The sequence below is a fragment of the Cervus elaphus genome, chromosome X (genome assembly GCF_910594005.1).
Source record: "Cervus elaphus chromosome X, mCerEla1.1, whole genome shotgun sequence".
Classification (NCBI taxonomy): domain Eukaryota; kingdom Metazoa; phylum Chordata; class Mammalia; order Artiodactyla; family Cervidae; genus Cervus; species Cervus elaphus.
Genome location: NC_057848.1, coordinates 152,189,152 through 152,261,240, shown reverse-complemented (window position 1 = coordinate 152,261,240; position 72,089 = coordinate 152,189,152). Strand labels below are relative to the sequence as shown.

The window sequence follows — 72,089 nt, the reverse complement described above, 5'->3', positions numbered from 1 at the left end:
TATAGTTGACTCCATTTGCTCAGGCCACTGCTTGTCTATAAATTTTAAACCAATGTGGATAAAGCCAACGCAGACTCAATGAAGCCAACATATTTTTTTTTCCAATCTAGTCAGCAATGCTTTAAAAGTAATCATAAAGCTGTTGGTCATGACATTTGGCTCCACCACAAAACAATGCCATTGGGAGCAACAGTGATACCACTTTACAACTTTCCCATAATTAGTAATCATATTTTAAATAAATCATTTCTCCCAAACAACAGAATTACCAGAAAGCTTTATCCACGCCAAAGACCCAGAAATTAGTATAAAAAATAGTGAGTTTTTCTTACACTTTTATAGAAATCATACTCAAGTAATCAAACCAGTTTATCCAAAATGACTATTACATGCAAACCAAGCCAAAAAGTCAGTTTGGCACCAGAAATAGTTACAGGCATTGCCTACGTATTTCTCTTATGTCATATAGGTGGAATTTCAACAGCAACAAACTTCCCTTCCAAATAAACATCAAAGCTTGGCCCTTAGCACTGACTACATTTCAACCAAGAATAGCTACCATGAGTATCACCTCATAAGTGGACACTCACAGTGCTATGATGCAAATTGTGTTTTGACAATTTAACAAAAAAAAAGATTTCACAAAGGTCTTCTGTCTTTGCATTGACAACAGGTTGATACTATAGGAACAAACAGTGCATACTTCATTGAACTGTTTGTGGTTGACTGGTGTTTTTGGTAATATAATGAAATATAATATAAAGAAATGTGGTTTTGCCACTTTTGCTTACACAAGTTTTAAGCACAACCATGTAAGAGGTATACAGAAAGCCAGCTAGAAGGTGTCTGTCAAAAAAGCAAAAAGGTAGCTGTGCATTCGTATGTGTGTTTATTTCAGCAGAGCTATTTCCCTTTTAGGTTCTGTATTTTTTTTTAATTCAAAGACAAAGAATGATATTACCTAGAATTCTAGCCAAAGAATGATATTACCTAGAATTCTAGCCTTGGAACAGGAAGTTCTCTGGAATTTCTTTTGCAAAATGCTTTTATAAGAAGTATCTTATTACAAATTACATTAGGGCTTCCCTGGTAGCTCAATGGTATGGTAAAGAATCCGCCTGCCGATGAAGAAGACATGGGTCTGATCCCGGGTCTGGGAAGATCCTTCCCTGGTGGCTCAGAGGGTAAAGCATCTGCCTACAATATAGACCCAGGTTCGATCCCTGGGTCAGGAAGATCCCCTGGAGAAGGAAATGGCAACCCACTCCAGTACTCTTACCTGGAAAATCCCATGGACGGAGAAGCCTCGTAGGCTACAGTCCATGGGGTCGCAAAGAATCGGACACAACTGAGCCACTTCACTTTTCTTTCTTTCTGGGAATACCCCACATAATGCAGAGCAACTAAGTCCATGGGCCACAACTACTGAGCCTGTGCTCTAGAGGCCACATACTGCAACTATTGAAGCCTCCCACCTACAGCCTGTGCTCTACAACAAGAAAAGCTACTGCATATGATTAAAAAACCTGCGGGGACTTCCCTGGTGGTCCAGGGGCTAAGACTCCATGCTTACAATGCAGGGGGCTTGGGTTCAATCCCTGGTCAGGGAACTAGATTCCACATGCCACAACTAAAGATCCTGCATGAAGCAACTAAGATCCGCCACAGTCAAATAAATAAATAACCTTTTGTAAAATACATTGTTAAAAAAATAAAAAAAAAACCTGCAGCCACTAAAAAGCAGGCTTCATAAGGAGGTATCTTTCTTCTTTTTTTTTTGAGTACATATATATGCTTTGTTGCATGGTATACCCCCCCACAAACTTCATGTTTACCCAGAACCTGTAAATGTGACTTTCCATCATTCCCGCCTTGAATCGCATCTACTAACATGTATTCTTTGAGTAAGTTTCCGTTTCTGAAGCAAGTTCAAGTTGCTTTAGAAGTTCTGAAGTTCTTTTCCTTGTACCCCAAAGTATCTTAACACTCATAGCAAAAAAAATTTAAAGTGTGACAAAAACCTCATAGATGATAATTAAAATATGTTATTTACCTCAGTGTTTGACAAATACTATAAGGATAGTACCAAAGATTTTTTAAAACCCTGTTGAGAGCAAAGTTACTTATTTCTCCAAGTTCAAATTTAATATAAGTTTCATCCTTGGGATAAAATTTTTAATCTTCCTCAGGGTATTGGGTTGGCCATAAAATTCATTTGGGGTTTTCTTTAACATCTTAGGAAAAACCCTGAATGAACTTTTTGGCCAACCCAATACAAGACATGCTAAAGTGCCATAAAAAAGCAGGGCTGTGAAGGAGAATGAAATGTGCCTTTTAAGGAGAATATGGAATTTATAAAGAAAAGTTAAGCCTTCACTCCACCTTAAAGAAGGGTTAGGGTAAAGGTATAAGAAAGAAGGGGAGTCGACATATTCCTGTTCTTGAAACTAAAATGAGGAGACAAAATAATTGTTGAAGTTGGCAGAATACCAATAGATGATATCAACAAGATGCCTATTGCCCTTGCTGCCCTATCTGTCTTATTTGGTGTCATTTATTACATTTTGGGAAGAGGGGCCTCCCTAAACATCTTTTCTATTTCTCATTTTCTTCCCATCAGGAAAAATTATAGGAAATTTTCAAAAAGAACAAGAAATTGAAAGAAGAGAGATCTAATAGCATCATAGTATGACCAGGTAGAAAGTGGGAAAAGACTGCTCCCTTGAAGATCCCAGGTCTCAAAAGACATACAGAACTTGGAATATACCAATGTCACCAGGGCCGTAGAAAGGACTGAGAGAAGAGAGGTAGGGTCTATTTACTTTCTGTGAACCAATGTAACATGGGACAAAGAAGAAGGTCTGAGGGAAGAGGCATGAGGTTGCCAGTCAGAAGAGGTAGGTGAAATTCCCAAAGGACCAACAAGGCCTAGGCGGCTAGGAGAGGCTCTTAGGATTAAGCTCCCCTCCAACAGGCCTGTTAGGGACACGATGAGTTCATGCCAAGCGTACAAATGCCATAGATCTACTGGGGTGACACACAAAGAGGACTACCACTCTTCTTACTACTGAAAGTGCTGCTGTTCATGCTTGGGGAAAACAGCTGTGACCAAAATAAAGACAGTCAACTTGTCATGAACAATCATATAAGAAAGGATCTGTTTTTCCCCGTCTCTCCTCTCTCAAGTCCTGCACCAGAGGGACAAGCACAGGAAAGATGGCAGAAGTGTGCAGCTCTGTATTCATTATATACCAGAAAAATAAATATTATTTGAAGAAAAGAATGGAGCTACATCTAAATATACCAAATTCTTAACTGCTTTCATACTATTTACTTCCTCATCCCCATTACAGAAACTGTGGCCTGGGAGAGTATTCATCAGAATAAAGCAAAACATACCTCCTAATGTTTTATATGGTTCTTGAATGACTAAAATCGTTTGGCATCAAGAATTACACATTATAAAGAATAAACTAGATAAGAGTGGGAAGCATAAAACATTGTTAATGCAGAGAATAATAAATGAGTAAAGGTCATCTCAGTAGATGTAGAAAAAATATTTGACAAATTTCAATATCTATTCATGGTTTAGGGGAAAAAACAGCAAACTAGGAATAAAAGGAATCATCCTCAATCTAAATTAAAGGGCACCTACCAAAACACCTGCAACTACTATCATACTTAATGCTAAATGGCAGGAGCTCCAGAATACATCAAGAGCTCTCAAAACTCATCAATAAAAAATAAACAACTTAATAAAAACTGGGCATATGATATGAAAATCACTTTACCAAAAAAGATATATGGATACTGAATAGACATGAAAAATATTCAACATCATTAGTCATTGCTGCTGCTAAGTCGCTTCAGTCATGTCTGACTCTGTGCGACCCCATGGACAGCAGCCCACCAGGCTCCCCCGTCCCTGGGATTCTCCAGGCAAGAACACTGGAGTGGGTTGCCATTTCCTTCTCCAATGCATGAAAGTGAAAAGTGAAAGTGAAGTCGCTCAGTCGTGTCCGACTCATAGCGACCCCATGGACTGCAGCCCACCAGGGTCCTCCATCCATGGGATTTTCCAGGCAAGAGTGCTGGAGTGGGGTGCCATTGCCTTCTCCGTCTTTAGTCATTAGGAAAATGCAAATCAAAAGCACAATGATATAAAATTACAAATCCATGACAATGGTTAAAATTAAGAAAACTAACTCTACCACGTGCTGACACGGTTACAGAGTAACCGGAACTCTCCTACATTGCTAGCGGGGATGCAAAATGGCACAGCCATTGTGGATCATTCAGTATGGAGCCTTCTTTCCCTTACCTTTCACTTATAAATGCATCTGAGATTCATTCATGTTGTTGCTTGTATCTATAGTTAGTTGCTTTTTTTAACAGGTAGAAAATTGCTTTACAATGTTGTGTTAGTTTATACTGTACAACAACACGAATCAGTCTTAACTATATATATATCCCCTCACTCCTGAGCCTCCCTTCCCTCCCCACATCCCACCCCTCTAGGTCATCACAGAGCACCAGGCTGGGCTCCCTGTGCTACACAACAACTTCCCACTATTTTACACGTGCTAGTGTATACATGTCAATGCTACTTTCTTAGTTCATCCCACCCTCACCTTCCGCCACTGTGCCCACAAATCCATTCTCTACTACGTTCATCAGTACTTTTTCTAGATTCCATATATATGCATTAATATAGGATACATGTTTTTCTCTTTCTGAGTTACTTCACTCTGTATAAGAGGTTCAAGGTCCATCCACCTCATGTAGTTAGTTGCTTTTTATTGTCAAAGAGTATTCCATTTGATGGACATATCAGGTTTTTTTAATCCTATTTGGGGCAATTATGAATGAGGCTGCCTATAAACATTCACATAAAGGTTTTTATGTTAACATAAATTTTGATTTCTTGAGGGTGAATACTTAGGAGTGAGACTGCAGAGTCACATAGTAAATGTATATTTAACTTCAGAAGAAATGCCAAACTGTTTTCCATAGTGGCTATGCCAAAATGGCTCAACTACAGGGACAAAAATTGACCAGTGGTTGCCAGAGGCTGAGTTACAGGGAAGGGCTGGCCACAAGTGGTCACAAGGGAATTAATGTGACTGATGTAATTATTCTATAACTTGAAAGTGGTACTTGTTACAGGACTGTACATGTTCATCAATTCTTTTATAACTGTACACTAAGAAGAGTGAGTTCTACATGTGTAAATCATATCTCAATAAACCTGAATGAAAACCATTTATATAGAAGGAATGCATAGAAATCCTAGGACATCCTATGCCATATTTAAACCAAAGATTTGAGATAGCAGATGGCTTCCCATTGCCTTCAGGATTTAAAAAAATCTAACTCCCTCAGTTGGATGTGTGTGCCTTTTAACCATCTGGCCACTGCCTGCTTCTAGGAGGTCGGCATTAGTTCTGTGTGGGCCTCATCTCAACGAGGACTACCCAGATTTGGGCATTTCCATTGTTTTTTGAGCTTGTTTTCAGCACTTCCCAGCCATTCCATTGACTTCAGAAGTCATGATCTTCCTGCTTTAATACCTAGATCTTACCAAGCCTTCTCATCTGACCGTGGCAATGCAGCTCACCGACAGACCACCTGGCAGGGTCCCAGAACCTCCCTATGAACAAGCAGCCAAAAGAAGGGGCCTTTCCTTCCCTGCCTTGCTTCAGAAGACTGAACAAGACAGAAACATAGGTATATATGTGCCAGCACATGTTTCCCTAACATTTCTTTGATGCTCTTCACAGATAACCAATTTCTTTTATTCTCTGTTGATTCAAATATAGCATAGCTTGACATCCCTGTTGCTAGAGAATTCAATAACTTTAATGAACAGTCACAAAACTAGGAGCAGTGGGAGGGAAGCCTGGATGCAGCACTCTCAGGCTCTCACAGAGCACTTTTTGCAAATTGGATCCACCAAAGGTTAGTCACAGCATAGAGAGAAGGAACTTTACTGCCATGTCCTTGTTTGGACCCTGAATTCTAATAATCACTCTCAGCAGTTTGAACATCTCATTCTGCTTCTAGAAAAGCAGGGTATGCACCCCTGATTTTACCAGAGGACATTTTTTAGAGTAAGAGAAACAATGATCAGGCAGATTCTGAGGAAAATAATTTTATATGTGTTCAAAGTACTTCTTGCCGGTATTAAAAATAGCAAAGAAGGCTCAAAGTGAAGTGAAGATAAGCCTATCAGAGACATATGGTTTCAGCAAAGCAGTCCATGACAACCTCTGCAAATGCTCAGGGGTCTTTCTCAACTATTTTCAACTTCAGAATAATCCATGTCCATGATAAAATGAGACCTCTGCTTAAGAATGATTATCACTGCACATGTTTAAATTTTTTTTAAATGTTCCTTTTTAAAAAAAATCTAAACCAAACTATCCCATTAAGCAACTGAGTTTTGCTTTCTTTCCTTGGATTCTGGGACTATGCCTTCTCATTCTTTTCTAACTTCTCAGTCCATCTTCTTAACTGAGCATAGGGCACGTCCCTCTCAGCCTCCACCCTAGTGGAATCACCCTGTAAAAGCAGTTTGGAGGGCTCTACTCTGCACTCAACCCCTCGAACATCCCATCTACTCCTCTGGTTTTTACTGGATTGGTCAAAAGATTCATTCAGGTTTTTCTGTAACATCTTATGGAAAAACCTGAACGAACCTTTTGACCAACTCAATAACTACTTCCTGATTTTCAAACATGAAACTCTACTCCAGACTTATTTTCTGAGTTCCAGAGTTATCTAGTACTCTAGTTGTCAGTTAGCAGTGCCACAAACTCAAAGATTCCAAAAGTAAACTCATCCTCTCTCCCCAACCATTTCCCCAACATATTCTCTTATGTATACTCCATATCTTAGCAATAATTTCTCAAACATTGTCTTGCCAATTCTACCTCCTAATTATCTCTTGAATCTGATTCTTTCTGTTCATTCTCACCACTATAACCTTAGTCCAGACTGTTTTTAGCTTTTGTGTAGGCTCTTTCTGTAGCAACTAGTCACTTTTCCTCACACACACACACACACACAATTTCACCCCTCCCTTCCACTGCATTCCTTACATCCTGACCAAAAAAGTTTTTCCAAAATACAAACCTGACTGTATTTCTTTAGGTTAAATTCTCTAGAGGCTTTCACTGTCTACAGGGTAAAACCCAATTTCCTCAAACATTTTATAAATTGACTCCTACCTACCTGCCATCTCTTTTATCTCCTAATCAACCTTCAAAACCATACTCAGATGTCAACTTATCTATGAAGCTCTCCCAACCAATCACTCTCCCCACAGTCAACTTAGGCCCTCTTTCCTCTGTCATGTACTTATTACCCTAATTGCTAAAATAAATTATAATTAATTGTGTATAGGTGCTACTCATCTAAAAAGATGAGCTTTATGAGGAAAGATTATTTATTATTCCTATCCATCTACTTAGCACTTGTTCTTAATCACCAGATAGTGAATGGATGAATGATTAAAGTAAAGAAGAAATCAATTAGTAAGCCATCAATGGTTGTTGATTTTTCTAAACATTCCAACTAGACTTCTTAATTGTCTTGAATGAAAAAGCTCCTGCTAGCCATGATTATTTGAACAACTGAAATGGCTATATTGGCATCTATTGGGACAATAACTATAAAAGAAAAATAAAACCTTTTTACATATCTGGTGCTCTGAGTAATAACCTTGAAAACAGGCCATGAAATTTCCCCATTAAAAAATCCCAATGATGAGGTCTTTGCCATAGTAATAAAATTCTGGTAAATGCCGTGACCATTTATTTAGGAGAAGAATGAATTTGCAGCCTCAAGTGCTAGAGTCTAATGGAGGAGTCAACACAGCCAAAAAGAAGATCACTGCCACATTAAAGAGGACTCAAAACTTTATCACCTTGGAATATTCCAGGTCAACTTCAAGATGGATCATTCCGTGACATTTTAATAGGTGCAAATTCAATATGGTGATGGGTACCTTTCACACAAAGTGAGATCTCCTGTAACTGGACCACTATAGAGCTCTTTTCTTAAGTAAATATTTGGATTGAGTATCTTTATATTTCCATACAAATGCACAGATACTGAAAAGACACAGATGAGATAATAGCAAATTTAATCTGTTCAGATAAAAAGGGGAGTAAGAGACAATGACTACCATTGTTTTGCAGAATAAGTTCAATTTATCCTTTCTGTCACTAGTCATAATCAGTGGCAATAAGGATAAAGACCAGCAGTCTGGGAAATCTCTAACAAGCCAGGGGCCCCTGCTCAGTTACATGTGACTTACACTCTGACCCTTACTAACCTGAAAAACAGAAGAATTTGTATGAATCTTTTAAATAACACAGAGATGATGGAAAACCTGAGCCATATTTTGGTCACTGCCCCACAGAGTTGATAAAGTCACTCAAAACTGACGTGTCCCTGAAATTGTAAAGCAGTAAAATATTTGTCAAAACCAAGCCTTTTCTGCTTGGCTCAAATTCTGTAATTTGATGTCTTCCTACAGCTCCATCACATTTTGCCAATTTATATTTCCAAAATCAGTGGCAACCAAGTGTTTCAGTCAGGGTCCAAATGGGCTAGCACACTCAAATGAGGTTAATTTGAGGAGGATTTATTTTAAAGGGACCTCTTTTTAAAAGGTGGGGGCAAGATGCTGGGGAACCACAAGTAGCCAGGGTTAATAACACAGGGCCAACTACATAACTGCTAGGCCCAAGAGAGGAGGGAAGGGGACAGTCTTCATAAAGCAAAAGGACAGAGTTGTGCGAAGAACACTGACCTTCAATAGAAGTTCTCAGCCAGCCCAAGGTGACCTTGAAGGGAGGGAGCCAAGAAAAGAATATGTGATCTCACTCTCTCTCTGATCTTTTGCTGAGGACACTGTGGGCGAAACTTACCTGGAAGCCAAAGGACATAAAATGCCTTGATGAGATCCACACAGGTCAGCATCCCAGAGCAAACATGAAAGGAAACCAGCATTGTCTACATATAGTAAGTGCCTACTGCATGCAATCTATACGTAATTTTAAAACATAGTGGGGCTGGGATAAAGGAGGTTGAAGATGGAAAGTGAGTCAAAAAGGAGGAAAAGTACTCTTCACATAGGAAATTAAACAATGTTTCTAACTGGGGCAAAACTCATTCAATCACCATATCTCTCAGTGAAAATCCAGAGGACAGTCTATGGAGCAGTACCCCAGACCATTAACTCAAAATCTGTTTTTGAACTGGATCCCAGGTACGTGTTATGCACATGAAAAGTTTAAGAAGCATGGCTTCAAGGATGCCCTAGAGTTACTCAGGGAAATAAGAGCAGTTTGAAGTTATAAGGTCTTCCCTCATAGCTCAGTTGGTAAAGAATTCGCCTGCAATGCAGGAGACCCCGGTTTGATTCCTGGATCGGAAAGATCTGCTGGAGAAGGGATAGGCTACCCACTCCGGTACTCTTTGGCTTCCTTTGTGGCTCAGCTGGTAAAGAATCTGAGACCTGGGTTCAATCCCTAGGTTGGGAAGACTCCCTGCAGAAGGGAAAGGCTACCCACTCCACTATTCTGGCCTGTATAGTCCATGGGGTCTCACAGAGTCGGACACAACTGAGCAACTTTCACTTTCACTTTCACTTTGAAGTATTAAAGCTAGTGGGATTTCACAGGAAAGGTTCATGGAGGACACATACTTTAAAAGGATATCAAAATATTATTTAATGGAAAACCTGGCTTTTACTTTATCATAAAGCCCGAAAGCAAACACAGGTAACCAGTAACTGAATACATAGCATTCAATAAGTAATATAGTCAAACACTGATGCTAAATATTGTTCCACTAAAACAAAGTTCTCTCACAATAAAACAAAATTCTTGCACTACATAAATTCTCTAAAGGTTCTGTAAAGAAAGGAAAAATCCAGGCTGATTGTAATTGGAAAGCTGCTGCTTCAGTCTGGGTTTTTGTGGTCCTTTCTTCTTAATAATGTTTTCCTTTCTATTTTGGGGCCAACCCTGGCACTTAATGGGTGTTCAGTAAATACTTTTGGATTGATTGAAGCCCAACAGATTTAAAATTGTGTGCTAAACTGTAATAATAGATCAGCAGCAAACACTAGTTGTAGATTTCTACTTAGAGAACAACACCATCTAGTGTCTCCATAAGAAGGTATCCCCTCCAATCCACCCATGTTTGCCTAGAAGTAAAAGAAAATTCTACTGCTAAAGCAATGGATATTGCTATTCCAAAGAATAGCGAGGAGAGATAAAAAAAGCCTTCCTCAGTGACCAATGCAAAGAAATAGAGGAAAACAACAGAATGGTAAAGACTAGAGATCTCTTCCAGAAAATTAGAGATGTCAAGGAAATATTTCATGCAAAGATGGGCACAATAAAGGACAGAAATGGTATGGACCTAACAGAAGCAGAAGATATTAAGAAGAGGTGGCAAGAATAACAGAAGAACTATATGAAAAATATCTTCATGAACCAGATAACCACGATCATGTGATCACTCACCTAAAGCCAGACATCCTGGAATGTGAAGTCAAGTGGGCCATAGGAGGCAACACTACAAACAAAGCTAGTGGAGGTGATGGAATTCCAGTTGAGCTACTTCAAATCCTAGAAGATGATGCTGTGAAAGTGCTGCACACAAAATGCCAGCAAATTTGGAAAACTCAGCAGTGGCCACAGGACTGGAAAAGGTCAGTTTTCATTCCAATCCCAAAGAAAGGCAATGCCAAAAAGCGTTCAAACTACTGCACAATTGCACTCATCTCACACACTAGCAAAGCAATGCTCAAAATTCTCCAAGCCAGGCTTCAACAGTACATGAACCATGAACTTCCAGGTGTTGAAGCTGGATTTAGAAAAGGCAGAGGAACCAGAGATCAAATTGCCAACATCTGCTGGATCATCTAAAAAGCAAGAGAGTTCTAGAAAAACATCTACTTCTGTTTTATTGACTACGCCAAAGTCTTTGACTGTGTGAATCACAACAAACTGTGGAAAATTCTTAGAGACAGGAATATCAGACCACCTGACCTGCCTCCTGAGAAATCTGTATGCAGAACAAGAAGGAACAGTTAGAACTGGACATGGAACAACAGACTCATTCCAAATCGGGAAAGGAGCATGTCAAGGCTGTATATTGTCACCCAGCTTATTTAACTTATATGCAGAGTATATCATGTGAAATGCCAGGCGGATGAAGCACAAGCTGGAATCAAGGTTGCTGTGAGAAATATCAACAACCTCAGATAGGCAGATGACCCCATCCTTATGGCAGAAAGCAAAGAAGAACCAAGAGCCTCTTGATGAAAGTGAAAAGCAGAGTGAAAAAGTTGGCTTAAAACTCAACATTCAGAAAACTAAGATCATGGCAACCAGTCCCATCACTTCATGTCAAATAGATGGGGAAACAATGGAAACAGTGACAGACTTTATTTGGGGGGCCTCCAAAATCACTGCAGATTGTTACTGCAGCCATAAAATTAAAAGCCGCTTGCTCCTTGGAAAAAAAGTTATGACCAACCTAGACAGCATATTAAAAAGGAGAGACATTACTTTGCCAACAAAGGTCCGTCTAGTCAAAGCTATGGTTTTTCCAGTAGTCATGTACAGATGTGAGAGTTTGACTATAAAGAAAGTTTAGTGTTGAAAAACTGATGCTTTTAAACTGTGGTGTTGGAGAAGACTCTTGAGAGTCCCTTGGACTGCAAGGAGATCCAATCAGTCCATCCTAAAGGAAATCACTCCTGACTATTCATTGGAAGACTGATGCTGAAGCTGAAACTCCAATACTTTGGTCACCGGATGTGAAGAACTGATTCATTAGAAAAGACCCTGATGCTGGGCAAGATTGAAGGCAGGAGGTGAAGGGGACAACAGAGGATGAGATTGTTGGATGGAATCACTGACTCAATGGACATGAGTTTGAGTAAGTTCTGGGAGTTGGCAATGGACAGGGAAGCCTGGTGTGCTGCAGTCCATGGAGTTGCAAAGAGTCAGACACAACTGAGCAACTGAAATGAAAGCAATAGAGGAAAAACAGTCTCTTCAATAAGTGATTCTGGGAAAAACTGAACAGCTACATGTAATGAGAAGAATGAAACTGGAAACACTCCCTAACACCATACACAAAAATAAACTCAAAATCGATTAAAGACCTGAATGTAAGGCCAGAGATTATAAAACTCAGAGGAAAACGTAAGCAAAACACTCTTTGACATAAATTGCAGCAGGATCCTTTTTGCCCCATCTCCTAGAATAATGAAAATAAAAACAAAAACAAACAAATAGGACCTCATTAAACGTAAGAGGTTTTTGTGCAACAAAGGAAACCATAAACAAAGCAAAAAGACAAGCCTCAGAATGGAAGAAAATATTTGCAAATGAAGCAACAGACAAGGGATTAATCTCCAAAATACATAAACAGCTCATTAAACTCCATATTCAAAAAAAAACAACCCAATCAAAAAGTGGGCAGAAGATCTAGACATTTCTCCAAAGACATACAGATGGCCAAAAAACACCATAAAAGATGATCAACATCATAATTATTAGAGAAATGCAAATCAAAACTACAATGAGGTATCACCTCACATCTGTCAGAATGACCATCATGAAAAAAATCTACAAACAATAAATGCTGGAGAGGGTATGGAGAAAAAGGAAGCTCTTGTGCTGTTGGTGGGAATGTAAATTGGTACAGCCACTATGAAAGACAGTATGCAGGTTCCTGAAAAACTAAAAAGAGAACTACTACATGACCCAGCAATCCCACTCTTAAGCATATTCCAGAGAAAACTACAATTTGAAAAGATATCTGCACCCCGGTATTCATTGCAGCACTATTTACAATAGCCAGAACATGAAAGCAACCTAAATGTCCATCAACATATGAATGGATAAAGAACATATAGTACATATATACAGTGAATATTACTCAGCCATAAAAAAGAACAAAATAATGCCATCTGCAACAACATGCATGGACCCAGAGATTGTCAAACTGAGTGAAATATAAGTCAGATGGAGAAAGACAAATATCATATATTGCTTATATGTGGAATCTAAAGGATATGAATGAATTTATTTACAAAACAGAAATAGAGTTACAGATGTAGAAAACAATCTTATGGTTACCAGGGAATAGAAAGGAGGAAGGACAAACTGAGAGATTGGGATTGACATATACACAGTACTATATATAAAATAGATGGCTAATAAGGACCTACTGTATATCACAGGGAACTCTACTCAATACTCTGTAATGACCTATATGGGAAAAGAATCTTTAAAAAGAGTGGATATATGTATATGTGTAACTGATTCACTTTGTTGTACACCTGAAACTAACACAGTATTATAAATTAGCTATACTTAAACTAAAAAAAAATTTTTAAAGCTAGCCCACTGTGCCACATCTATCTTCCTACAGCATTAATGAAGTCTTAGAATTATTTCAGTTTGCTTTTCCCATGTATCAGTTCTATCTGTGAAACAGGAGGAGTGGTTTTGTTTACAGACAGCCCTTCCTCAATGTGTGCACAGCCTGGCCCATAACCCCTTATCTCACTTCTTACAAATACACTGCCTCCTATGCTGCTTTCCAACTTTCAGAACCTTTGTGCCAATGCCTGAGGGCTTTCTTGGGACACCAAAGCCCACCTTGCTGCTCAAATAGCAGGCCAGACTTAGCATCAACCTTGCTCCCAAAAGGCCCCAACAGACGACTAATGGGAGGTGGTGTATAAACATCCCAGCTCCCTGGCCCCACAGAAGGGAGGCTCTTTTTGCAAGATTTTTCTCACAACATTAAGCAACAATCACTCACACTGACTTCTCTTGTCTCTCTCACTTCCCTACTCCCATACCAATCTTTCCTCACCTCCAGATGAACTAAACTTGGACCTGAGTCTTGCCTTGAGGTCCACTTCTGGGAGGAAATCCAAAGTGACATTCTCTAAAGGCAGACTTCACTGAGGTATGATTGACATATAAAATCTGTACATATTTCACATATACTACTTGATGAGTTTGGGAGTAAGTACACACTGGTGAGAGACTTCCCTGGCGGCTCAGTGGGTAAAGAATCCGCCTGCCAATGCAGGAGACACAGAAGACATGGGTACAAGCCCTGAGTCTGGAAGATCCCCTGGATGAGGGCATAATAACCCAGTTGAGTATTCTTGCCTGGAGAATCCCATGGACAGAGGAGCTGGCAGGCTACACTCCATAGAGTCACAAAGAGCTGGACACAACTGAAGTGACTGAGGACACATACACTGGTGAAACACTATCAAGACCTCCATAGACCTCCATTACCTCCCAGAGTTGACTCTTATCACTTTTATTATTTTATTGTGGTAAGAACACTTAACATAAAATCTGCTCTATGAGAAAATTTTTATTTACGATACAGTATTGTTAGCTATAGGCACAAACTTACTCATCTTGCATAATTGAGACTCTGTACCCTTTGATCAACATCTCCCCATTTCTCCCTCCCCCCAAACCCTGGAAAATACCATTTTACTCTTTGCTGCTATGAGTCTGACTACTTTATATTCTACAGATAAGTGAGATAATAGTATTTGTATTATTCAGATTTTTTAAAAAAGAAATTCTGACATCTGTGACAACATAGATGGACTTGGAGGACATTATATGAATGAAATAAGCCAGGCACAGAAAGACATTCTTACTGCACCATATCCCATCTGAAACCACTGGCCAAGAAGACAGGTAGCAAAGAAATGTGCACTGCCTTGCTTGTCATCGCCAACCCCTTTCAACCTAATACTGTAATCTCCTCATCACCAGAATGTTACAGGTTACATTCTCTGAGAGCAGAGGCTTTGTTTTGTTCACTAATGTATCGCCAACAGCTAGAACACTGCCCACAAAGAGCAAGCACTCAATAAATATTTGCTGACTACCAGTGATGTTGTGAGATGTAAATATAGCTCTGAATTTGAGAGAAGAAAGTCACTTTATCGTAACCAAGAGTATATGTTCACATATTAACTTCTTTTAACTCTCATTTCCATTATAAAAATTTTTTGGCAGAATTCAGATTTACAGGTCCAGTCACAATACATGTCACCAGAATAAATGTGCATTACAGATTTGAGCATTTGAGAGTATACAAGTATAAAGATTCTTATTGCCAAGGTTCATGTTTTGCCAGATTAAAACTTTAATAATTACTATGACTGAAAAAGGATAATATGAAATTTTAAATTTATGCCTAAAGCAATATATTTTAAAATGTCTTTTCCCCCCATTTTTCTTCTACAAAAGAAAATGCAAATTTCAATTGACTGTGTCTTCAAATTAAATGTGCCTTCTGGGTTTGTTTCTATTACAACTGATCACATGAACACAGTAGAATGTTCATGAGATTTTTTCCAAATCAAAGGATGTTGCAAGATTAGAAGAGGAAAATGTCTCAATTATGGAAGTTTAGACCAAAATAGGTTGAATAAATAGAGGATGTATCTTGTCTCATTCTGAACACCCATAAGACATGCTAGATTTCAATGTCAATTCATCATGCCAATTCATCATGGAAAGTGAGGTAAATGAGAATCAGGCAGGGCCGAGGAGAGATGGCCTCCCAAAGTGTGACATGTGGCCCAATGATCACAGTCCAAAGAGGCCTCTACCCAAATAGGCACTAATAACCAGGGGGGTTAATACACTTGGTAAAGTCTGGCACAGAGTGCCTTTCTGGCTAAGGAAAAGGGCAGTAAGCCTGGGTTTAAGCAGAAGAGAGGAAAGATCTACACATTGGGCAGAAGGAGATGTGCAAAGGTAGGGTGCAGGCAGGGTTTCAGTAACCCTAGTTAAGTGGCCCAGATACATGGCAGAGCTCAGCCCTTAAGGGGGCTTCCCAGGTGGCTCAGTGGTAAAGAATCTGCGTGCAATGCAGGGGACAAGGGTTCAATCTCTGCGTTGGGAAGATCTCCTGGAGAAGGAAATGGCAACCCACTCCAGTATTCTTGCCTGGGAAATCCCATTGGCAGAGGAGCTTGGCGGGCTACAGTCCATGGGATTACAAAGAGACACGACTGAGCAACTAAACAACAACAACAACATCAGGCTCTAAGAGGAAGTGGAACACAAACCAGTAATGAGGAGGGTGGATCCATGTTCAAGACTGGGACACAAATTAGTGGATACCCTGAAATTTGGTCACAAGAAGGTTTGAAATCAGAAACAAAGATTAATTTCAAAGACCCTCTGATGAGGATGAAGATAAGGTTTGAGATTCATCTTTCCAGTGACTAAGAGGACCAAGGCCAAAAGCCATCAGGGTATCCAGCTGAACAGAGCCTAGAGGGAATCAGTTACATTCACCCTGACAAATCCTAAAATGCCCCATATATCTCTAAAATGAGTATTCAGAAAAGGGTTGGATTTGAGGATGGGGGATGAGTCTAATGGTTATTATCTTGATCTGGCTTGTTAAATTCCTTGATGATAAAGAACCTTCAGAACACACAGAGTTTCAGAACTGTGTTCCACAACACAGAAGCATTTGTTATTCATATCTACTCACAGATCTGAACCTGATGAATATGACACCTTCCAAATTGCTATGTTTGCCTGAGCTGACTACAAATCAAAGACCCATGCTGCACATGTAAAACCTGCATTAATATGAATGTTCATTAGCTTGGATCTTATTTCCAGGATCACATCAACCATGACTAAAGATTGTTCAAGGGCTATTCCTCTATTTCATATGATCCTGTGATCAAGGTTCATGGCCAGTTCCAGGCAAAAATGTGAAGGAGGTAGATATTATGTAACTGGGAGGTCACATAATTGAATATTTAGGAAAATGAAGGGGAAAAAATTGCCAGTGAAGCCAGACTCATAACAATAAAAGGAGTCATCCCACCTTTCCACAATCCACACCCCAACCCAGAAAGTTTCAGCTAGAATTTTTCAAGTTCAAATGTATTGCTGACTTGCTTATTTTCCTTTAAGTGAAAATAAAGGATATATCTAAAGATTTAGGGATATATCTAAAGCACATTTTTAAATAGTAGTGATAAAATTGGTCTTTTTTTACATTTTCTTAATGTGTATACCCTTTATTTTCTAAATGCCAATAACTAAGGCATGATCATTTCCATCTAGCTCAGCTTAGTATTGCTCCTATGTAAACACTACAGAAAAATGGTAATGCTAACCACTTAGGTTTATTCACATTAAGACCAGGACCCCAGCACAAATTAAATTCTCATTAACATTTTAACTATGGAGCTTCCCTCGTGGTTCAGTGGTTAGGAATCCACCTGTCAATGCAGGGGACACAGGTTCAATCCCTGGTCTGGGAAGATCCCACATACCACAGAGCAACTAAGCCCCTAAGCCCATGCACCTCAACAACTGAGCCCACACTCTAGAGCCCACAAACCACAACTACTGAAGCCTGTGCATCTAGAACCTCTGCTGCTGCTAAGTCACTTCAGTCGTGTCCGACTTTGTGCGACCCCATGGACTGCAGCTTACCAGGCTCCCCCGTCCCTGGGATTCACCAGGCAAGAACACTGGAGTGGGTTGCCATTTCCTTCTCCAATGCATGAAAGTGAAAAGTGAAAGTGAAGTCACTCAGTCATGTCCAACTCTTAGTGACCCCATGGACTGCAGCCTACCAGGCTCCTCCGTCCATGGGATTTTCCAGGCAAGAGTGCTGGAGTGGGGTGCCATTGCCTTCTCCGTCTAGAACCTCTGCTCCCCAACAAAAGAAGCCACTGCAATGAAAAGCCTATGAACCACAACTAGAGAGTAGCCCCCACTCGCCACAACTAAAGAAAGCCTACACAGCAACAAAGACCCAGCACAGCTAATAAATAAATAATTCAAACTATGAACATAAGAGCCATTTAAATATTGAGCAAGGTGGGTCTCAAACTGTGTATTCCATCTTCAGCTCAGTCCACTAATGTGGCTAATGATCTTGACCCAGGACCACAGGGAATGCATGTGGACTAGTTTGGGCTGCAGGGGAAGCACAGTAGACACTGCAGTGATCAGTGGTCCAGAGGGTTGAGACTGCTCAGGCAGTGTTATCAAGTACGCAGAAACAGTACACCCATGAGAAATGCTATGACAGGCATTTCCAACTGTCCCCCTTCTCTCTCACAATAAGAGAAACTGATTTTAAGCTAGACTCCTAGTCACCCCAGTTTAAAACATTTTCCATGCTACTCTGTAACTGGTGTGGCTCCATGCACCTATGTTCCAGTCAACTGAAGGTGTTGTTGTTCAGTCATTCAGTCATGTCCGATTCTTTGAGACCCCATGGACTGCAGCACACCAGGCTTCACCATCTCCAGGAGTTTGCTCAAACTCATGTCCACTGAGTCAGGGGTGCCATCCAACCATCTCATCCTCTGTTGCCCTCTTCTTCTCCTGCCCTCAATCTTTCCAAGTATCAGGGTCTTTTCCAATGAGTTGGTTCTTTGCATCAGGTGGCCAAAGTATTGGAGCTTCAGTTTCAGCATCAATCTTTGCAAAGAACATTCAGGGTTGATTTCCTTTAGGATTGACTGGTTTGATCTCCTGATGAGGAAGTAAAATCTACATCCTTTGGGTAATTTCATTAATGGCAAGAATATGGCCCTCTACTCTCATTTTATACCCTTCTTGCTGGCTGGAATTCAGATGCTAGAAGACTCATCTTGGATCATGTGGATGAGGGCAACATTCTAAGAATGGCAGAGTAAAAAGATGGAGAGTGCCTAGGCTCCTGATGACTTCTCAGTAGAGTAGTACCATAACTGGTGAAATTTTACTTTAAGAAATAAATTAACCTCTATCTTGCTTAAGGTATCATTCATTTTCATCTCTGTTACAGCTGAGATTTTATGCTATTACAGATACATGGCAAATAATTTCTTACTAATAAAATCTTAAGGATGGAAGATTGCAAGTTACTTATTTTGTTTTAAACTAGGGCAGTTGTCCTACTATAACACTACTCACACTAACTTCTATTCCAAAATGTTTATAGAGCAGGAAAAAAGGAGTATAATTGTACACAGCATGTCACAAATTTCAAGAAGTTCACAGTGTACCCACAGGATGTGTCCAACGTGTGAATGCCATATGTTATATGTACTATGGGTTAAAAACTGCTAGACTGGAACAGAAACCTAAGAAAATCATGGCTGCAGGTTTAATACCCATGTGGATTATCTGTCTTTATACTCAGATTGTACCCTTCATCTCAATGACAGAATCAACTAATTCATATTATAAGGCAAAACCAGCAAGAAAGCTGGACGCAAAATAATCTCCACTCATAGAAGAATCACATAGGGCACAAGCCCTACTAGTGGGAGGGCAGCTTAATGACAGCCAAAGGGCACAACAGAGGTATAATGAGCTAAACAATAAAAAGCATGTTTTTTAGAGAATGAGCTTATGGTTGCAGGGGGGAAGGATGGGGGAAAGGCATAGTTAGGGAGTTTGTGATGGACATGTACACACTGCTATACTTAAAATGGATTATCAACAAGGACCTACTGCATAGCACAATGTTATGCAGCAGCCTGGATGGGAGGGGAGTTTAGGGGAGAATGGATACATGCATATTACATGGCTGGGTCCCTTCAATGTTCATCTGAAAATATCACAACATTGTTTGTTAATCAGCTATACCCTAATACAAAAAACAAAGTTTAATAATGAAATAAAAGGTGTATCTTATTTATAAAAACATCAAGAAATAAAAATAAGTATATAATAGCTTATATTTGCCAGAACACAAATAAACAAGCATTCTCCTACACTATTGGTAGAATGTAATGTTTGTTCCAAAGGAAAAAAAAATCAAACAAGTGTACAAAGATGTAATGTGCTAGGTTGTTCCTCATAGTGCAATTTATAATTGTGAAAACTTCAGAGGCAGTCCTAATATGGCAGAGGAATAGGACGGGGAGACCACTTTCTCCCCCACAAATTCATTGAAAGGACATTTGAATGCTGAGCAAATTATACAAAACAACTTCTGAATGCTGGCAGAGGACATCAGGCACCCAGAAAGGCAGCCCATTGTCTTCTAACGGAGGTAGGACAAAATATAAAAGATAAAAAGAGAGACAAAAGAGGTAGGGATGGAGATCCATTCCAGGAAGGGAGTCTTAAAAGAGGAGAAGTTTCCAAACATCAGGAAACACTATCACCGGCGGGTCTGTGGGGTGTTTGGAATCTCAGAGGGCAACATAACCGGCAGGAAAAATAAATAAATGAAACACACAGATTACATGCCTAACAGCAACTCGCAGCACTCGAATCCACCACCAGCAAGCAGGGGCTGAACAGGGAGATGCGGGCTGCATTGCTTAGGGTAAGGACTGGGCCTGAATGCCCTGAGAGCAATCTGAGGAAACTAACGTAAGATAGCAACCCAAACTGTGGGATAGCCAGAGAGAGAGAGAGAGAGAGAGGAAAAATAAAGAGAGAGAGAGAGAGAGAGAACTACCCTGTGAAAAGCCCTAACCTACGTACGGCACTGCCAGGCCCGCTCACAGAACAAAGGACTGAGCGAATACCAGAGGAGAGATAGGCTGCAGACTGGCCCATCCCCCGCTGGAGACAGGGAGGCAGGCAGGGGGGCGGGGGGGCGGGGGAGGCAGCCAGAGCCGGAAAGGGGCAATCTCGGCCCCAGAGAGGCATCCTCTACCAAACTGCAAGCAGGCTCCCAGTTGCTAACCAAGACTTCTTGAGATTCTGGACGGTTGACAGCCACTGGGAGGGTCGCAGCCAGAGATCAGCTCCCCAGAAGAGACACACGGCACACCTGAGACGGGTGCACCCGCTGCCACCCAGGAAACCGAGCGGCCGGGACCGGGGAGGTGATAAGATGCACTCCCCACCTGGGGAGACTGCGCTCACCAAGCACCTGGTCACCTGAGCTGCTCGGACCTGGGATGGGCACAAAACGCAGGCCCAACCAAGTCTGCGCCTTTGTGGAGTACCCGAGAACCTGAACATGAGCAGCTTAGACCTGGGAAGTGCATGCAACCCACAGCGCACCTCAGACAGTTCACTGTCAGAGCAACCTAGAGCCTGAGAAGTGCGAACTGGGAAAGCACACGTGCTGTGATTGGGGGCAAACCCAGTGTGGCCGAGACACTGTGAGCGCTCCCCACACGGGCCAGTGATATTTGTTTGCAGTGTTCCTCTCTCCCCACAGCACGACTGAACAAGTGAGCCTAAATAAGTGACCACCTTCACCCCCTTGTGTCGGGACGGAAATTAGACACTGAAGAGACCAGCAAACAGAAGAAGCCAAAATAAACACAGGAAACTGCTTTGGAAGTGACATGTGCAACAGATTAAAACCCTGTAGTTAGCACTGACTACATTGGAAGGGGCCTATAGATCTTGACAAGTATAAGCCAGATCAAGGAACTATCTGAAAATTAACTGACCCCACACTGCCCACAACAGCTCCAGAGAAATTCCTAGATATATTTTTAATATTATAATTTTTTAATTGTTTTAAAATTTTTTTATTTTTAAGTCCTCCTTCAATTTTCATTTTTATAACCTACTACCACCTTGCAAAAAAAAAAGACCCTATTTTTAAAGCAAATTTCATATATATATTTTATAATTTTTGTGACTTTGTTTTGTTTTTTTAATATTGTAGTTTTGAGAGTCTAATCTCTACACTATATTTTTAATCTTTGCTTTTTGGTATTTATCATTTTTGTACCTTTAAGAACCCAATCTTCAATACCCATTTTTACTTGGGAGTGTCATTACTGGCTTGATTGCTCTCTCCCCCTTTTGACTCTCCTTTTTCTCCACCAGGTCTCCTCTATCTCCTCCCTGCCCTTTCTCTTCTCTACCTAACTCTGTGAATTTCTTTGTGTGTTCCGGGCTGTGGAGAACACTTAGGGAACTGATTACTGGATGGATCTGTCTCCTTCCTTTTGATTCCCCCTTTTCTCCTCCTTGCCACCTCTGTCTCCTTCCTCCCTCTTCTCTTCTCTGTGTAACTCAGTGAACCTCTCTGAGTGCTGCAGACTGTGGAGAGCACATAGGGAATTGACTACTGGCTAGCTTGCTATCACCCCTTTTGATTCCCCCTTTTCTCCTCCTGATCACCTCTATCTCCCTCCTGCCTCTTCTCTTCTCCATGTAACTCTGTGAACCTCTCTGGGTGTCCCTCACTGTGGAGAAGCTTTTTGTCATTAACCTAGATGTTTTATCATTGGTGCTGTATAGATGGAGAAGTCTTGAGGCTACTGTAAGAATACGAATGAAAAGCAGAGGCAAGAGGCTTAAGTCAAAAACCTGAGAACACAGGAGAACTCCTGACTCCAGGGAACATTCATCAATAAAAGCTCATCCAAAAGCCTCCATACCTACACTGAAACCAAGCACCACCCAAGAGCCAACAAGTTCCAAGTAAGACATACCACGCAAATTCTCCAGCGACGCAGGAACATAGCCCTGAGCTTCAATATACAGGCTGCCCAAAGTCACACCAAACCCACTGACATCTCAAAACTCACTACTGGACACTTCATTGTACTCCAGAGAGAAGAAATCCAGCTTCACCCACCAGAACACTGACACAAGCTTCCCTAACCAGGAAACTTGACAAGCCACCCATCCAACACCACCCAGAGCGAGGAACTTCCACATAAAGAGGAACCACAAACTGCCAGAATACAGAAAGCCCACCTCAAACACATCAAAATAAACAAGATAAAAAGGCAGAGAAATACTCAGCAGGTAAAGAAACATGATAAATGCCCACCAAACCAAACCAAAGAGGAGGAGATATCCCTATCTCTACCTGAAAAAGAATTCAGAATAATGATAGGAAAAATGATCCAAAATCTTGAAAACAAAATGGAGTTACAGATAAATAGCCTGGAGACAAGGATTGAGAAGATGTAAGAAACGTCTAACAAGGACCTTGAAGAAATAAAAAAAGAGTCAATCAATAATGAAAAAGGCAATAAATGAGATCAAAAACACTCTGGAGGGAACCAACAGTAGAATAACAGAGGCAGAAGATAGGATAAGTGAGGTAGAAGGTAAAATGGTAGAAATAAATGAAACAGAGAGGAAAAAAGAAAAAAGAATTAAAAGAAATGAGGATAACTTCAGAAAACTCTGGGACAATATTAAACACCCCAATATTTGAATCATAATGGTCTCAGAAGAAGAAGACAAAAAGAAAGACCATGAGAAATACTTGAGGAGATAATAGTTGAAAACTTCCCTAAAATGGGGAAGGAAATAGTCACCCAAGTCCAAGAAACCCACGAGTCCCAAACAGAATAAACCCAAGGTGAAACACCTCAAGACACATATTAATCAAATTAACAAAGATCAAACACAAAGAACAAATACTAAAAGCAGCAAGAGAAAAACAACAAATAACAGACAAGGGGATTACCATAAGGATAACAGCTGATCTTTCCACAGAAACTCTTCAAGCAAGAGGGGAAATAGCAGGACATATTTAGAGTGATAAAAAAGAAAAACCTACAACCCAGATTACTGTACCCAGCAAGGATCACATATCAAATATAAAGGAGAAATCAAAAGCTTCAAAGACAAGCAAAAGCTGAGAGAATTCAGCACCACCAAACCAGCTCTCCAACAAACGCTAAAGGATCTTCTCTAGACAGGAAACAGAAAAGGTGTATAAACTCGAACCCAAAACAACAAAGTAAATGGCAACGGGATCACACTTATAAATAATTACCTTAAATGTAAATAGGGTGAATGCCCCAACCAAAAGTCAAAGACTGGCTGAATGGATACAAAAACAAGACCCCTATATATGTTGTCTACAAGAGACCCACCTCAGAAGAAGGGACACATACAGACTGAAAGTGAAGGGCTGGAAAAAGATATTCCATGCAAATAGAGACCAAAAGAAAGCAGAAGTCGCAATACTCATATCAGATAAAATAGACTTTAAAACAAAGGCTGTGAAAACAGACAAAGAAGGACACTACATAATGATCAAAGGATCAATCCAAGAAGAAGATATAACAATTATAAATATATATGCACCCAACATAGGAGCACTGCAATATGTAAGGTCAATGCTAACAAGTATGAAAGGGGAAATTAAAAATAACACAATAACAGTGGAAGGTTTTAATACCCCACTCACATGAGATGGATGAAGCTGGAGCCCATTATACAGAGTGAAGTAAGCCAGAAAGATAAAGAACATTACAGCATACTAACACATATATATGGAATTTAGAAAGGTGATAACGATAACCCTATATGCAAAACAGAAAAAGAGACACAGAAATACAGAACAGACTTTTGAACTCTATGGGAGAATGTGAGGGTGGGATATTTCAAAAGAACAGCATGTATACTATCTATGGTGAAACAGATCACCAGCCCAGGTGGGATGCATGAGACAAGTGCTCCAGCCTGGTGCACTGGGAAGACCCAGAGGAATCGGGTGGAGAGGGAGGTGGGAGGGGGGATCGGGATTGGGAATACATGTAAATCCATGGCTGATTCATATCAATGTATGACAAAACCCACTGGAAAAAAAAAAAAAAAAAAGAAATTAACTACAAAACTTTATGGAAAAGTAAAATGAGAAGTTAAAAACAAACAAGCCCCTCTACTAGTCTGAAAGAAGGAAAATAAAGATAAAACAAAAAACACAGAAATAATGTAGCAGAAATAATAAATGTATCCATAATCATAAAAAAAAAAAATACCCCACTCACACCTATGGATAGATAGATCAACTAAACAAAAAGTTAACAAGGAAAAAAACTTTAAATGACACAATGGACCAGTTAAACTTAATTGATATCTATAGGACATTTCACCCCAAAAACAATGAATTTTACCTTTTTCTCAAGTGCACACAGAACCGTCTCCAGGATAGATCACATACTGGGCCATAAAACTAGCCTTGGTAAATTCAAATAAACTGAAATCATTCCATTTTCTTTTCTGACCACAATGCAGTAAGATTAGATGTCAATTACAGGAAAAAAACCATTAAAAATTCCAACATATGGAGGCCAAACAACACGCTTCTGAATAACCAACAAATCATAGAAGAAATCAAAATATGCATAGAAATGAATGAAAATGAAAACACGACAACCAAAAACCTACAGGACACTGTAAAAGCAGTACTAAGGGTAAGGTTCATAGCAATACAGGCTTACCTCAAGAAACAAGAAAAAAGTCAAATAAATAACCTAACTCAACTAAAGCAACTAGAAAAGGAAGAAATGGAGAACCCAAGAGTTAGTAGAAGGAAAGAAATCTTAAAAATTAGGGCAGAAATAAATGAAGAAGAAACAAAGGAGACCATAGCAAAAATCAACAAAGCTAAAAGCTGGTTCTTTGAGAAGATAAATAAAATAGACAAACCATTAGCCAGACTCATCAAGAAACAAAGGGAGAAGAATCAAATCAACAAAATTAGAAATGGAAATGGAGAAATCACAACAGGCAACACAGAAATACAAAGGATCATATGAGACTACTATCAGCAACTATATGCCAATAAAATGGACAACTTGGAAGAAATGAACAAATTCTTAGAAAAGTATAACTTTCCAAAACTGAACCAGGAAGAAATAGAAAATCTTAACAGACCCATCACAAGCATGGAAATTGAAACTGTAATCAAAAATCTTCCAACAAACAAAAGCCCAGGACCAGACGGCTTCACAGCTGAATTCTACCAAAATTTTAGAGAAGAGCTAAAACCTATCTTACTCAAACTCTTCAAGAAAATTGCAGAGGAAGGTAAACTTCCAAACTCATTCTATGAAGCCACCATCACCCTAATCCCAAAACCAGACAAAGATGCCACAAAAATAGAAAACTACAGGCCAATATCACTGATGAACATAGATGCAAAAATCCTTAACAAAATTCTAGCAAACAGGATCCAACAACATATTAAAAAGATCATACATCATGACCAAGTGGGCTTTATCCCAGGAATGCAAGGATTCTTTTTTTTTCCATTTATTTTTATTAGTTGGAGGCTAATTACTTCACAATATTGTAGTGGTTTTTGTCATACATTGACAGGAATCAGCCATGGATTTACATGTATTCCCCATCCTGATCCCCCCTCCCACCTCCCTCTCCACCCGATTCCTCTGGGTCTTCCCAGTGCACCAGGCCTGAGCACTTGTCTCATGCATCCAGCCTGGGCTGGTGATCTGTTTCACCCTAGATAATATACACGGTTCGATGCTATTCTCTCAAATCATCCCACCCTCACCTTCTCCCACAGAGCCTAAAAGAAAGGATGAGAAGAAAGGAGGGAGGGAGCAAGTAGAGGAAGAGTGAACACAGACTCTGGTAAAGAACAGATCTGAATCCGAAACCAGACTCCACCTCATAGCTCTTAGATAATGAACAAACTAAGAACTTCTTTAAACCTAAGTTCTCTCATCTGTAAAAATAAGACTAAGAATTACCTTAAAAGGTAATTATGAAAGTTTAATATGGTCGTATATGAGTTTTTCCAAACTTCTGAAGGACACTAATCATTTCAAATGCTCAAATACAGTATTTCCTTGGGAAATTCAGAATGCATATTTGGATATTAAAGATTCTACCAAGTCTCCCTTAAATAAACCAATGTAACTTCATTTAATCTAGCCTTTCCTGAATTCATCTGACCATGAAAATATATTTTACAGAATATCTATGAACCTACTTAATGGACACACTCTGGTACCCAGAATTCAGTGACTGCTTAGGTAGTTTTTGTCCTTTTTTCCATCTATAAAGGACTAAGACTGGATTCTTATGATGCCAGAAATAGTGAACTAGATTGGCTAGAAGACAGCTTGTAATTAAGAACCTAAAAGAATAATGAACTTAAAGAGGAGAAGTCGGACTGGAAGTAACACTGACAAAAGCTACAAGTTATTTCCCAACACAGCAATGATGCATTTCATAGCTTAAAGGAAAAAAGAATGATGTCATCCCATATTAACATAAAATCACAATTTCTGATACTAAATGTAATGTGTAATCAACAAATGAAGCTTACATGTGAATAATGTGTTGATTAATCCTATTACATGCCAAGATCCTTACAGATAAAAGCAAGCCAATTTCAATTTATGGTTTCATAATGCATTAGCATTGTCTAGGGGCCTGTCCAATAGGAGATAGCAAGGTCCATCTTCAATATAATTAATTTGTTTACTTATAAGTTGAATAATCAGATCCTACAGATATTCTTTAGGGGTCAGCATGAAAACTTCCCAGAAGAAATTAAGAAATAACACACGATAAAACCAACACTGATATGGGCAACACCATGAAAATTCAAAAGCATTTTATATTTACACCATCATTATCTTTAACTTAGTACAACTAATATAATGAATGAATAACTGGAGAAGGTAAAAGGTGCTTTGCTTATGATTCATAAATGGTAGAGGGAAATAAATACTCTCTCAAAATATCTTATAACCCTGTCCCTTCCTCATCTTCAATACATTGTTGACATTACAAAACAGTTACCATATGCTAACTGGTATTGAGCAAGTGGTGGATAAAGGGAAAATCTTCTAGGAATTTGTAAAGACAGTAGCTACCAGCAGACTTGCAGCCCAGATTTTACATCTGCAGTTCTGAGCCTTGGATGCTCACTGAAAATACTGGAGTAGGTAGCTTTTCCCTTCTCCAGCAGATCTTCCCAACCCATTGCAGGCGGATTTTTTTTACCAACTGAGCTATCAGGGAAGCCCACTGAAATCACTGAGTAGTTTAAAAAGTGATGCCTGGATTCTACTTCTGCAGATTCTGGTTTAAACAGTCTATATAGTTCAGCTTGGACACAAGGATTATTTTAAATTCCATCAGACAATTTTACACATAGCCAAGCTGGAGAACCACTGTTTGGAAGAAGGTACATCGTTCCTAGGGCTTCCCAGGTATCTCAGTGGTAAAGAATCTGCCTGCCAATGCAGGAGACCCGGGTTCAGTCCCTGGGTTGGGAAGATCCCCTGCAGAAGGGAGTGGCAACCCACTCCAGTATTCTTGCCCAGGCAACTCCCTGGACAGAGGAGACTGGCGGGCTACAGTTCATGGGATCACAAGAGTCTGACACGAATGAGCAACTAAACAATAACAACATTCCTAGCTGGCAAAGAAGTCCCATACCTTTTTCAAGAACAATGACCACTACACAGACAAAACTAAGAAAGCCCCAAGAAAATGAGATACTTCTTATTCTTAATTAAGAAGAAGAAACAAGAGACTGTAGAAACAGACCTCGAAGACTTTGAATGTAGAAATGAATTCTGACACAGACCTGAAACAACTATGCTTACTAAGTTTAATGAAATACAACACAAGCCTGAAACTAACTTTACTGGAAACCACAAAAGGTTTCCAAGGAGATTTGAAAATGCAGCCAAAGAACTTATAGAAATAACAACTAAAATCTAAAATTTAAAACTCAATGGATTAGTTTAACAGCAGATTACACATATAGCAAAAGAGAAAGCTGATAAAAAGAAATACAGTTCAGAAGAAGGAATCCAAAATTCAGCACAAAAATACAGAAACAGAGAAAATTAAGCAAAGCATTTAAGAGACTCTATGTGGAGTGTGCCTGCTGGCTCAGATGGTAGAGAGCCTGCCTGCAATGCAGGAGACCCAGGTTTGATTCCTGGGACAAGAAGATCTCCTGGAGAAGGAAATGGCAACCCACTCCAGTATTGTTGCCCAGAAAATCCCATGGGCAGAGGAGCCTGATGGGCTACAGTCCATGGGGTCGCAAAGAATCAGACACGACTGAGTGACTAACACTTTCACTTCACTTTCATGTGGAGTGTAGAGGGAAAAGGTTTCAGATATATCAAACCTCTGAATATCTAAAACAGAATAACATGTATCACCAGTATTAATATTTACATGATCTATAACATCATGCCTTAACTCAAACCTCCATTTCTATACAATTAAGTTTAAAAGAGCACACTTCCATAAAATTCAGAGGTTTGAACAAACTGTCATTTTTTGAGAGGACAGTGTGATTTTCGAAGACTAACATTTTATGAGACTTCATCTTTGGTTTATTCTTACCATCTCTGCAATTCCACAGGAGGTGTTTACACATGTATCTTTTGACCTTGATTTTATCAAGTGCTAATTTTAATGTTCATATATCAGTTGCCATGTGTAAAGCAGTGACAAGCTTTAATTTTCTGTATTTCATAGCTGAGTAGCCTCCATTCTTTCCTTAGAAATATACAAAATATTTTGAGTCTATGAGATTTATAAGTGCATCTAAATTTTGCCAAGTTCCAAATAATGGCAGTGTAACTATAAGTACACTCTCTTTTAGCTCATCATTTACAATGAACTGTTTTCTCTAAATCAGTGATTTTTTGAGCTGCAGATTAAGACCTATTAGTGAGCTCTAAAACTGATTTAGCATATCAAAAGCAGCATTTTAAAAGAATTAAACCAGAACAGAAAAACAGAAAATATCAGAGTACACTTAAGAGTAAGAATTGTTTCTTAAAATTTATTTTCATGTGTATAAGTTATTTACATACATAATGTATATTTATTTCATATATACCATCTCTATATATACATACATGAGCATATATGTTTGAGTGTATGAAGTTAAAATATAAAATTATTTTTTAACTGTGGGTTGTGGTCAAAAAGTTTCAAAGTCACCAGTGTAAATAATCTCACTGGTGTATGCCACACAGCAAAATATACATATAATTCCTACAAAATATTTCAAAGAACCTTGAGAGAGCAAGTGTATTAATCTCAGCTCTGTTGTAAAACAGGCATCTCAAAAATCTTAAGATTGCAACAACGAACATGTATTTTTTGCTTATATCGTATGTTGTCACCCACAGGTATGCTGCTACAATTCCATGTGTGATTTCAACTCTGGGGTCCAGACTGCAGGAGACGCTCCTACTTAAGACACATGCACTTTAATGGCAGAGAGAACAAGCAAGAGCAATGGATGTGTTTGATACTTAGATGTGGCACACATCACGTCCACTCACAGTCCACTAGCTAGATTATATCACATGTCTGAGCCCAGAGTTAATGTAGTAGTATTATAAAGTCTGCCTTCAAAGTGACACAGCAACTCAAATGGCAACAAACAAAGACAAACATCTCATCACTAAGGGAGCTAGTATTTGGGAACAATCATATAATCTATCAGAGCAATTCTCTTCTCTCCTTCCCCTAATCCCTTTGTAAAAAGAGAGTATTTCTTGTCCCCAGGGCAGGAAAGAGGCCAAGGCCATACCTTATGTGAGTTGTGGCATGGTTAGTTTCCTCTGGATTCTGGTCAGGTATGTCTCACTTAATTGGGGCTATTATCCTACAAATGGACTAGGATTATTCTAGTATAACTAGAATAGGATAAATCCTCCATGTACAGGAAAAAATCACCAAGACAATCAATAATGAAGACAACAACGATTACCTAGAAATCAAGAAAATTTCATAAATGAAAAAACTGTTACCCAAAAAGGGGTTAAGACTGATCTTCTTCCAAAGGGCACCAATGCATTTATATAAACGAAGGGCAGATAACACTAATAACACTATGAGAAACTGAATGTTTCTATGGTATGTTAAAAGTACTCATTATCTGTTCTGTTCTCTTGTGGAAGTTTACATAAGTAAATGTTATTATCATTTTCTTAAGATCAAACTACTTAAGATTATGCATTCCAGTGTTGCTTCCTTAACTCAAAAATAGTTTAGAATTCCAGTCACGAATTGAAGAAACAGCCAATAATAAATCTCATGAATGCTTATGACTCTCCGGGAACTGAACCTTTAAAAGAGTGACAAATCAGGTATTCATAAGTGAACATTATTTTAAAATTTCCAACTAGTATGAATCATTTCAAGCCAAATTATAGTAGAAATGCCCTATCCATATTAAATCTGAAACTATGCACTTAAATGGCCAATAATTTATTATTTGAGAGAACATGAACAAGACCCCAATCAATTTACATGAGAAAGTCCAACCAAACACAAAACTGCTGCCAAATTCCAACTGTCCCATCCTGATAATTTTGTTAAAAAAAATATTCAGTGGAAAATAAAATGGTTGTTTATGTAACTTCAGTTCAGTTCAGTCGCTCAGTCATGTCCGACTCTTTGCCACCCCATGGACTGCAGCACGCCAGGCTTCCCTGTCCCTCACCAACTCCCGGAGCCTACTCAAACTCATTTCCATAGTGTCAGTGAGCCATCCACTCATCTCATCCTCTGTAGTCCCCTTCTCCTCCCACCTTCAATCTTTCCCAGTATCAGGGTCTTTTCAAATGAGTTGGTTCTTTGCATCAAGTGACCAATGTATTGGAGTTTCAGCTTCAGCATCACTCCTTCCAATCAATATTCAGGACTGATTTCCTTTAGGATTGACTGGTTGGATCTCCTTGCAGGCCAAGGGACTCTCAAGAGTCTTATCCAACAACACAGTTCAAAAGCATCAATTCTTTGGCACTCAGCTTTCTTTATAGTCCAACTCTCACATCCATACATGACTACTGGAAAAACCATAGCTTTGACTAGACGGACCTTTGTTGGCAAAGTAATATCTCTCCTTTTTAATATGCTGTCTGAGTTGGTCATAGTTTTTCTTCCAGGGAGCAAGTGTCTTTTAATTTCATGGCTGCAGTCACCATCTGCAGTGATTTTGGAACCCAAGAAAATAAAGTCTGTCACTGTTTCCATTGTTTCCCCATCTATTTCCCATGAAGTGATGGGAGCAGACACCATGATCTTAGTTTTCTGAATGTTGAGCTTTAAGCCCACTTTTTCACTCTCCTCTTTCACTTTCATCACAAGGCTCTTTAGTTCTTTTTCACTTTCTGCCATTTAAGGGTGGTGTCATCTGTGTACCTGAGGTTATTGATATTTCTCCTAGCAATCTTGTTTCCAGCCTGTGCTTCATCCAGCCCAGCATTTCGCATGATGTACTCTGCATATAAGTTAAATAAGCAGGGTGACAATATACAGCCTTTGCATAGTCCTTTCCCGATTTGGAACGAGTCTGTTGTTCCATGTCCAGTTCTAACTGTTGCTTCTTGATCTGCATACAGATTTCTCAGGAGGCAGGTCAGGTGGTCTGGTATTCCCATCTCTTTAAGAATTTTCCACAGTTTATTGTGATCCACACAGTCAAAAGCTTTGGCGTAGTCGATAAAGCAAAAATAGATGTTTTTCCAGAACTCTCTTGCTTTTTCATAACTTAGCTATAAATAAAATTATAGTGTGTGTGTGTGTGTGTGTGTGTGTGTGTGTGTGTGTGAACTCTAGGCCACATGATACCTCCACTTGAACACCTTTGGGCAATACACAAGCACATATCTCTATGTAGCAATAGTCCTGCACAAAAACTATCCTTACAGTCTTCAGTGGTCTCTATGTTATCTATCAAATGGAATTAACAATGGTTCAATACATACTTCATCCCCAAGTGAACCCTCACCTCAGTAGTCACAACCTAAAAGGAAAGCCTGAGAAGGGACCATGTGGCACTTTACCTTGCTTTGGCCCAAGGAAGACTTTCATTGATTATGTGACATGTCACTGTCACTTTACTGAGACATCAAGGGAGGTAAGTGTGAAGGAAGTCCCTCCAAACATTTCGAAGGAGGCCATACCAAGAGTCACCTAAACTCTGGGTAGAACACAAGATGTAATGTCACTATTTTCACATAAGATGACTGAAACAGCTATTGATGGTGACAGCACCCAAATACTACAGTCACAAGGTAAAGAAGAAAAGGGACTTCCCAAAGTACCACTGAGACTTGGAATGTTAAAACTGAAGGAAAAATAAGAGTTATTTAACTTGACCCTTTCGTTTGACATATAATAAAGCAGATTTAAAGCATTTTAATGACTCTTCCAAGGTCACCCCAATTAATTTTTTTATGATAATTTGAGTTGAACCTATGTCTCATGATTCACAGCTCACTGCTCTTTCCAATACAACTCTGAAACTCCAGTTGCAGCACTGATTTCTCAATAAGGGAGCACTGGACAATTACAGCTAGGATATTAGCGAATACTATTTAATGACAGTGGGCTTCCCTCATAGCTCAGTCGGTAAAGAATCTGCCTGCAATGCAGGAGACCCAGGTTTGATTCCTGGGTTAGGAAGATCCCCTGGAAAAGGAAATGGCAATCCACTCCAGTATTCTTGCCTGGAAAATCCCACGGATAGAGGAGCCTGGTGGGCTATAGTCCATGGGGTCACAAGAGTCGGACACAACTTAGCGACTGAACCACCACCATTTAATGACAGGGAAAAAGCAACTTTCTTGTGTGATAGAAATATTCTTTATTTGATTGAGATGCAACACGTGTATATATTTGTATACTCACTGAATGTAAGATGTGTACATTTCACCATAAATTATTTTATTATTAAAATAAAATATATAATAAAAATAATTTATGAGATGCCAAAAATTATTTAATGATATAAGAAACTATGCACAGGATATAGTTAAGCTTCTGTGGAACTTCCTTCATAGCTCAGTTGGTAAAGAATCCACCTGCAATGCAGGAGGCCCCGGTTCAATTCCTGGGTTGGGAAGATCCCCTGGAGAAGGGAAAGGCTGCCCACTCCAGTATTCTAGCCTGGAGAATTCCATGGACTATACAGTCCATGGGGTCGCAAAGAGTTGGACACAACTGAGCGACCTTCCCTTTCACTTTACCTTATCCTAGGTCATGAAGAAATCAGAACCTGAGGTAAGGATTAAGATATTAAACTTTATTTGGGAGGTGTAACTTGGGCAGTGAGAGTGAAGATAAAAGGGCTAAGGTAAGGAATAAGGTAAGGAAAAATGCAAAACATGCAATGTGGTGCATTACTTAGCATGATTACTGCTTCATAAGGAACCATGAAGAGACACAGTAATACACACAGCAGATGTATTCTCTCAGCAGACCGCACCCTAGAAACTTTGCTAGAAGGACCCGTATGTACTTCAGAGCCCTCCAGAGGATAAAGAAGAGAGGGAAATTGATCTAACTAGTTCCTTCTTATCTCTCATTTCCTGCTCCTATTGCACACATCCCCCAATAACACTGGGCTTCCCTGGTGACTCAGATGGTAAATCTGCCTGCAATGTGAAGGCCCAGGTTCAATCCCTGGGTTGGAAAGATCCCCTGGCAACGAGAAAGGCAACCCACTCCAGTATTCTTGCCTGGAGAATTCTATGAACAGAGGAGCCTGGCAGGCTACAGTCCATGGGATCACAGAGTCAAGAACGACTGAGTGACTATCACTTTCACTTTCCAGTAATACCAAATGGCCCCTAGGCAGCTGTTCAAGAAACCAGATCCCAGGATTCCCTGGCGGTCCAGTGGTTAAGATTCTGTACTTCCACTACAAGGGGCACAGGCTGGATCCCTGGCCAGGGAACTAAAATCCCGCATGCCACATTGCCCAAAAAAAAAAAAAAAAAAAAAAGGAGAAAAGAAACCAGATGCCACAACCCACAGTGATATTTCTTCTCACTTTGAATTTGGAGGGTAACTCAGTGCGGATGGGACACTATCCAAATTATATGGCACACAGGTTTGTAAACGCATAGATTAATGAGTAGGCTACAGAATAATATGCAAACTATTATCCTATTTTTATTAAATAAATAAATCTAGGAGAATATGTTCCAAAATATTAAAAATAATCATCTCTAGGGTGGTGAAGTTAACACTGATTGCTTTTCTACTTTGGTCTTCTCTATATTTGCTCAGTTTTCCACCCTCCAAAATCTAATACTCATAGCTCCACAGTGTTCCCGTTTCTCCCACCTTACTACCTTCAGTCCTTCATGCCATGATGATGTTTTTAAGCCTACAGAGGAAAGTTACTTGGGATTTGGTCACTAAACTCAGAATGCACAGCAAATATTGCATATAGTAAATATTACTTTTGAAAATCTCTTAAATTACTCATAATAGTTTACTGCCTATAACAAATGGTATGTTGTGTACTACTCATAAACTGATTTTGAGGCCCCCTCAAATTTGAGAACTTCTGAGCTTTATGGAAGGAAAAATAAAAAATGTATGTGCAGTTGTCTAGACAGTCAAACTATACTGAAGTTAAGATAAAGCTCTCACTCTGGGTGCCCATATGGTTCCCTTCCTCCCTTCAATCAAGGTTCCACTCAGGTATACAGGGTGGTTTGTCGGGGGAAGATGAAAAAAAGAGAGGCAGCACTCAGAACTGGAAGATTCCAGAGAAGAGAGAGTAAAATGATCAAGACACAGGTGTGAAAAGGAAGAGATTTCCAACACATTGGTGTTCCTGTTCTGTTCAAATTATTAAATAAAATCCATTGTAAATTATCACAATCTACCATTTGAAAATGCAACTTACTTAATGTTTGTATATGCATTGAAATAAAAGAATATACTAACAATGAAAGTAATGGAACCCTCACAAATGCCTCTTTGCTTACTACCATATCTGAAATGGCAACTCACTCCAGTATTCTTGCCTGGGAAATCCCATGGACAGGGGAGCCTGGCAGTCTACAGTCCATGGGGTCGCAAAGAATCGGACACAACTTCAACTAAACAACAACAACAACATCTGAAATAGCAGCTCTTGGTGACCCCTACGCTTTTAATTTGTTTCATTTAGAGTATAGCTCTTCTAACAGCCTGACAGCATATCAAATACATAGCTGCTAATTTGTTTGTTCAATGTCTCCTTCGTTAGAATATAAGCTCCATGAGGGCAGAGACTGTGTATTTTGTTCACTGCTGTATCCTCAATGAGCTTAGAAGAATCGTGGCACATAACAGGTGCTCAAAAAATATTTCTTAAAGAAAAGTAACGATTAAATCCCTAATCTGCTTTAATATTAAGCCTCTATAATCTTAATATACATTCTCAAATGTGTTTAGTTTGTTGTGTTAAGGAAGCTACCACACTGTTCCTTCCTCTTTTTCTTCAGACACAGGTATTAACAAACTCAGGGCACTAATTGCCCAGCTTAGAATTGAATGGCACTAGGGCCATACTTCAAAGATTGCGCTCTACTTAATAAACCATTGTACAGATTTTGCATTTTTCATGTTTCATTTCTAAATCACTGAGGTTTTATAAAATTATTACTATTTCTTACAAAATATTTTCTTATTTTATCATTCTAGACTATTGAATTACAGTGGTTCTGTTTGACATGCCTTCAATATTCCATATGAAACTTGATTTATGCCACTATATCTCTGAGACTGGAAATTTAAGTTTATTGATATATGACTTACAGGACACAATCTATCCAGTATATTTACTAGTACCTTTAAAACATTATGTTGTATTCTTCTGTAACCTGCTACAATCTGGTCTTAAAAATACATTTTGCAAATATATAAAGTCACTTAGTGACTCTGACCCAACCCATATTTATATTTTGCTTTTTAAAAAAATTTAATAACCTCTTTTAAAACTATGAATAAGGGATGCTTCTGAGAAAGAAGGATAAATAAATATTTTAATCTTCTTCATTCATACTTTATCTCATTCCAAAAATTATTTCAGATAACTTATATATAGACTCTACAAGATTAAAAATATATAAGAACTCAAGGACAAGGAAAAATAAAGAAATAATGGTACTATGTGACCAGAAAAGTATCCTTTATACCTAGAAAGTACAGAGCAGGAACAGACTATTAACAATTACACTTTATTGTTTTCTCCCTGTCACTGTGACCAAATAAAATTTCTATACTCTGAGAAAGGGGGAGCAAAGTATTCAATTCTTCCTAAAAAAAATTCAGTTGAAGAAAGAAAAACAGGGAATTCCCAGGCAGTCCAGTGGTTAGGACTTAGCACTTTCACTATCATGGGCCCAGGTTCAACCCCTGGTTGGGAAACTAAGATCCCACAAGTTGCATGGCTTGGATTAAAAAGAAAAAAGAAAACAGAAAGGAAAACAATTAGAAAATGTCTGTTTTGTGTTTGAAATATAACAGAAAAATTTCCTGATTAAGCTTGGCCCTCAGATTTCACTAATCAAAGTAGGTCCTAATGTCCTAAATGTCCATCAACAGATGAATGGATAAACAAGATGTGATGTATATACAATGGAATATTACTCAGCCATAAAAATGAATGAAATAATGCCATTTGCAGCAACACGGATGAACCTGGAGATTATCATGCTAAGAGAAGTAAGTTAAACAGAGAAAGACAAATACATTCATTATGATATCACTAACATGTGTAATCTAAAAAAAATGATACAAATGAACTTATTTATAAAGCAAAAACAGACTCATAGACATAGAAAACAAATTTATGGTTGTAAAAGGGGAAAGTGGGACAGGGGGATAAGTTAGGAGTATCAGATTAACAGATACACACTACTTTATATAAAATTGACAAACAAGGACCTACTCTATAGCACAGGGAACTATATTTAGTGTCTTGTAACAACCAATAATGGAAAAGAATATATATAACTGAATCGCTTTTCTATACACCTGAAGCTAACAAAATATTGTAAATAAACTATACTTCAAAAAAAACATAGAGTTCAGCATTCAAAGTAGGGTTTCTATACCCTAGGAGGTACATATGACAACCTATCAACCCATGTAGAGTGAATGGAAACTATTAGGATTTTTTTTCCATTTATTTTTATTAGTTGGAGGCTAATAAATTTACTTTTTTATCATCCAGTTTTGGTTCTATAATGTTTATCTTACATATTTGAGACACTTCTTTTAAGTATATGTTCAAAGCACAAGAACATTTTTTAACAAAATTGGGATTAGAATATGTGTGTGTCTACATATATAATAACATGTGTCACTTACCTTTACTAAGACTCCATCACAAGCTTTTTCTCATGCATTAAATATTACTTGAAAAACTAAATTTATTGAATGTATTATATGGATGAACTATAAGTTCCATTAAACTGTAATCTTCAGTTGTTAGAAAACCAGATTGTTTCTAATATTAACTATTTTAAATGAAGTTGTAATGAACATCCTTGCACACAAATGCCTTTTTCTCTAGAGGAAGAATTCCTGGGACAAAGGATATTAACATTTTTTACATTTATGATATGGATATTGTGCTATTTTTACAAATGCAAAAAATTTTAATGCACAAAAATAGTTACTGATGGTCACTTTGACCTGTTCCCATCACATTTTAACAGCTGGGGCAATCATTTTCAATGTATTATCGTTACTTTAAAAAAAAATCCATGGAGGTTTTGTGGTGGTCCAGAGGTTGTGAATCTGCCTGCCAATTCAGTGGTCATGGGTTCAATCCCTGCTCTGGGAAGATCCCACATGCCATGGAGCAACTAAGCCCATGTGCCACAACTACTGAACCCATGTCTCTAGAATCCCCAAGCTATAACTACTGAGCCCACACACCATAACTACTGAAGCTCACGTGCCTAAAGCCTATGTTCTGCAACAAGAGAAGTTACCACAATGAGAAGCTCATGCACTGCAACTAGAGAGTATCTCCCGCTTGCTGCAACTAGAGGAAGACTGCATGTAGCAACGAAGATCCAGCACAGCCAAAATAAATAAATAAATCTTTTTTAAAAAATTTAAAAAATCTATTCCTCTGACCCTATATTTGTCTCTCCAAATTAATGCCATAATAAAAGATGCCCTCTTAGAAAAATAAACATATTTTTTATGTTGTTTGCTGGGGAGAAGTAATGAACAAAGAATACATAAGCTTTCAATTAGATACTCCTTTATTGCTGTGAGCTGCCACTAACCCCTTCCTCTAAAAACACTGTGGAAAGCAACTACAGAGCTAAAAAGTCCTGGAAAAACACCAAGATTTGATCACAACCATGTCACATGTAGCCATCACATTGCCATCTTGATCTTTGTTTTGTTGTTGTTGGTTTGCTGCAAAAGGCTTTATTGTTTCCATTTGGTCCAAGGCTTTGGAGAGGGCTTCAGGATGTTAAAAAGCTGCCTCGTGGTTGCAGAGAGGGACTTCAAGCAGAAGCCCTAACACCAGAGGGACTCCTCAAAGGCCACTGGACTCAGGAGGCTCCTGGTCGTGCTTGGGGATGAGCCTTTCCAAAAGAGACCTGCCCAGCTCCGTCTGGGGTCCAGCCAGCCTGCGGAAGTTGGTCAGGTGGTTGCCCATCTTCCTGATGAGTTTCACCTCCTCATCTAGGAAGTGGCTCTCCAGGAAGTCACAGATGTGGGAGTCTGCGAGGGCAGAATCCAGGCCATGTAGATCCAAAAAGGCCTAGTTCAGGCTCTTCTGCATGAAAAGGGTGGCTTCCATAGCATCCTGGATTTTACCCCACTTATCCTAAGATGCTTCTGCATGTCCAGGCGCAGCCACTGCACTGGTTTTGCATTTTCAAGCAATGCTCTGCACCCTTGCACTTCTCCTTGGCCAATCCACAGAGAAAGTGCCCCCTCCAGCTTTCCAGAGCCACATGATTGCTGTGAAAACAGAAGCCCAGAGAGAAGTAGGTGCAAGGCCCACAGATGCACGGTGACCAGGAGGTGGACAGGGCCTCCACCTCAGCAGAATCATTCTGATGAAACTGGGAGCTCATAGTTGATTGGTAATAAGCAGTTAAGCTCAAAAATGGTGTTGGTACTCCTGGTGATTGCAGAGAGTTAAGTGGCTGATTCAGAAGGTTGTGACTGGAAAAAAAGGTTGAAGGGTGGTCAAAGGCTGGAGCAAGGGGCGTTCCTAGGTCTATTCAGTCCAAATACTGCTGAAGCAAGAGACAAATCTGCAAGACCACTGAGCACACTGTGCCCATCTTGTTCTTTGAATAAGATCAACTGGAAATTACAGCACAAAGCTTGAGAAAAGTTATAACTATTCTTTTACTTTTTTCTCTACTTATGCCAAGGTGTAGTCCAGGTCATCATCTGGCTAGTAGATGTTATGGGCAGCAAATGAGAGGACACTTAAAATAAGAAGTTTTAATAATCATTATGAAATATGACATACCTTGAAGACTCAGGCAGCTCTGAGTATGATTTAGTTTGGAAGGATCAAGTATTAATTTGAAAGGTTTGTTTGTATAATGTGAAAGGGAGTCTAACCTCGATCATCTTTTTGACCAAAACAGATAAAAACTTTAAAAATTAAAGAGGATAGGTATAATTATGTTGTTTTCTTAAGTTAAAAACAATGCCCAAACTTTTTTTAAGTAAAAAAAAAAAGTGGAATACCTCTATGGAAAGGGTGGGGAGTAAAGTGAAGAGGACAGAGTTAAAAGTTAAGACTTCTCTGTCCATACTTAGTTTTTTAGGTTTGATTTTAGAACCATCTAACAATTCAACACGATTAGAATAGAAAAAATCAAATTAGAATAATACAATTTCAGTGAGAAAGCAATTCGTAAAAATCAGGAGCAAAAATGACACAAATCAAATGGTGTATTGATTCTGCAGCATATTCACAAAGAGAGGAAGAATTATTTCAAGTGAATTTAAATTATATTAATTTAGTTATACACTCCTAGTAGCATATATCCTATGCCCAAAAAGAGACTAAATATTTTAGGTAATCATATTTCTGCTGCTAGTAATAATGTTGGTATTATTATTTGAAAGCCATCTTGTAAAAAAAAACTAAAAAATTATGTTGGAGTCACTGGGAAACTTTTGCATTGGGGGAGGGAAGGATAAGTAAAACTCATGTATTTCTAAACTTATTTTGAAGTATAAATTTAAATTCATAATGTAATTTATCTTAAAATTACATACATATACATATATACATCTCCACTAAATAAAGCCTAGACACAGTGACCACTCTAGTAGTAATGAGCTCCTCTAGTGCTCCATTTGTGGTCTCTAAATACCATTTCCCACTAAAAGAAAGCAAAGTAACTTGGAGAATGATTGATTCTATGTCAAGGCAGGAAACATACAAGGTAAGCCTGGTATCTTGTCACACCAGAAACCAACAAAATTAACAAAGACTGCCTAGGGTCATGTCAAAAGGACCCAGGATCATTAATAATAACAGCAAATGCCTTCCATCATTCCCTTTCCTCTCTCAGAGTAACATAACTCATGCGTCAGTTCAGTTCAGTCCAGTTCAGTCGCTCAGTCATGTCTGACTCTTTGCAATCCCATGAACTGCAGCACGCCAGGCCTCCCTGTCCATCACCAACTCCTGAAGCCAACCCAAACTCATGTTCATTGAGTTGGTGATGCCATCCAACCATCTCATCCTTTGCCATCCCCTCCTCCTCCTGCCCTCAATCTTTCCCAGCATCAGCGTCTTTTCAAATGAGTCAGCTCTTCACATCAGGTGGCCAGAGTATAGAGAAAAGTAAACATGTAAAAGATCAGCTTAAAATTTCAGCTTTGGGGTCAAGTGAAATGGCCATAGTTTTTAATATATGCCATGATTCCACCCTGAAAGCTGCAGACAGTAGAAAGTCAAAATACAGGATTTGTTTGGGGGTAGGAGTTGGATAGGATGAAGACAGATCTTCCAGTTAACATTACCCGGAAACCCATCTTTTCACTCCAAATAAATAGATTTCCAGAAAGAAAACTACTTTCCTATCCCACTGAGAATGAAAGAAGAAATAAAAGAGCTATTGCACTGAATGCAACGCTCAGCCAAAGGAACAGACAGGAGCATGACAAAAAGAAAACTAGCAGCTCATGAGAGAAAAGACAAAGAAAGGAAAAATGCAAAACGTGATGTCCTGAGAGATCAGAGCCAGTTTTCACCATAAGAAAGCAAGCAAATGAGCAGTAAAGGTTGGACAAAACAGAAGAGACCAATTAAAAGAAAAATAAGAAATAAATGGGGTCACAGCCGGGCTTCCCAGGTGGCTCAGTGATACAGAATCTGCCTGCCAATGCAGTAGACGCAAGAGAGGCAGGTTCAGTCCCTGAACTGGGAACATCCCCTGGCGGAGGAAATGGTAATCCTACTCCAGTATTGTTGCCAGGATAATCCCATGGACAGAAGAGCCTGGCAGGCTACAGTCCTCGGGATTTCAAAGAGTCAGACACAACTGAAGCAACTGAGCAGGCACGCATGCACAGGGTCACAGCCACTCAGATCTTGGGAAAGATTGAAGTATTCAGAAAACTCTCCTTTGAACATGTTTGCATACTGTGGATTGCAAGATCATTTTTAACCAGGTTAATATGTTTCATAAAAATGCTTAATACGTTTTCATTATATGAGCTGTAGACAGTATTAAGATTTTCTCAAATAATACCTTTTGTTGCAGAAGTAAGCACCCAGCAAGCTTTTGACTGTATAAATCATGAGGGGCACTAATAATCCCATATTCACTAACTCATAATCATCCAGACACTTAGGATTTCTGATTATGTACCGACATCCTTCCCTACTCAATAATTAGAGGAAGACACTAAGCCAGACTTCCTGGCTGAGACAAACCACCAAAATTGGGGTTCTAATTAAGATTCAGCAACACAATAAAATATCATACAATATTAAAAATGATAATTATACTGACCAGTTGGGAAATGGTGAAACATTATAGAACATTATATTCCAACAGCAGAATACAAAGTATGATTATATTTGCACATTAAAAACTACAACTATTGAAGTGGTCCTAAGACGGTGGAGGAATAGGATGGTGAGACCACTTTCTCCCCCACAAATTCATTGAAAGAACATTTGAACGCCGAGCAAATTCCACAAAACAATTCTGAATGCTGGCAGAGGACATCAGGCACCCAGAAAGGCAGCCCATTGTCTTCAAAAGGAGGTAGGACAAAATATAAAAGATAAAAAGAGAGACAAAGAGGTAGGGACGGAGATCCGTCCCGGGAAGGGAGTCTTAAAAAAGAGAGAAGTTTCCAAACACCAGGGAACAAACACTCTCTCCAGCGGGTCTGTGGCGAGCCCTGGAATCTCAGAGGGCAAAATAACCGAGAGGAAAAATAAATAAATAATTAAAACCGACAAATTAAGTGCCTAACAGCAACTCCCAGTGGAGCAACAGCCCAGATGCTCGCATCCCCCACTAGCAATGGGGCTGGACAGGGAGGAGCGGGCTGCATTGCTTAGGGTAAGGACCAGGCCTGAATGCCCCGAGGACAATCTGAGGGAACTAGCTTGAGACAGCAACCCAGACTGTGGGATAGCTATCCCACAAAAAGCCCTAACCTAAGACACTGCCCATGAATCAAGGCAAATTGGAAGTGGTCAAACAGGAAATGGCAAGAGTGAATGTCGACATTCTAGGAATCAGTGAACTAAAATGGACCGGAATGGGTGAATTTAACTCAGATGACCATTATATCTACTACTGTGGGCAGGAATCCCTTAGAAGAAATGGAGTAGCCATCATGGTCAACAAAAGAGTCCAAAATGCAGTACTTGGATGCAATCTCAAAAATGACAGAGTGATCTCTGTTCGTAGCCAAGGCAAACCATTCAGTATCACGGTAATCCAAGCCTATGCCCCAACCAGTAATGCTAAAGAAGCTGAAGTTGAATGGTTCTATGAAGACCTACAAGACCTTTTAGAACTAATACCCAAAAAAAGACGTCCTTTTCATTATAGGGGACTGGAATGCAAAAGTAGGAAGTTAAGAAACACCTGGAGGAACCGGCAAATTTGGCCTTGGAGTACGGAATGAAGCAGGGCAAAGGCTAACAGAGTTGTGCCAAGAGAACACACTGGTCATAGCAAACACCCTCTTCCCACAACACAAGCAAAGACTCTACACATGGACATCATCAGATGGTCAACACCGAAATGAGATTGATTATATTCTTTGCAACCAAAGATGGAGAAGCTCTATACAGTCAGCAAAAACAAGACCGGGAGCTGACTGTGGCTCAGATCATGAACTCCTTATTGCCAAATTCAGACTTAAATTGAAAAAAGTAGGGAAAACCACTAGACCATTCAGGTATGACCTAAATCAAATCCCTTATGACTATACAGTGGAAGTGAGAAATAGATTTAAGGGACTAGATCTTATAGACAGAGTGCCTGATGAACTATGGACGGAGGTTCATGACATTGTACAGGAGACAGGGATCAAGACCATCCCCATGGAAAAGAAATGCAAAAAGGCAAAATGGTTGTCTGAGGAGGCCTTACAAATATCTGTGAAAAGAAGAGAAGCGAAAAGCAAAGGAGAAAAGGAAAGATATTCCCATTTAAATGCAGAGTTCCAAAGAATAGCAAGGAGAGATACAAAAGCCTTCCTCAGTGATCAATGCAAAGAAATAGAGGAAAACAACAGAATGGGAAAGATTAGAGATCTCTTCCAGAAAATTAGAGATACCAGGGGAACATTTCATGCAAAGATGGGTTCGATAAAGGACAGAAATGGTATGGCCCTAACAGAAGCAGAAGATATTAAGAAGAGGTGGCAAGAATACACAGAAGAACTATCCAAAAAAGATCTTCACAACCCAGATAATCATGATGGTGTGATCACTCACTTAGAACCAGACATCCTGGAATGTGAAGTCAAGTGGGCCTTAGAAAGCATCACTATGAACAAAGCTAGTGGAGGTGATGGAGTTCCAGTTGAGCTATTTCAAATCCTAAAAGATGATGCTGTGAAAGTGCTGCACTCAATAAGCCAGCAAATTTGGAAAACTCAGCAGTGGCCACAGGACTGAAAAAGGTCAGTTTTCATTGCACTCCCAAAGAATGCTCAAACTACTGCACAATTGCACTCATCTCACATGCTAGTAAAGTAATGCTCAAAATTCTCCAAGCCAGGCTTCAGCAATACATGAACATGAACTTCCAGATGTTCAAGTTGGTTTAGAAAAGGCAGAGGAATCAGAGATCAAATCGCCAACATTCGCTAGATCATCGAAAAAGCAAGAGAGTTCCAGAAAAACATCTACTTCTGCTTTATTGACTATGCCAAAGCCTTTGACTGTGTGGATCACAATAAACTGTGAAAAGTTCTTCAAGAGATGGGAATACCAGACCACCTGACCTGCCTCTTGAGAAACCTATATGCAGGTCAGGAAGCAACAGCTAGAACTGGACATGGAACAACAGACTGGTTCCAAATAGGAAAAGGAGTACGTCAAGGCTGTATATTGTCACCCTGCTCATTTAATTTATATGCAGAGTACATCATGAGAAACGCTGGGCTGGAAGAAGCACAAGCTGGAATCAAGATTGCCAGGAGAAATATCAATAACCTCAGATATGCAGATGACACCACCCTTATGGCAGAAAGTGAAGATGAACTAAAAAGCCTCGTGATGAAAGTGAAAGAGGAGAGTGAAAAGGTTGGCTTAAAGCTCAACATTCAGAAAACTAAGATCATGGGATCTGGTCCCATCACTTTATGGGAAATAGATGGGGAAACAGTGGAAGCAGTGTCAGACTTTATTTTGGGGGGCTCCAAAATCACTGCAGATTGTGACTGCAGCCATGAAATTAAAAGACGCTTACTCCTTGGAAGGAAAGTGATGACCAACCTAGATAGCATATTAAAAAGCAGAGACATTACTTTGCCAAAAAACGTCCTCTAGTCAAGGCTATGGTTTTTCCAGTGGTCATGTATGGATGTGAGAGTTGGACTGTGAAGAAAGCTGAGCGCTGAAAGATTGATGCTTTTGAACCATGGTGTTGGTGAAGACTCTTGAGAGTCCCTTGGACTTCAAGGAGATCCAACCAGTCCATCCTAAAGGAGATCAGTCCTGGGTGTTCATTGGAAGGACTGATGCTGAATCTGAAACTCCAATACTTTGGCCACGTCATGCGAAGAGTTGACTCATTGGAAAATACCCTGATAGTGGGAGGGATTGGGGGCAGGAGGAGAAGGGGATGACAGAGGATGAGATGGCATCTCCAACTCGATGGACATGAGTTTGAGTAAACTCCGGGAGTTGGTGATGGACAGGGAGGCCTGGCATGCTGCGATTCATGGGGTCACAAAGAGTCGGACATGACTGAGCGACTGAACTTAACTGAACTGAAGACACCACCAGGCCTGCTCACAGAACAAAGGACTGAGCAGAGCTAGCCGGCTGTGGACCAGCCCATCCCCTGTCGGAGACAGGCAGGCGAGGGCAGCCAGAGCCAGAAGGGGGCAATCATGGCCCCAGAGAGTCATCCTATACCAAACTGCAAGCAGACTTCATTGCTAACCAAGACTTCTTGGGATTCTGGACGGCCAACATCCACTTGGAGGGTTGTAGCCAGAGATCAGCTCCCCTGAAGAGACACACGGCACACCTGAGAAGGCCACCCCTGTTGTATACCCAGAAAACTAGTGGCTGGGACATGGGAGGCGATAAGTCGCAGCCTTCAACTGGGGGCAACTGTGCACGCCAAGCACCTGGTCACCTGAGCTGCTTGGACCTGGGACGGGTGCAAAACGCAGGCCCAACCAAGTCTGCGCCTTTGTGGAATACCCGAGAACCTGAACCTGTGCGGCTTAGACCTGGGAAGTGCATGCAAACCAGGGCCCACATCAGACAGTTCCCGGCAGAGCAACCTAGAGCCTGAGCAGTGTAGACTGGGAAAGCACACACGCCATGAGCGGGGGCAAAGCCAGGGTGGCTGAATCACTGCAAGCGCTCCCCACACAGGCCAGTGATGTTTGTTTGCAGTGTTCCTCCCTCCCCACAGCACAGCTGAACAAGAGAGCCTAAAAAAGTGACCACCACCGCCCCCTTGTGTCAGGGCAAATTAGAGACTGGAGAGACCAGCAAACAGAAGAAGCTAAAATAAACAGAGGGAACCGCTTTGGAAGTGACAGGTGCAATAGATTAAAACCCTGAAGTTAGCACCACCTACATAAGAAGGGGCCTATAGACCTTGAGAAGTACAAGCTGGACCAAGGAACTATCTAATAATGAACTGACCCCACAGAGTCCACAACAGCTCCAGAGAAAGTCCTAGGTATGTTTTTACTATTATCATTTTTTAATTAAAAAAAATTTTTTGATTTTTAAGTCCTCCTTTAATTTTCATTTTTATAACCTACTATTACCTTGCCAAAAAAAGACCCTATTTTTAAAGCAAACTTCATATATATTTTCTTTATAATTTTTGTGATTTTTTTTAATATTGTGTTTTTGAGAATCTAACCTCTACTCTAAATTTTTAATCTTTGGTTTTTGGTATTTGATATCAACTTTCTACCTTTAAGAACTCAATCTTCAATACCCATTTTTACTTCAGAGCGAGATCACTGGCCTGATTGCTCTCTCCCCCTTTTGACTCCTTTTTCTCCACCAGGTCGCCTCTATATCCCCCTCCCCCTTTTCTTCTCTACCCAACTTTGTGAATCTCTTTGTGTGTTCCGGGCTATGGAGAACACTTAGGGAACTGATTACTGGATGGATCTGTCTCCTTCCTTTTGATTCCCCCTTTTCTCATCCTGGCCACCTCTGTCTCCTTCCTCCCTTTTCTCCTCTGTGTAACTTCATGAACATCTCTGAGGGATCCAGACTGCGGAGAGCACATAGGGAATTGATTACTGGCTAGCTTGCTCTCGCCCCTTTTGATTCCCCCTGTTCTCCTCCTGGTCACCTCTATCTCCCTCCTCCCTCTTGTCTTCTCCATGTAACTCTGTGTACCTCTCTGCGTGTCCCTCACTGTGGAGAAACTTTTCATCATTAACCTAGATGTTTTATCATCAGTGCTGTATAGATGGAGAAGTCTTGAGGTTACTGTAAGAATAAGAATGAAAACCAGAGGGAGGAGGCTTAAGTCCAAATCCTGAGAAGACCAGAGAACTCCTGAATCCAGGAAACATTAATTGATAGGAGCTAATCAAATGCCTCCATACCTACACTGAAACCAAGCACCACCTGAGGGCCAACAAGCTCCAGAGCAAGACATACCATACAAATTCTCCAGCAACACAGGAACATAGCCCTTAGCTTCATTATACAGGCTGCCCAAAGTCACACCAAACCCACTGACATCTCAAAACTCATTACTAGACACTTCATTGCACTCCAGAGAGAAGAAATCCAGCTCCATCCACCAGAACACAGACACAAGCTTCCCTAACCAGGAAACCTTGACAAGCCACACATCCAACCCCACCCAGAGTGAGGAACCTCCACATAAATAGGAACCACAAACTGCCAGAATACAGAAATGCCACCCCAAACACAGCAATAAAAAAAGATGAAAAGGCAGAGAAATACACAGCAGGTAAAGGAACAAGATAAATGCCCACCAAACCAAACAAAAGAGGAAGATATAGGGAATCTACCTGATAAAGATTTCTGAATAATGATAGTGAAAATGATTCAAAATCTGGAAAACAAAATGGAGTTACAGATAAGTAGCCTGGAGACAAGGATCGAGAAGATGCAAGAAAGGTTTAACAAGGACCTAGAAGAAATAAAAAAGCATCAATATACAATGAATAATGCAATAAAAGAGATCAAAAACACTCTGGAGGGAACCAACAGTAGGATAACTGAGGCAGAAAATAGGATTGGTGAGGTAGAAGATAAAATGGTAGAAATAAATGAAACAGAGAGGAAAAAATAATTAAAAGAAATAAGGACAACCTTAGAGACCTCTGGGACAATGTGAAACACCCAACATTCGAATCATAGGAGTCCCAGAAGAAGAAGACAAAAAGAAAGACCATGAGAAATACTTGAGGAGATAATAGTTGAAAACTTCCCTAAAATGGGGAAGGAAATAATCAGCCAGGTCCAAGAAACCCAGAGAGTCCCAAAAAGGATAAACCCAAGGCAAAACACACCAAGACACATATTAATCAAAGTAACAAAGATCAACCACAAAGAACAAATATTAAAAGCAGCAAGGGAAAAACAACAAATAACACACAGGGGATTCCCATAAGGATTAACAGCTGATCTCTCCACAGAAACTCTTCAGGCCAGAAGGGAATGGCAGTACATACTTAAAGTGATGAAAGAAAATAACCTACAGCCCAGATTACTGTACCCAGCAAGGATCTCATTCAAATATAAAGGAGAAATCAAAAGCTTCAAAGACAAGCAAAAGCTGAGAGAATTCAGCACCACCAAACCAGCTCTCCAACAAATGCTAAAGGATCTTCTCTAGACGGGAAACACAGAAAGGATGTATAAACTCGAACCCAAAACAATAAAGAAAATGGCAACAGGATCATACTTATAAATAAATAATTACCTTAAATGTAAATGGGTTGAATGCCCCAACCAAAAGACAAAGACTGGCTGAATGGATACAAAAACAAGACCCCAATATACGCTGTCTACAAGAGACCCACCTCAAAACAAGGGACACGTGTAGACTGAAAGTGAAGGGCTGGAAAAAGATATTTCATGCAAATAGAGACCAAAAGAAAGCAGGAGTAGCAATACTCATATCAGATAAAATACACTTTAAAACAAAGGCTGTGAAAAAAGATAAAGATGGACACTACATAATGATCAAAGGATCAATCCAAGAAGAAGATATAACAATCATAAATATATATGCACCCAACATAGGAGCACCACAATATGTAAGACAAATGCTAACAAGTATGAAAGGGTAAATTAACAATAACACAATAATAGTGGGAGACTTTAATAATACCTCACTCACACCTATGGATAGATCAACTAAACAGAAAATTAACAAAGAAACACAAATTTTAAATGATACAATAGACCAGTTAGACCTAATTGATATCGATGGGACATTTCACCCCAAAACAATCAATTTCACCTTTTTCTCAAGCGCACACGAAACCTTCTCCAGGATACATCACATCCTGGGCCATAAATCTAACCTTGGTAAATTCAAAAAAATTGAAATCATTCCAACCATCTTTTCTGACCACAATGCAGTAAGATTAGACGTCAATTACAGGAGAAAAACTATTAAAAATTCCAACATATGGAGGCTGAACAACACGCTGCTGAACAACCAACAAATCACAGAAGAAATCAAAAAAGAAATCAAGCTATGCATAGAAACGAATGAAAATGAAAACACAACAACCCAAAACCTATGGGACACTGTAAAAGCAGTGCTAAGGGGAAGGTTCACAGCAATATAGGCACACCTCAAGAAATAAGAAAAAAGCCAAATAAATACCCTAACTCTACACCTAAAGCAACCTGAAAAGGAAGAAATGAAGAACCCCTGGGTTAGTGGAAGGAAAGAAATCTTAAAAATTAGGGCAGAAAAAAATGCAAAAGAAGCAAAAGAGACCATAGCAAAAATTAACAAAACCAAAAGCTGGTTCTTTGAAAAGGTAAATAAAATTGACAAACCACTAGGCATACTCATCAAGAAACCAAAGAAAAAAATTCAAATCAACAAAATTACAAATGAAAATGGAGAGATCACAACAGACAACACAGAAATACAAAGGATCATAAGAGACTATTAACAGCATCTATATGCAAATAAAATGGACACCTTGGAAGAAATGGACAAATTCTTAGAAAAGTATAACTTTCCAAAATTGAACCAGGAAGAAATAGAAAATCTCAACAGACCCATCACAAGCATAGAAATTGAAACTGTAATCAGAAATCTTCCAACAAACAAGAGCCCAGGACCAGACGGCTTCACAACTGAATTCTACCAAAAATTTAGAGAACTAACACCTATACTACTGAAACTCTTCCAGAAAATTGCAGATGAAGGTAAACTTCCAAACTCATTCTATGAGGACACCATCACCTTAATAACAAAACCTGACAAAGATGCCACAAAAAAGAAAACTACAGGCCAACATCACTGATGAACAAAGACACAAAAATCCTTAACAAAATTCTAGCAAACAGAACCCAACAACATATTAAAAAGATCATACATCATGACCAAGTGAGCTCTATCCCAGGGATGCAAGGACTCTTCAATATCTGCAAATCAATCAATGTAATACACCACATTAACAAATTGAAAAATAAAAACCATATGATTATCTCAATAGATGCAGAAAAAGCCTTTGACAAAATTCAACACCCATTTATGATTAAAACTCTCCAGAAAGCAGGAATAGAAGGAACATACCTCAACATAATAAAAGCTATATATGACAAACCCACAACAAACATTATCCTCAATGGTGAAAAATTGAAAGCATTCCCCTAAAGTCAGGACCAAGTCAAGAGTGCCAACTCTCACCACTACTATTCAACATAGTTTTGGGAGTTTTAGCCACAACAATCAGAGAAGAAAAAGAAATAAAAGGAATTCAGATTGGAAAAGAAGTAAAACTCTCACTGTTTCCAGATGATATGATCCTCTACATAGAAAACCCTAAAGACTCTACCAGAAAGTTACTACAGCTAATCAATGAATATAGTAAAGTTGCAGGATATAAAATTAACACAGAGAAATCCCTTGCATTCGTATACACTAACAATGAGAAAATAGAAAGAGAAATTAAGGAAACAATACCATTCACCACTGCAACGAAAAGAATAAAATACTTAGGAGTATATCTACCTAAAGAAACAAAAGACCTATATATAGAAAACTATAAAACACTGATGAAAGAAATCAAAGAGGACACAAACAGATGGAGAAATATACCATGCTCATGGATTGGAAGAATCAATATAGTGAAAATGAGCATACTATCCAAAGCAATCTATAGATTCAATGCAATCCCTATCAAGCTACCAACGGTATTTTTCACAACACTAGAACAAATAATTTCACAATTTGTATGGAAATACAAAAAACCTCGAATAGCCAAAGCAATCTTGAGAAAGAATGGAACTGGAGGAATCAACCTGCCTGACTTCAGGCTCTACTACAAAGCCACAGTCATCAAGACAGTATGGTACTGGCACAAAGACAGAAATATAGATCAATGGAACAAAATAGAAAGCCCAGAGATAAATCCACACACGCATGGACACCTTATCTTTGACAAAGGAGGCAAGAATATACAATGGAGAAAAGACAATCTCTTTAACAAGTGGTGCTGGTAAAACTGGTCAACCACTTGTAAAAGAATGAAACTAGAACACTTTCTAACACCATACACAAAAATAAACTCAAAATGGATTAAAGATATAAATGTAAGACCAGAAACTATAAAACTCCTAGAGGAAAACATAGGCAAAACACTCTCCGACACAAACCACAGCAGGATCCTCTATGACCCACCTCCCAGAATATTGGAAATAAAAGCAAAAATGAACATATGGGACCTAATTAAAATTAAAAGCTTCTGCACTACAAAGGAAACTATAAGCAAAGTGAAAAGACAACCTTCAGAATGGGAGAAAATAATAGCAAATGAAGCAACAGACAAAGAATTAATCTCAAAAATATACAAGCAACTCCTGCAGCTCAATTCCAGAAAAATAAAAGACCCAATCAAAAAGTGGGCCAAAGAACTAAACAGACATTTCTCCAAAGAAGACATACAGATGGCTAACAAACACATGAAAAGATGCTCAACATCACTCATTATCAGAGAAATGCAAATCAAAACCACAATGATGTACCATTACACACCAGTCAGGATGGCTGCTATCCAAAAGTCTACAAGCAATAAATGCTGGAGAGGGTGTGGAGTAAAGGGAACCTTCTTACACTGTTGGTGGGAATGCAAGCTAGTACAGCCACTATGGAGAACAGCATGGAGATTCCTTAAAAAACTGGAAATAGAACTGCCATATGACCCAGCAATCCCACTGCTGGGCATACACACTGAGGAAACCAGAATTGAAAGAGACATGTGTACCCCAATGTTCATTTCAGCACTGTTTATAATAGCCAGGACATGGAAACAACCTAGATCCCATCAGCAGATGAATGGATAAGAAAGCTGTGGTACATATACACAATGGAATATTACTCAGCAATTAAAAAGAATACATTTGAATCAGTTCTAATGAGGTGGATGAAACTGGAGCCTATTATACAGTGTGAAGTAAGCCAGAAAGAAAAACACCATTACAGTATACTAATGCATACATATGGAATTTAGAAAGATGGTAATGATAACCCTGTATGCAAGACAGCAAGAGAGACAAAGATGTATTGAACAGTCTTTTGACTCTGTGGGAGAGGGTGAGGGCGGGATGATATGAGAGAATGGCACTGAAACATGTAAATTATCATATGTGAAACAAATTGCCAGTCCAGGTATGATGCATGATACTCGGTGCTCAGGGCTGGTGCACTGGGATGACCCAGAGGGATGGGATGGAGAGGGAGGTGGGAGGGGGGTTCAGCATGGGGAACACATGTACACCCATGGCAGATTCATGTCAATGTATGATAAAACCAATATAATATTGTAAATAAATAAATAAATAAACTGAAGATAAGTAAATAAATAAAAACTACAACTATTTAATGACAGGTCATCTGTGTATAAACTAATTTGCAAACATAGAAGATGAGCCAGGATGTAGAAGTCTCAATGATTTCATCTTGTGCAACTTACTTCACAGTTTTTATTATTAAAATAGTGGAAAGAGGCAAAGAGTAACTGGAAAGATTTGAGACTTTAAATAACATGAATATGCTAATTTTTAAGGAGCTCAAAGAGTAATAATGTTACTCTCCATGGGAGAAACCCATAAAGCACATCTGCTCAGAGCTTTGCCTGACCCAGACCCTATTTTCTTAGTGGAAGGCCAGGTTCTCATTAGTGTCCAGTACAAAATCAGAAACTGCCATTTATGACACTCTGACAGCTAACACCTGTTTTAGATTCAGACCATCTAGAAGTGCAAATGAGTATCAGAGTCAAGTGTGGAATCTCCTCTCCTAATAATAACCAGGGAACAGGCTTGCACTTGTAGTATCTTTAGTAACATTAATCTATGTATCACTCTTTAATTCACTGACTCCTAAGATGTCAATGTTCATTCTTGCTATCTCCTGCTTGACCATGTCTAGTGTACCTTTATTCATGAAACTAACATTCCAGGTTCCTATGTGACACTGTTCTTTATGGCACCAGACTTTACTTATACCACCAGACACGTCCACAACTGAGCGTTGCTTCAGCTTTGGCTCAGTCTGTTCATTCTTTCTGGAGCTATTTCTCCACTCTTCCCCAGTAGCATATCGGACACCTACCAATCTGGAGGTGGGTGGGGGCTCATCTTCCAGCGTCATATTGTTTTGCCTTTTCATACTATTCATGGGGTTCTCATGGCAAGAATACTGGAGTGGGCTGCCCTTTCCTCCTCCAGTGGACCACATATTTCAGAACTCTTCACAATGACGCATCCATCTTATGTGGCCCTGCATGGCATGGCTCACAGCTAAATTGGGTTACAAAAGCCCCTTCACCATGACAAGGCTGTGATCCATGAAGGCTATCATTCTAATAACATCTAGATCGGTGATATCCAGCAGAAATATAATGTGAATTGCAAGTCTAATTTTAAACTTTCTAGTAGCCACATTTTGAAGAGTAAAGAGGTGAAATTAATTTTAATAATATATTTTATCAAACCAAATATATCTAAAATATTATCATTTAAACATAAAATCAAATATTTAAAATTATCCACATATTTTACATTCTTCTTTTCATACAAAGTCATTTAAATCAGCATTTTATACTCATAGCACATCTGAATTCAGAGTAGACACAAAGCCATATGTGACTCGTGGCTACATTAGACAATGCAGTTCTAGAACTATAGATAATAAATTTATTAAGCAATTTTTTAACCAAAGAATCTGCTTCTGGCAAAGTTAGAGCAAATTTGGGGAATTTCTACTTATCCCTGAAATGCAGTGACAGTCTAATAACAGCAGTGAAAATGAACCTCCAGACTAGCAAAGACTATTATTATGACTGCATGTTTGCAGTTTCAGTGGCTTTCTTCTTGTGAGTTTTGTTGTGGTAGTGACAGTCACAGTAAAACTACTGATTAATTATGTACTATTTCTTCTATCATTTTGTTAAATTGGTTTTATATTCAAGCACCTTAAAAGCCTGCCAAAGTGAAACTACATTTTTTACCTATTACTACAGTCTACTTATTTAAAACCAGCTGCATTTAAATGATTTCTGTTTTATTTTCATCACAAATACAGATAATTTCAGGCTATTCCTATTTTAGCATAATTGCTTTTTCACTTTATGTTTTCCTTTCATTATATCTTACTATAGATTCATTCAGTTAATAAATACTTACTGAGCATCTACTCTGTAACCACTTTTGTATTTACTAGGAATACAGTGAAAACAAAGAAAAGTACACTGTCCTGTATGGTACTGGCACAAAAACAGAAATATAGACCAATGGAATAAGATAGAAATCCCAGAGATAAACCCATACACCTATGGGCACCTTATCTCTGACAAAGGAGGCAAGAATATACAATGGGGAAAAGATAGTCTCTTAAATAAGTGGTGCTAGCAACAAAGGAAACTATCAGTAAGGTGAAAAGACAGCCCTCAGATTGGGAGAAAATAATAGCAAATGAAGAAACAGACAAAGGATTAATCTCAAAAATATACAAGCAACTCCTGCAGCTCAATTCCAGAAAAATAAATGACCCAATCAAAAAATGGGCCAAAGAACTAAACAGACATTTCTCCAAAGACATACAGATGGCTAACAAACACATGAAAAGATGCTCAACATCACTCATTATCAGAGAAATGCAAATCAAAATTACAATGAGGTACCATTACACGCCAGTCAGGATGGCTGCTATCCAAAAGTCTACAAACAATAAATGCTGGAGAGGGTGTGGAGAAAAGGGAACCCTCCTACACTGTTGGTGGGAATGCAAACTAGTACAGCCACTATGGAGAACAGTGTGGAGATTCCTTAAAAAACTGGAAATAGAACTGCCATATGACCCAGCAATCCCACTCTTGGGCATACACACTGAGGAAACCAGATCTGAAAGAGACACGTGCACTCCAATTTTCATCGCAGCACTGTTTATAATTGCCAGGACATGGAAGCAACCTAGATGCCCATCAGCAGATGAATGGATAAGGAAGCTGTGGTACATATACACCATGGAATATTACTCAGCCATTAAAAAGAATTCATTTGAATCAGTCCTAATGAGATGGATGAAACTGGAGCCCATTATACAGAGTGAAGTAAGCCAGAAAGATAAAGAACATTACAGCATACTAACACATATATATGGAATTTAGAAAAGATGGTAATGATAACCCTATATGCAAAACAGAAAAAGAGACACAGATGTACAGAACAGACTTTTGGACTCTGTGGGAGAAGGCGAGGGTGGGATGTTTCGAGAGAACAGCATGTATATTATCTATGGTGAAACAGATCACTGGCCCAGGCGGGATGCATGAGACAGGTGCTCGGGCCAGGTGCACTGGGAGGACCCAGGGGAATCGGGTGGGGGGGGAGCTGGGAGGGGGGATCGGGATGGGGAATACATGTAACTCCATGGCTGATTCATGTCAATGTATGACAAAACCCACTGCAATGTTGCGAAGTAATTAGCCTCCAACTAATAAAAATAATTGAAAAAAAAAAAGAAAATGGTAGGATACAAAATGCAACCTTGGCTATCATTTTAATCAGGCAGCCTTGTGCCTTTGAGAAAAAACAGAAAATACACAAATAACAGTGTATCAGAAAAAAAAAATAAGTGGTGCTGGGGAAAAGGGACAGCTACATGTAAAAGAATAAAATTAGAACACTTCCTAACACCATACACAAAGAGAAACTCAAATTAGATTAAAGACCTAAATGTCTTTAGCTCTTGGAGGAAAACATAGGCAGAACACTGTATGACATAAATCACAGTGAGATCCTCTATGACCCACCTCCCAGAGTAATGGAAATAAAAAGAAAAATAAACAAGTGGGATGTAATTAAACTTAAAAGATTTTGCACAGCAAAGGAAACTATAAACAAGGTGAAAAAACAACACTCAGAATGGGAGAAAATAATAGCAAATGAAACAACTGACAAAAAATTAATTTCCAAAATATACAAGCAGCTCCTAAAACTGAACACAAGACAAACAACCCAATCAAAAGGTGGGCAAAAGACCTAAACAGACATTTCTCCAAAGACATACAAATGGCTAATAAACACATGAAAAGATGTTCAACATCACTCATTAGTAGAGAAATGTAAATCAAAACTACAATGAGAAAAAAAAAAAAAACTACAATGAGATATCACCTCACACCAGTCAGAACAGCCATCACCAAATAATCCAAAAACAATAAATGCTGGAGAGGGTGTGGAGAAAAGGGAACACTTTCACACTGTCAGTGGGAATGTAAATTGATATAGCCACTATGGAAGACAGTATAGAGATTTCTTAAAAAAAAAAAAAAAAAACTGGGAGTAGAACTACCATATGATCCAACAATCCCACTACTAGGCATATACCCTAAGGAAATCAAAATTTAAAAAGGCACATGTACCCCAATCTTCACTGCAGCACTCTTTACAATAGCTAGGACAAGGAAGCAACCTAGATGACCATCATCAGATGAATGGATAAAGAAACTGTGGTACATATATAAAATGGAATATTACTTAGCCATAAAAATGAATGCATTTGAGTCAGTTCTACTGAGGTGGATGAACCTAGAGCCTATTATACAGAATTAAGTAAGTCAGAAAGAGAAAAACAAGTATATATCAATGCATATATATGGACTCATTTGAAAAGACCCTGATGCTAGGAAAGATTGAAGGCAGGAGGAGAAGGGGACAACAGAGGATGAGATGGTTGGATGGCATCACCGACTCAATGGACATGAGTTTGAGTAAATTCTGGGAGTTGGTGATGGACAGGGAGGTCTGGAGTGCTGCAGTCCATGGGGTCGCAAAGAGTCGGACACAACTGAGCGACTGAACTGAACTGACTGATGGAATCTTGAAAGATGGTACTGATGAACCTATTTACAAGGCAACATGGAGATGCAGACATAGCAAACAGACTTATGGACATGGGCAGTGGGGAGGAAGAAGGGGGTGGGACGAATGGAGAGAGTAACATGGAAGCATATACACTACCATGTGTGAAACAGATAACCAATGGGAATTTGCTGTATGACTCAGGGAACTCAAACCAGGGCTCTGTTCAATCTCTAAGTCATGTCCAACTCTTTGCAACCCCATGGACAACAGCACACCAGGCTTCCCTCTCACTATCTCCGGGAGTTTGCTCAAACTCATGTCCTTTGAGTTGGTGATGCCATCCAACCATCTTACCCTCCGTCGACCCCTTCTCCTCCTGCCTTCAGTCTTTCCCAGCATCAGGGTCTTTTCCAGTGAGTAAGCTCTTCGCATCAGGTGGCAAAAGTATTGGAGCTTCAGCTTCAATATCAGTCTTTCCAATGAACATTCAGGGTTAATTTCCTTTAGGATTGGCTTGTTTGATCTCCTTGCAGTCCAAGAGACTCTCAAGAGTCTTCTCCAGCATCACAGTTCAAAAACAGCAATTCTTCGGCACTCAGTCTTCTTTATGGTCCAACTTTAACATCCATACATGACTACTGTGCAAAGGGGCTTGAGTAACTTAATGAAACTATGAGTCATGCCATGCAGGGCCACCTAAGGCAGACGGGTCATAGTAGAGAGTTCTGACAAAATGTGATCCACTAGAGGAGGTAGTGCAAACCACTTCAGTATTCTTGCTGTGAGAACTCCAGGAACAGCATGATAAAGTAAAGTGGAACCTTCTAGCCAAGAATAATTAGAAAAGCTTGGGGAATATTGTTATTTTGTTTTTTAAAGGCAGTGGAGAGAGAACAGCATCAAAACATGTATATTATCTAGGGTGAAACAGATCACCAGCCCAGGTTGGATGCATGAGACAAGTGCTCGGGCCTGGTGCCCTGGGAAGACCCAGAGGGATCGGGTGGAGAGGGAGGTGGGAGGGGGGATCAGGATGGGGAATACATGTAAATCCATGGCTGATTCATGTCAATGTATGACAAAAACCACTACAATACTGTAAAGTAATTAGCCTCCAACTAATCAAAATAAATGGAAAAAAAAATAAAGGCAGTGGAAATAAGCTCTGCAGTGAAAACTTTGGCACAGGAGGAGAGTGGGAAGAGAAGAGTCAAACAAAGAAGGAAACTAGAGCAGTGAACAAAGAAGATGAACGAGAGAATGGGGGAGTAGTAATAAGAGACAATGGCTGAGTATTTTCCAAAGTTAAGAGAGACATCAAGCCACAGACTCTAGTAGCACTATTAATCCCTAGCTGACAAATACAAAGAAAACCACCTGTAATGATTAACTTTGTCAACTTATCTAGGCCATGATACCCAGTTTCTGACAAAACATCAGACTAGACATTGCTGATTTTTTACATGTGGTTAACATTTAAATCAGTAGATTTTGAATAAAGTAGATTTTCATCCACTGTATGGGAAAGCTTCATCCAATCAGTTGAAATCTTAAGAGAAAAGAGTAAGGTTCCCCAAGGAAGAAGCAACTTTCCCTTCACAATGCCCAACATCAACGTCTTCCCTGGCTCTCCAGCCTGCTGGCTGGTCCTGAAGATTTTGAACTTGCCAGCACCCACAATACATGAATCAAATCCTTAAACTCCAGACAGATTTAGATAGGCAGACACATGCATACAAACATCATATTAATACACTGGGATAAGATACATATACCTATAGATATATAAGATAGAGATATGCATATTTACACAGAGATTGATCTCTATCTACAGATATATTGAATAGATGTTAGATAGATAGCTATAGATATGTATCTAGGTACATATATACATATTATTGGTTCTGTTCATGTGAAGAACCCTAATACAACACCATAGGCACACCATAGAAAACTATGATGTATACACACATACATACATACATACATACATACATCTTATCATATTGGTTCTGTTTCTGTGTAGAACCCTAATACAACACCCTAGGCACATCATAGAAAACTTGTTAAAGCTAGAGGGAAAAATAAGGGCATAAACTAGCGTATAGAAATCAAATAACCAACACACTCTTCAAAAATAACATGTGATAACTCACTCTACTGGGTATCAACTTACTTTGCCGGGAGCCAGCACACGAGATCCCACCCATGACAAGGTCATGAGGAGAAGACCTGACAAGCAAGGCAGATCAGGACTTCAGGAATTTCAAAAAGCTGCCCCGGCGCTCATCTTAAAGATGATCTCTGTCTTTCTGATGCTTGCTATATTAGACTACTCCTTAATTTCTGTGACACAGGTAGAAGGCCTTCCCCGATCTCTCTCCAAACAGAATCAACTTAGAACTTTAATCAATATGTCCCCCGGACGGCGGTATCCTATAAGATTATCCAGGATGAAAGGAGTGTTTCAATTTAGACCCCTTTGCTGGCATTCTAGCCTGCTTGGCAAATGCGTACTAATGTACATGACTGCTCACAACACCTTAATCATGAACAGCATAAAGAACCTGATCTCACTAAAGGCCCTAATAAGCACAGAGCCCTTCGGGGGGTGAGGAAGCCCTATTAGAGAACACAAAAATATTATTTTAAAAGTGGTTAGAATTGTTCATTTTAACCAGGAATTCTAAACAGGGGCTGCCTCACCGGAGCTGCAGAGTCTTTGTGTTGTAAACCTTTTAGATAAATTTAACTAATAACTTCTGCAAAAGGACTGACCTTTGTGTTCATTAAAGAACAGATTACAGGAAAACAGCTTTGCATTCACCTAGGTCATAAAATGTCAATAGGCCCCGAGGCCAGAAGATAATGTATAAGACTCTCACAAAGAAGTTACAGGAAACACCCTGGTTTCTGAAGGACAAGCTGATGTAATATTAAACTATCTTCCCCTTAAAAATGTACTAACTTAGAATATAAAAGCTACAGTAAAAAATAAAGATTTGCCAGACTCTACTACACACCCCCCAAGTCTGGTCTCTCTTTCTCTCTCTTTTTCTCGCCGACACTGTTCATCCTGAGGGTACCCCTGGATCCTGCTGAGGCTGGACCCCAGCATTACTCTGTAACTACCAAAATTAAGACATCATGGTATTGGCACAAGGACAGAAAAATAGAACAATGGAACAGAACTGAGAGCCCAGAAAAAACTCTCACACGTATAAAGACTCTTGATTTATGACAAAGGTAGTACTACAGAGCAGAGAAGAAAGGGTAGTGTTTTCAATAAATGGTTCCGAGTCAAATTAATATCTACATGGAAAATATAAGAAACTTGACTCCACTCTCACACAATATACAAAGATAAACTCAGAAATCTAGTTAATCTAAATGTGAAATTTTAAAACACAGTAAGTCTTCTAGAAGATAGGATTCTTCATGATCCAGGCATTATGCAATAATATTTTTAAACCAGACATTACAAATAACCATTAATAAGTGATATTGCATTATAATTCAGAACAACTTTTCATCAAAAGACACCAGCAAAAGAGTGAAAAGGCAAACCTCAGACTGGGAAAAGATACTTGTAATACATATAACAAACAAAGGGCTTATATCTAGACTATAGAAAGGATTTGTGTGAGTTAATAAGTAAAAGATAGACATGTTAGTCTGGGTCCTCTCAGGAACAGATGTCAAAATGGGATTAAATGTGCAAAAGATTTTAAGGGAAGTGCCTGTGAATGAACTTTAATTTAATGCACAAGGCAGTGTTTTAACATTTTCAACCCCAGGAAGGGCATGGAAATTTTTCAAACTATTCACTTTTGTATATTTCTGCAGAGAAGTAACAGACATCTAAATAGAAAAAAAATTATATTAAAATGAAACTCTGTAATAGAAGTAGAATGGAATTAGGAGCTCATGAAGAAAAGTGAATGATGGAAAACTCAGTTTTAACTTGAAAAAGGCATAGAAAAAAAGAAGCTAAAGGGGACTGAGTACCTAGAACTAACTAAATTACATTTTCTGCTATAAATCAAGCTCAAGATAGAGACTAATTTCAGTTCCCACTCTACCTTCAAGTCTGTGGCCACTGAAAACTTAGACTCGACATATGTAATTAAGCATATTAATAAATAATAATCAAAATTGGAAAAATTAGTGTACTATACTATATGTTTTGCCTTTTAGAATTAAAGATCTACAGTTTTTTAAAAATTAAAGCTAAAAAATTAAAGCTATTATAATTATGATAATATAGTATCAATAAATTATATTTCAAATATTTTAGGCTCCAAATTTATATCTAGGCAGGTGCTTGCACACCCTACAGGATCTACTTCATTCTCTGTAGTAATTGATGCTGCACAAAGGAAAAAGGAAACAAGAAGAGAAACACAGCATGAGCCTATTTAGGGCTGAGCAAGACTATGAAATGGAAGTATAACAGAATAAGTAAAGAGGTTGTAAGCACAAAATGAAGGGACTCTTCCTGAAGTGAAAATGTAATCATCTCAAGTACTTACAATGCACTGCACAGCTGTTTATTTATATAAGAACATGTAAACACATACATCCATCTAATTAAAAGAAGATTATACATCCAGTGTTTTGAAACTGGAATATATTAAGTACTACTCTAGCTAAGAGTCTCTTGACCACACAAAATATACAATATGACATGATTTGGGGAGGCGTGATTTTGCTTTGCTTGTTTTACAGAAACATAAAAGTTATTTGGAAACAGCATATATGGAATCATGCTATATCCTTCATAATATTAATCCAGAAGATCTGAGGGAATATTTGAGAAATACATAATTTGATATTACAGAAACAAGCAAGGGCTTTGGATTAAAAAAAGAACTGAGTTCAAATCATAGCTCTCCAACTGAACAGTTGTGTGGCCTTGGACCAGCCATATAACAATCTTTTTTTCCTTCTGTAAAACTGGAGAAGCCAATATCTAACATCATAGAATGTTGGAATAGGACTCTCCATATGTGAGGTGTCAAAATGTAAATGTCAGAACACAGACATGCAACCAGACTCCTTCACCCACCCCACTCCTACAGAGTTACTAAGGGAAATAGTCCACCATTACTTTATGGGTTAGATTTTGTTACATAACAAACCATTTCACAGCTTAGTATTTAAAACTAACATTTTATTATGCTTCTATGAACTGTCCTGGCAGTTCTGGTCTGGGACAGCTTGACTGGGTGAGATGATCTAGACTGGCCTCAGTCACATGTCTGGCTGTTGGGGTAATAAGATTTTGTCATATAACTGTAATCCCCCAGCAGGCCAGCCTAAGTTTATTCCCACAGTGGTAATCACAAAGTTCCCAAGAGTAGTGAGAGAAGTCAAACTCCACTGTGCAAGCACTTTTTATTTTCTTTTCCCCCTCAGGGAGAATCTTTATTTTTTTTTTACATTTTTATTTTTTTTTAATTAATTTATTTATTTCTTTTGTCATACATTGACATGAATCAGCAATAGATTTACACGTATTCCCCATCCCGATCCCCCCTCCCACCTCCCTCTCCACCCGATTCCTCTGGGTCTTCCCAGTGCACCATGCCCGAGCACTTGTCTCATGCATCCCACCTGGGCTGGTGATCTGTTTCACCATAGATAGTATACATGCTGTTCTTTTGAAATATCCCACCCTCACATTCTCCCACAAAGTTCAAAAGTCTGTTCTGTATTTCTGTGTCTCTTTTTCCGTTTTGCATATAGGGTTATCGTTACCATCTTTCTAAATTCCATATATATGTGTTAGTATGCTGTAATGTTCTTTATCTTTCTGGCTTACTTCACTCTGTATAAGGGGATCCAGTTTCATCCATCTCATTAGGACTGATTCATATGAATTCTTTTTAATGGCTGAGTAATATTCCATGGTGTATATGTACCACAGCTTCCTTATCCACTCATCTGCTGATGGGCATCTAAGTTGCTTCCATGTCCTGGCTATTATAAACAGTGCTGCAATGAACATTGGGGTGCACGTAACTCTTTCAGATCTGGTTTCCTCGGTGTGTATGCCCAGAAGTGGGATTGCTGGGTCATATGGCTGTTCTATTTCCAGTTTTTTAAGAAATCTCCACACTGTTTTCCATAGCGGCTGTACTAGTTTGCATTCCCACCAACAGTGTAAGAGGGTTCCCTTTTCTCCACACCCTCTCCAGCATTTATTGCTTGTAGACTTTTGGATAGCAGCCATCCTGACTGGCGAGTAATGGTACCTCATTGTGGTTTTGATTTGCATTTCTCTAATAATGAGTGATGTTGAACATCTTTTCATGTGTTTGTTAGCCATCTGTATGTCTTCTTTGGAGAAATAATAGAAATGAATGAAAATGAAAACACAACAACCCAAAACCTATGGGACACTGTAAAAGCAGTGCTAAGGGGAAGGTTCATAGCATTACAGGCTTACATCAAGAAACAAGAAAAAAACCAAATAAATAACCTAACTCTACACCTAAAGCAACTAGAGAAGGAAGAAATGAAGAACCCCAGGGTTAGCAGAAGGAAAGAAATCTTAAAAATCAGGGCAGAAATAAATGCAAAAGAAACTAAAGAGACCATAGCAAAAATCAACAAAGCTAAAAGCTGGTTTTTTGAAAAAATAAACAACATTGACAAACCATTAGCAAGACTCATTAAGAAACAAAGGGAGAAGAACCAAATTAACAAAATTAGAAATGAAAATGGAGAGATCACAACAGACAACACTGAAATACAAAGGATCATAAGAGACTACTACCAGCAGCTCTATGCCAATAAAATGGACAACTTGGAAGAAATGGACAAATTCTTAGAAAAGTATAACTTTCCAAAACTGAACCAGGAAGAAATAGAAGATCTTAACAGACCCATCACAAGCAAGGAAATCGAAACTGTAATCAAAAATCTTCCAGCAAACAAAAGCCCAGGACCAAATGGCTTCACAGCTGAATTCTACCAAAAATTTAGAGAAGAGCTAACACCTATCTTACTCAAACTCTTCCAGAAAATTGCAGATGAAGGTAAGCTTCCAAACTCATTCTATGAGGCCACCATCACCCTAATTTTTTACATTTTTAAAATAAATTTATTCATTTTAATTGGAGGCTAATTACTTTACAATATTTAGTGGTTTTGCCATATGTGCAAGCACTTTTTAAACCTCCACTTCTATCCTATTTACTACTGTCCCTTTGGCCAAAGCAAGTCACATGGCCAAGTTACCACAACTCTTTAATCTCTCAGAAAGATATCAGATTTAAAAAGGGGGTTGAGAATAAAGCACCTAACTGCTAGTCAGAGCTCAAAAAGTCCATGTTAATAGATGAATAAATAAAGAAAAACTGAGAGGATGATGGTGCCATTAATCAAAACAGGAGGTTTACCAGAGAGTCCCAAACAGGATAAACCCAAGGCGTAACACCCCAAGACACATATTAATCAAATTAACAAAGATCAAACACAAAGAAGAAATACTAAAAGCAGCAAGGGAGAAACAACAAATAACACACAAAGGGATTCCCATAAGGATAACAGCTGATCTATTAATAGAAACCCTCCAGGCCAGAAGGGAATGGCAGGACATACTTAAAGTAATGAAAGAGAATAACCTACAACCCAGATTACTGTACCCAGCAAGGATCTCATTCAGATATGAAGGAGAATTAAAAAGCTTTATAGACAAGGAAAAGCTGAGAGAATTCAGCACCACCAAACCAGCTCTTCAACAAATGCTAAAGGATCTTCTCTAGACAGGAAACACAGAAAGGTTGTATAAACGTGAACCCAAAACAACAAAGTAAATGGCGACGGGACCATACCTATCAACTGTAAATGTAAATGTAAATCTAAATGGGTTGAATGCTCCAACCAAAAGTCAAAGACTGGCTGAATGGATACAAAAACAAGACCCCTATATATGCTGTCTATAAGAGACCCACCTCAAAACAAGAGACACATACAGACTAAAAGTGAAGGGCTGGAAAAAAATATTTCATGCAAATGGAGAACAAAAGAAAGCAGGAGTCACAATACTCATATCAGATAAAATAGACTTTCAAATAAAGGATGTGAAAAGAGACAAAGAAGGACACTACATAATGATCAAAGGATCAATCCAAGAAGAAGATATAACAATTATAAATATATATGCACCCAACACAGGAGCACCACAATATGTAAGGCAAATGCTAACGAGTATGAAAGAGGAAATTAACAGTAACACAATCATAGTGGGAGACTTTAATATCCCATGCACAACTACGGATAGATCAACTAAACAGAAAATTAACAAGGAAACACAAACTTTAAATGACACAATGGACCAACTAGACCTAATTGATATCTATAGGACATTTCACCCCTAAACAATCAACTTCACCTTTTTCTCAAGTGCACACGGAACCTTCTCCAGAATAGATCACATCCTGGGCCATAAATCTGGTCTTGGAAAATTCAAAAAAATTGAAATCATTCCAACCATCTTTTCTGACCACAATGCAGTAAGATTAGATCTCAATTACAGGAAAAAAAATTGTTAAAAATTCAAATATATGGAGGCTAAATAACACGCTTCTGAATAACCAACAAATCATAGAAGAAATCAAAAAAGAAATCAAAATATGCATAGAAATGAATGAAAATGAAAACACAACAACCCAAAACCTATGGGACACTGTAAAAGCAGTGCTAAGGGGAAGGTTCATAGCATTACAGGTTTACCTCAAGGAACAAGAAAAAAGTCAAATGAATAACCTAACTCTACACCTAAAACAACTAGACCAGGAAGAAATGAAGAAGCACAGGGTTAGCAGAAGGAAAGAAATCTTAAAAATTAGGGCAGAAATAAATGCAAAAGGAACAAAAGAGACCATAGCAAAAATCAACAAAGCTAAAGCTGGTTTTTTGAAAAAATAAACAACATTGACAAACCATTAGCAAGACTCATTAAGAAACAAAGGGAGAAGAACCAAATTAACAAAATTAGAAATGAAAATGGAGAGATCACAACAGACAACACTGAAATACAAAGGATCATAAGAGACTACTATCAGCAACTCTATGCCAATAAAATGGACAACTTGGAAGAAATGGACAAATTCTTAGAAAAGTATAACTTTCCAAAACTGAACCAGGAAGAAATAGAAGATCTTAACAGACCCATCACAAGCAAGGAAATCGAAACTGTAATCAGAAATCTTCCAGCAAACAAAAGCCCAGGACCTGATGGCTTCACAGCTGAATTCTACCAAAAATTTAGAGAAGAGCTAACACCTATCTTACTCAAACTCTTCCAGAAAATTGCAGAAGAAGGTAAACTTCCAAACTCATTCTATGAGGCCACCGTCACCCTAATTCCAAAACCAGACAAAGATGCCACAAAAAAGAAAACTACAGGCCAACATCACTGATGAACATAGATGCAAAAATCCTTAACAAAATTCTAGCTAACAGAATCCAACAACATATTAAAAAAGTCATACACCATGACCAAGTGGGCTTTATCCCAGGAATGCAAGGATTCTTTAATATCCGCAAATCAATCAATGTAATACACCACATTAACAAATTGAAAGACAAAAACCATATGATTATCTCAATAGATGCAGAGAAAGCCTTTGACTAAATTCAACACTCATTTATTATTAAAACTCTCCAGAAAGCAGGAATAGAAGGAACATACCTCACCATAATAAAAGCTATATATGACAAACCCACAGCAAGCATCACTCTCAATGGTGAAAAATTGAAAGCATTTCCCCTGAAATCAGGAACAGGACAAGGGTGCCCACTCTCACCACTACTATTCAACATAGTGTTGGAAGTTTTGGCCACAGCAATCAGAGCAGAAAAAGAAGTAAAAGGAATCCAGATAGGAAAAGAAGAAGTGAAACTCTCGCTGTTTGCAGATGACATGATCCTATACATAGAAAACCCTAAAGACCCTACCAGAAAATTACTACAGCTAATCAATGAATATAGTAAAGTTGCAGGTTATAAAGTTAACACACAGAAATTCCTTGCATTCCTATACACTAACAATGAAAAAACAGAAAGAGAAATTAAGGAAACATTACCATTCACCATTGCAACAAAAAGAATAAAATACTTAGGAGTACCTCTACCTAAAGAAACAAAAGACCTATACATAGAAAACTATAAAACACTGATGAAAGAAATCAAAGAGGACACAAACAGATGGAGAAACATACCGTGTTCATGGATTGGAAGAATCAATATTGTCAAAATGGCTATTCTACCCAAAGCAATCTATAGATTCAATGCAATCCCTATCAAGCTACCAACGGTATTTTTCACAACACTAGAACAAATAATTTCACAATTTGTATGGAAAAGAAAAAACCTCAAATAGCCAAAGTAATCTTGAGAAAGAAGAATGGAACTGGAGGAATCAACCTGCCTGACTTCAGACTCTACTACAAAGCCACAGTCATCAAGACAGTATGGTACTGGCACAAAGACAGAAATATAGATCAATGGAACAGAATTGAAAGCCCAGAGATAAATCCACAAACCTATGGACACCTTATCTTCAACAAAGGAGGCAAGGATATACAATGGAAAAAAGACAACCTCTTTAACAAGTGGTGCTGGGAAAACTGGTCAACCACTTGTAAAAGAATGAAACTAGAACACTTTCTAACACCATACACAAAAATAAACTCAAAATGGATTAAAGATATAAATGTAACACCAGAAACTATAAAATTCCTAGAGGAGAACATAGGCAAAACACTCTCCGACATGAATCACAGCAGGATCCTCTATGACCCACCTCCCAGAATATTGGAAATAAAAGCAAAAATAAACAAATGGCACCTAATGAAACTTAAAAGCTTTTGCACTACAAAGGAAACTATAAGTAAGGTGAAAAGACAGCCCTCAGATTGGGAGAAAATAATAGCAAATGAAGCAACAGACAAAGGATTAATCTCAAAAATATACAAGCAACTCCTGCAGCTCAATTCCAGAAAAATAAATGACCCAATCAAAAAATGGGCCAAAGAACTAAACAGACATTTCTCCAAAGAAGACATACAGATGGCTAACAAACACATGAAAAGATGCCCAACATCACTCATTATCAGAGAAATGCAAATCAAAACTACAATGAGGTACCATTACACGCCAGTCAGGATGGCTGCTATCCAAAAGTCTACAAGCAATAAATGCTGGAGAGGGTGTGGAGAAAAGGAAACCCTCTTACACTGTTGGTGGGAATGCAAACTAGTACAGCCACTGTGGAAAACAGTGTGGAGATTTCTTAAAAAACTGGAAATAGAACTGCCATATGACCCAGCAATCCCACTTCTGGGCATACACACCGAGGAAACCAGATCTGAAAGAGACACGTGCACCCCAATGTTCATGGCAGCACTGTTTATAATAGCCAGGACATGGAAGCAACCTAGATGCCCATCAGCAGACGAATGGATAAGGAAGCTGTGGTACATATACACCATGGAATATTACTCAGCCATTAAAAAGAATTCATTTGAATCAGTTCTAATGAGATGGATGAAATTGGAGCCCATTATACAGAGTGAAGTAAGCCAGAAAGATAAAGAACATTACAGTATACTAACACATATATATGGAATTTAGAAAGATGGTAACAATAACCCTATATGCAAAACAGAAAAAGAGACACAGATGTACAGAACAGACTTTTGGACTCTGTGGGAGAAGGCAAGGGTGGGATGTTTCGAGAGAACAGCATCGAAACATGTATATTATCTAGGGTGAAACAGATCACCAGCCCAGGTTGGATGCATGAGACAAGTGCTCGGGCCTGGTGCAGTGGGAAGACCCAGAGGGAGTGGGTGGAGAGGGAGGTGGGAGGGGGGATCGGGATGGGGAATACATGTAAATCCATGGCTAATTCATGTCACTGTATGACAAAAACCACTACAATATTGTAAAGTAATTAGCCTCCAACTAATAAAAATAAATGAAAAAAAAAAAGAAACATAAAAAAAAAAGCTGCACATTGTGGTGCAAGAAAAGGTTGCAGGGAGGTGACATGTCTGTGGTGCTGCCAGTGCATAATCTAGAACCTTGTGCCTTGAGTGGCTGTTCCACATTACACATTTAAGTGAATGGGGAAGGTCTCTTTTCTGGAAAGAGGGGGATGGGGTGCAGTGAGGAATGGAATCAAGAGACTCAGGCTCTGGCTAGCTTCTTACTATCTGTGGAACCTGAGATAACAGAAGGCTCATTGTGCCTCATGCTCTCCAAGTGAAAACAGTGGCCACGAGGACTTCATGAAAATACCCAGAAACCTGCTCAAGACTCCCAGAGTGATCAAGAGCTGTGTCAGGGCCGTAATCTTGTCAGATAGAGATTCTGCTCAACTGTGGAGTCACATTTCTCTTTCAAGCCCACCCAAAAGGACGCCTGAGTCAGTCAAGAGTAATTCTGGTTATACTGTAATTGATTGTGTGATATAGGCAAGTCATTCACCCTCTCCAGGTCTCACTATTTTCAAGTGCAAAACAAATGAATTAAATTAGATGACCTCTGAGGCTGCTCTGTCTTAACCTATGGCCTTTTCCCCTTGAATATTTTTTAACAGGTCATATTTTTTTTAGAGCAGTTTCAGGTTCACAACAAAATTGTGGGGAAGGTACAAAGATTTCCCCTATATTCCCTGCTCCCAGATGTGCAGTATTTTCATTATCAGCATGCCCCATCAGAGTGTACATTTGCTACAATTGAAGAACCTACACATTATTATCACCCAAAGTCCACAGTTTACATTACGGTTTACTCCTAGTGTTCTACATTTTATAGGTTTATACAAAGGTATACTGACACATATTCACAAATATAGTGTCATACAAGGTATTCTTACTGCCCTAAAAATCCTCTGTACTCTTATCTATTCAGCCTACCCTCCTCATTAACCCCTGGCAACCACTGATCCTTATTCTGTCATAATTTTACCTTTTCAGGATGGAATAATAATACAGTATGCAGCCTTTCCAGATTGGAATAATTTCACTTATTAACATGCATTTAAGCTTCCCCCACATCTTTCATGACTTGATAGCTTATTTCATTTTAGCACTGAACGATATTCCATCGTTTGAAGGTACCACAGTTTATCCACTCACCTATTGAAGGACAGGGCTTCCCAGCTGGCTCAGTGACAAAGAATTTGCCTGCCAAACAAGAGATACAGGTTCAATCCCTGGGTCGGGAAGATCCCCTGGAAAAGGAAATGGCAACCTGCTCCAGGAGTCTTGCCTGGGAAATCAGAGAGAAGAACCTGGCAGACTACATACAGTCCATGGGGTTGCAAAGAGTTGGACACAACTGAGCATGCATGCACGCACTGAAGAACATCTTGGTTGTTTCCCATGTTTCAGCAATTATGGATTAAGTTGTTATGAACATCTGTGTGCAGGTTTTTGTGTGGACACACATTTTCATTTTATCTGAATAAATACCAAGGAACACAATTGTTAAATTGTGTGATAAGAGTGTGCTTAGTTTTAGAAGAAACTATCAAGCTGTCATACAAAGTGATTGTACCACTTTGCATTCCAATCAGCAATTAATGAGGGTTCCTGTTGCTCTACAGCCTCACGAGTTTTTGACACTGTCAGTGTTCCAGACATGAGTTGTTCTAATAGGTGTATAGTGGTATTGCAGTGTTGTTTCAATTTGGATTTCCCTGACGGCATATAACATGGACTATCTTTTCACATGCTTATGTGCCATCTGTATACCTTCTTTGGTGAGATATTTATAAGGCTTTTGGCTCATTTCTAAATCTGGCTATTTGTTTTCTTATTGTTGAGTTTTAAGAGTTCTTTGCATATTTTAGATAACAGTCCTTTACCATATTTTTTATAAAATATGTAAAATACATATTTTCCTAGTCTGTGGCTTCTCTTTTTACCCTTGACAGTATCTTCCACAGAGCAGAAATCTTTAGTTTTAATGAAGACCAGCTTATCAATTCTTTCTTTCACAGATTGTATCTTTGGTGTTTTATCTAAAATGTCATTGCCAAACCCTGGGTCATTAAGATTTTATCCTACGTTATCTCCTAGGAGTTTTATAGTTTTGCATTCTACATTTGAATTTGTGACCCATTTTGATATAATCAAATGTTTATGCTGATTTAGTTGGCTGCCCAACTAAAAGTTGAATTTCTGAGCTTCTTTTACTGCTAAAATTAGAGATACCAAGGGAACATTCCA

General features: G+C 38.9%; 1 pseudogene; it reads right to left on the bottom strand.

Annotated features, from left to right (window-relative positions):
• Positions 1-39,108: 39,108 nt before the first annotated feature.
• On the bottom strand, positions 39,109-39,655 carry LOC122690546 (annotated as a pseudogene).
• Between the last annotated feature and the right edge of the window lie 32,434 nt (positions 39,656-72,089).